Raw genomic sequence first — 68,141 nt, 5'->3', positions numbered from 1 at the left:
CGCCTGGAGGAGTCTCCCGTATGCCAGCGTCTGCCCCTCACCTCCTTCCTCATCCTGCCATTTCAGAGGATCACCCGCCTCAAGATGCTCGTGGAGGTACCTAGAGGGCTACAGCGAGGGCCGCGTGAGGCAAATGGTGCTGTGCCCTCCACAGCCCCTCCGGGTACCCACGGGTGGGCAGGGTTATAGGTAGAGGTCATGGCCTGCCTCACTGCACCGACCCCACCCTCCAGAACATCCTGAAGAGGACAGCACAGGGCTCAGAAGATGAAGATGTGGCCACCAAAGCCTTCAATGCGCTCAAGGAGGTGAGCTCGGCTCCCGAGGGCCTCCCCCGAACACCCGCACGTCTCTGAATGAGCCCCCGCCATCAGAGCCTCTGGTCCCCAGGAGGGAGTCTGAGGCTAGGCTCTGGGAGCCGGGGTTGGGTGGGGGCTGGGGGGGCTGCAGGTGACCCACCCATGGCCTCCCCAGCTGGTGCAAGAGTGCAATGCCAGTGTGCAGTCCATGAAGAGGACAGAGGAGCTCATCCACCTGAGCAAGAAGATCCACTTTGAGGGCAAGGTGCGTGTCCGCAGCTGGGGGCATGGGGTCCACAAAGGGGCAACTCTTGTTCCCTCCCCCCCCCCCCCCCCCCCCCCCCCCCCCCCCCCCCGGGCACTGGGAGCCAGTTCATCACTGCCCACCCCCTCCCATTCCCTGTTCTGTGCTCTTTGCCCTGCTGTCCTGGGCCTGACCTGCCCTCCCCCTTGCCTCTTCCTTCCTTCCAGATCTTCCCACTGATCTCTCAGGCCCGCTGGCTGGTTCGGCACGGGGAGCTGGTGGAACTGGCACCGCTGCCCGCGGCACCCCCCGCCAAGCTGAAGCTGTCCAGCAAGGCGGTCTACCTGCACCTCTTCAATGACTGCTTGCTGCTCTCCCGGCGGAAGGAGTGAGTCTGGGCAGGGTGGGGGGAAGGAGACTGGAGCCAGGCTCCCTTCTTGCCCACCATTGGGCTCACAAGCACAGCCACCATTGGGCTCAAGAACCACAGGTCAGACTGTGCTGCCCAGGCACCCCGAGCCTTGCAGACTCCCCCAGGAAAGGCAGAGACGTGAGGCAAGTCCATTCCATTTTCCAGACCTAAGAACCAAGGGCTGGACTGTATGTGGAGGACTGGACGCTACTCTGAACCTAAGCCAAGTAGAGCAGAGGTGAAGAGCTCGGTCCTGGAGCCCCCGCTCCGCCCTGAGTCATGATGGTGATGGCCAACATTTGCTGAGTCTGTGCCAGGCATGCTGTGTGGATTATTCTCTGTACTTCTTTAAACATCTCCCTGGAAAGTAGGCTCCCTTATTATTCTCAAGGTCGTGGAGCTAGTAAAGGCAGGAGCCAGGAGGCCGGGTCCGTCTGATGTCGGATCCCAGGCCCTTAACCGTTGTATTATCCTGTCTTCCATCTGTAAGATAGAGACTAGCAGGTAGGGAGACTCAGTGTCGTAATAATACGTGGAAAGGCCATAGCACAGTACCTGGCACATGGTGAACGCTCAGCATTAGCTGTGAGTGGTAAGTTTGGGATGAGTGAGAAGACTTTCCGAGGGACGTAAGCCTTAAGGCTGCATGCGATGAAGAATGGACTCCTTGCACTATGGGCAGCGTTCATTCCTGATTCATTCATTCACTCATTCACTCAAATGTCCCCGAACCCCTATTCTCTCCCGGGCCCTTTTGGGTGCCAGGGACATAAAGCTGAATGAGACTTGTTTTCTGCTTACAGGAGCTCTCAGAACAATTCAAATACATCCTGATAACCACCTGGTTAGGGTTTTGATGGAAAGCATCCCCTGGCATGGGGTGAGAATCAGTAAAGCTTCAAAGAGGAAGGGACACCTGAGCTGGGTTTTGAAGCATAAATAGGACTTTGCCAGGTAGAGGAGGAGTTTGGGAGGATATATAGCAAAGTCACAGTGAGGCGTAACGGCAGATTGTGTTCAGGGATGATGAAGCCTGCTCTGGCTGGGTTTGTAGAGGGGAAGGGCAGGAGAAGGAAGCTGGGGTGTTGAAAGTCATGGTACAGAGGTTGGGCGTCCTGAGGGCCATGGGGAGTGTGGAGAGTGAAACAGATGTGTGACGTCTTACTCCCGGCCAATTTGGGGGATGGACTGGAAGGGGAGAGACCAGAAGCCGTGGCAGTTGTCCCCAAGTGACAATAGATGCTTCAGAGCTGGGGGTGGGGTGGGGGGGCTTGTGGTAAGTGGATTCCAGGAACAATAGGGAGTTAGGATGGAGCTGCTGGCTGGGTGTGCAGGGAGAGGGAGGGAAGAGGCAGGGAGAGGGAGGCAAGGGGCGCGAATGACGGTTGGGTTTCCCCCTGGGCACCCTGATGGAGTATTTCCCCGGAATGGGGAACAGTGAAACGATCCGGTTTGGAGCGAGGCATACTGACTTCGGTTTAGATGGGTTGAGAAGAAGGAATCCGTGGGACATCCTTGACCCACCCACCTGCCCCTTCTTCCCACAAGTGTTTGTTGAACCCACACTGTGGGCCAGGCGGGGCGAAGCACTGGGATAGAGTGGGGCAAACAAGAGACAAAGTTCAGGTTCTACACCAGTTAGAGAGGCAGACCCTAAACGGGGCAGGGTCTCCTCCCAGTGGCTGTCCGTGGGCTCTTTAGAACAGAGACCCACGGGAGAGGTGCAGAGAGAACTTGGAAGCTCGCCTGGGGCAGCGACCGGCTTTTGTCACCTCCACTTCCGTCAGGGAGCCGGCAGGAACGGGGTCCCCGTTCCTGGTGGGGACGGTGCTGGCTGTTAGGGAGGTGATGTCTCGCACAGCCAAGTTTCCTTGGGGAGGGAGCCGGAGTTCTCCTTCGGATCAGAACTCACCTGTCCTGAGGGTGGGGCTGGGAGCCTGGGGATGAGCCAGGCTGACCTCACCTCCCCGGGCCCTGCAGGCTAGGGAAATTCGCCGTGTTCGTCCATGCCAAGATGGCCGAGCTCCAGGTGAAGGATCTGAGCCTCAAGCTCCAGGGCATCCCCGGCCACGTGTTCCTCCTGCAGCTCCTCCACGGGCAACACGCGAAGCACCAGTTCCTGCTGAGGGCCCGGACGGAGTGAGTGGGCCTGGGTGTGGGGAGAGAGGACCCCTAGGAGGGCACGAGGCCTTTGACCTCTGGCTGCAGGACGGTGGCCTGAGGCAGGACACGGGCGGAGCTGGCGTGGGGGGGGGGGGGGGCTTCTGGGCCCGCTCTGTCCTTAGGCTCAGAGCTGGGTGGGGCACAGGCTTGGGGACAGGGCTGTGGGGTGGGCCCTGGGGTGGGTCCTGAGTCTGGACATCATACCCGATTCTCCCAGCCCTGTTTCACCACTCTGGCCCTGGGAGATTGCACTTTGCGCCTTGTGACAGCTCAGCCTCCCCCTCCCTAGAAGTGAGAAGCGGCGGTGGATCTCGGCCATGAGCCCCTCCAGCTCCCAGGAGGACAAGGAGGTCTTCCGCGAAGGCCAAGGTAGCAGCCTGCTGCACCCCCCGCCCCCCGCCATCACCCACTTCTAGGCCCACATCCCCTGGGGCTGGGGCCTTCCCTTTCCTCCAGCCCTGGAGCCACGTGGCCCGCAGGCCCAGCAGGGAGAGCGATCAGCTGACCCCGGGGCAGTCGGGGCGGCTGCGCAGAACCTGGAAGGAGGGGCGGGTTTTACACAGGACAGGCCGACTTCCTCTCCCCCCCCCCCCCCAGCCATGTGCACAGGCAGCACCCTGGAGATGACAAAGCCTTTTATATCCTCCCATCTCGTCCCTACAGAAACCCACTTTACAAGCTAGAAAACAGGTTCAGAGGGGTAGAGTGACCTGTCCAAGTAGGTGGCGGAGCTGAGACTGGAACCCGGGTCTGTCTCCGTCTCTGCCCTAGCTGTAAAGAGGACAGGAACCGGCATGGCCAGGGGGTGGGGGGTGACGTAGAGGCTTCTCTCTGGGGTGTGCATGAGGCTGGTCAGCCAGAGTGCTGCCCAATCACAGAGGACCTTGAGGGAGCAGATACCAGGCAGCTATCGAAGGCTTTTGAGCAGGGGAGTTAGGGCTGAGCTAACGAAGGGAGTGGAAGGGAACTCATTTCTACCCATCCCTGCCATGTGTCAGGCCTGGTATTAGGGGCTTTTACATGCATTTACTTTACTTAATCCTCATGACAAACCTGTTAAGTAGACTCTTCCCCCCCCCCCCCCGCCCCCTCCCATATCTGAGAAAACAGGCTCAGAAATGTTAAGTAACTTGCCCAAGGCCAAGTAGCCCATGGGTAGCGGAGCTGGGATTCAAGTCAGGTCTGGCCCCGAAGTCTGTGGTTTTCCCAATACTGCCAGCCTGCCTGCTATGATAGAAGGAGCCTAGGGCCTAGACTGAAGCCGGTTCTCTGGCTTGGGCTAGGAGTGCTGTTTGGGCTGTGGGGTGTGCTTCCCACAGCTTCCAGACAGTCGGTCAAGGAAAGCCCCTGAAGGATGAAGAGGGGCGGCCATGACAAGATCTGGGGAAAAGCCCTCCTGGGAGGAGAAGCAGCCAGTGCAAAGGCCCTGAGGCAGAAGGGAGTTCAGAATATTTGGGGAACAGCGGGGCAGCCAGTGTCGCTGAGCTTCGTGAGCAAGGGGGAGAGGGGAGGAGGAGAGGAGGGGAGGCTAGCAAGAAGGCAATGCCATCCCATGCACGGCTTTGGAGGCTTGGGGAGGACTCTGGATTTTATTTTATTCGAAGAGGACTGGGAAGCCCTGGAGGGTTGTAACTGGGGGAGTGATGTGACTTGAAACCCAGTTGAGAAGGATGGATTAGAGAGAGCCCCAGAGAAGTAACAGGGGCCTATGAAGGGGCCATTACCGTTTTGTGGGGGGGTATCTGGGGGCAGTTGGACGTCGGCCTGGGGGTCAGCATCAAGGTGTCAGATTGAGCTGGGGAGGCGAGAGCCCGGGGCACAGAAGCAATAAGCGAAGCCGGGAGGGGCTGGGTTCACCTAGGGCTTGTGTTTCGGGTAAGAGAGGAGAGTGGCCAGGGCGGGCAGAGGGAGGTGCAGAGGAAATGAAGCCGCAGTGGCCACCCTCCTACCCCTTTACTTCCTCCTCCTACTTCCTCCCTGCCCCCTCTTACATTCCCCTGGGGACTCCCTCACTCTCCCCTGGGCTGTCAGACCGCCCCCAGGTTCAGTGTGTCAGGACATACAAGGCACTGCAGCCAGATGAGCTGACCCTGGAAAAGACTGACATCCTGGCAGTGAGGACCCAAACCAGCGACGGTGAGAAGGGCCTCCTGGGAAGGCCTCCCTGATGGGGCTCGGGTGGGTAGGAGGTAGCTAGATGGCTAAGATATCACAGGAGAAGCTTGTGCAAGTGTTGATCAACCACAGCATGCAGGAATCAAGTTAGACAAGAGGAGGAACTTCCTGCTCATAAAGGTGTAGGATTTGGAGTGACTGATGGGGGGAGAGTGGGAAATACCCTTCGTGGAGGGTGTCGGGAAAAACAGGTCAGAAGTTCATCTGCAAGGCTGCCAGAGGCAGGGTCCTTCCTGGAGCTGGGAGATGCTGGGATGATGTCACCTCGGCCCCGGGGGTGCAGACAAGGCTTGCATCAGGGCCTAGGCGTTCCCTTGCAGACCTGGCCCTGGTGTCCCTTCGATGCCACTCACGGATGCTGCTCCTGGCCTGTGTGCCTGTAGGCTGGCTGGAGGGGGTCCGCCTGGCAGATGGTGAGAAGGGGTGGGTGCCCCAGGCCTACGTGGAAGAGATCAGCAGCCTCAGTGCCCGCCTTCGAAACCTCCGGGAGAATAAACGGATCACAAGCGCCACCAGCAAAGTGGGGGAGCCCCCCGTGTGATGGGCAGCCGCGGCCTGGGACATCATGCCCGGCTCCTGGACAGGTCTGGAGGGACCTGTTGTGTCCCGTGCCCCAGGCCATCGCGGCTGCGCCTTGGCCTGGCATCGAGAGCATAGCCTGTCTTCACGTTCCTTAAAGTCCACGCTTTGGGGCCAATGCCGGTTTCTTCCTCTGGCATAGGGACTGCACAGGTGACATATGGCAAGGACTTGGGGCCCCCTCCCTTCACCCTGCCAGACTCTTAGTCCCTCTGGCAGGGGCCTGGCTCTGGTGCTGTTGGGTGCTGGGACTTGTATGTATATATGTATATATTTTCTGGGATCTTCTGGCCACAGCCTGCATGGGCCCTGGTTGCTGTGGGTTTTCTGTAAATAAACGCCCATGATGCCTTTGCTTGGAGTCTGTGAGCTGTCTGATGCTGCCCCCCACCCCCACCCCTTGCCCCACTCCCCCAACTAAAGGTCGGGGGGGGGTGTCTCTGGCTGCCTCTCAGTGGGGATTTGTCTTTCCATAGAGTTCACATCTTTTTTAAAAAAATTTTTTAACATTTATTCATTTTTGAGAGACAGAGAGAAACAGAGCGTGAATGGGGGAGAGGCAGAGAGAGGGGGGGACACAGAATCCAAAGCAGGCTGCAGGCTCCGAGCTGTCAGCACAGAGCCCCACACGGGACTCGAACCCACGGACTGTGAGATCATGACCTGAGCCGAAGTCAGGTGCTTAACCAACTGAGCCACCCAGGAGCCCCCATAGAGTTCACCTCTTAACCAGAGGAGGGTGACAGCAGGGCTGTGGTGAATTAGACTACTTTTGACTGCAACTGACAAAATTTCAGATTCAAATAGGCTTAGAGATTAAAGAGAATTTTTTAGTTCTTGTGTTTGTTTCTTATAGCTTTCTGTAACAAATGATCACAAGTTAGGTGACTTAAAACAACAGAAATTTATGCTCTGACTGTCCTGGAGGCTAGAGATCTGAAGTTGGTGTCATTGGGCCAAAATCCAGGTGTTGGCAGGGCTGTCCCCTGTCCTGCAGTGGGTGTGTGCTCCAGGGGAGAATTGTCCCTTGTCTGTTCCAGCTCTGGTGGGTACCAGCTTTCCTCGGCTTGTGTCCACATCACTCCAGTCTCTGCCTCTGTGGTCACATTGCCTTCTCCTCTGTGTGTTTCTGTCACATCTCCCTCTGCCTCCCAAGTATAAGGATACACGTGATTGCGTTTGGGGTCCGCCCAGATAATCTACCTCATAATCCTTAACTCAAATCCCACCTGAAAAATCTATCCCCCACCTTGGTGACTCGGTTGATTAAGCATCTGACTTGAGCTCAGGTCATGATCTCACGGTTCCTGAGTTTGAGCCTGCATTGGGCTCTCTGCTGTAAGCACAGAGCCCACTTTGGATCCTCTACCTCTCCCCTGCTCTCTCTCTCTCTCTCTCTCTCTCTCTCTCTCTCAGAAATAAATAAACATTAGAAAAAAATCTATTCCACCCCCCTTGTTTATCATATAAGATAACATTCATAAGATCCAGGGATTAGGATGTAGATAATCTCTTAGGGGACCATTTCTCAGCCTACCACAGTTCTCATAACTAAGAAGTCTATAGGCAGGTTGGGCTTCAGGCAAGGTTTGATGTCACTGAGGACTCAGCTCTTTCTGCGGTCCTTGGTATTGTCTTCATCCTAAGGCTTCCAGGAGCTTCTTCATTCACATCCAACACGGGAGGAGGAAATTGTCTTTGTCCCAGCGTTCCAAGTCAAAGTCCTGGGATGCTTTTTGATGAGACCAGCTTGGATCATGTGGCTGCCTCTAGGCTGATCACAGTGGCCAGGGGGGTGGTGTGTGTTGACAGACCTAGCTTAGGTCATGTGTTTTGTCCCTGGAGCCAGGTTGGGGAGTTATCTTTCCTGGAACCCCATGGATTCCCAAGTGGAGTTTGATGGCTCCTGCACAGGAGTGGTAGCTGCTGGGGAGGCCAATGTTCATGGAAACCCAAATCACCCAAGAGAGTAGAAGCACCTGGGAATGAGCTTGGAGATGTGAGCACACGTGGGGGGACCAGAGCCTCCTCATCCCTCAAAAGGAGGCCGTGGGGCAAAGAAACTATGAGCCAGGATGGTCCTAGAAGGCAAACGTGGGCAGATGGGGAGAAGCTCAGACCCATGAAGAAGCTTTTGGGGATGACTTTCTAACATGAGGTGGTGTAGGGGCGCCTGGGTGTGGCTCAGTCGGTTAAGCGTCCGACTTCGGCTCAGGTCATGATCTCACAGTTCGTGGGCTCGAGCCCCGCATCGGGCTCTATGCTGACAGCTCAGAGCCTGGAGCCTGCTTCGATTCTGTGTCTCCCTCTCTCTCTGTCCCTCACCTGCTCACACTCTGTCTCTCTCTCTCTCTCTCTCTCTCTCTCTCAAAAATGAATGAACATTAAAAAAAAAAGTTAACATGAGGTGGTGTGGAGAGGGTGGAGTGTATGGGCTAAGGAGGCAAACACATTTGCATTTGAATCCTGGTTCAGACATTTATACCCACGCGATTATTTTTATTTTATTTTATTTATTTTATTTTATTTTATTTTATTTTATTTTATATTTTATATTATATTATTTTATTTTATATTTTATTTTATATTTTATATTTTATATTTTATATTATATTATTTTATATTTTACATTATTTTATTTTATTTTATCTTATATTTTATATTTTATATTTTATATTTTATTTTATATTTTATATTATATTATATTATTTTATTTTATATTTTATTTTATTTTTTATTTTATGTTTTATATTATTTTATTTTATTTTATTTTATTTTATTTTATATTATATTATTTTATTTTTTATATTATTTTATCTTATTTTATTTTATTTTATTTTATTTTAGAGAAAGCATGTGTGAGTGGGGGAGAGGAGCAAAGAGAGAGAGAGAGAGACAATCTTAAGGAGGCTCCACGTTCAGCACAAAGTCCCATGTGGGGCTTAATCTCATGACCTTGGGATCATGGCCCGAGCCGAAATCAAGAGTCAGATGCTCAACCGACAGAGCCACCTAGGTGCCCCAATCCGTATGATTTTTTTTTTTTAATAAAATAAAGCCTTTACTTTGGAATAATTGTAGATTCACAGAAAAGTTTCAGAGATGGTCCAGAGAGTTCCATGTGCCCCTTTCCCCGTTTCCCCTGCTGTTAACATCTGACATTACCATGGTAGAGTTGTCAAAACTAAGAAACCAACTTCGGTACATGACTATTAACTGAACTCCAGATTTTATTCGGATTTCACCAGCTTTCCCACTAATGTCCTTCTTCTGGTCCAGGATCCAGTCCAGGATCTCACGTGGCACGTTGTCCTCATGTCTCCTTGGTGTTGGCTGGTCTACACCACTTTCTCCATCTTTCCATGGTTTCCATGACCTTAACAATTTTAAGGAGTCCTGGTCAGAATTTTGTTAAACTGTCCCTCTATTTGGGTTTATCTGATGTTTTTCTTATGACTGGGCAGAAGTTATGGGTTTGAGGGAAGAATACCTCAGAGGCAGAGCGCCCTTCTCGTCACATGATCTCAGGAGGCACATCATGTGCACGTGACTTAGTCCTGGTGATTTAACTTTGACTATATGGTTAAGCTGGTGCCTGCTGGGCTTTCCCATCGTGAAGTTACTATTTTCCCCCTTTCCTTTTTTGTGTGTTTTTTTTTAAGATTTTAAAAATTTAAATTAAAAAATTTTTTTTTAATTTTTTTTTAACGTTTATTTATTTTTGAGACAGAGAGAGACAGAGCATGAACGGGGGAGGGGCAGAGAGAGAGGGAGACACAGAATCGGAAGCAGGCTCCAGGCTCTGAGCCAACAGCCCAGAGCCCGACGCGGGGCTCGAACTCACGGACCGCGAGATCGTGACCTGAGCTGAAGTCGGACGCTCAACCGACTGAGCCACCCAGGCGCCCCTAAATTAAAAATTTTTAAGTTTATTTATTTAGAGAGAGAGAGAGAGAGTATACAAGCAGGGGGAAGGGGCAGAGGGAGAGAGAGAGAGAATCTCAAGCAGGCTCCACACTGTCGGCGCAGAGCCCAACGCAGGGCTCGAACTCCCGAACCGTGAGATCGTGACCTGAGCCCAAATCAGGAGTCAGACGCTTAACTGACTGAGCCACCCAGGCGCCCTGATTTTTATTTTATCTATTTTAATGTTTATTTATTTATTTTGAGAGAGAGAGAGTGTGAAAGGGGCAAGGGCAGAGAGAGAGGGAGACGGAGGATCAGAAGCAGGCTCCGTGCTGATAGCAGAGAGCCTGATGTGGGGCCCGAACCCACAAACCGTGAGATCGTGACCTGAGCCTGAAGTTAAATGCTTAACCAACTGAGCCACCCAGGCACCCTGATTTTATTTTTTTCGGTAATCTCTATACCCAACATGGGGCTGGAACCCCAACCCCGAAATTAAGAGCCACACACTCTACGGACTAAGCCAGGCAGGCACCCCTGTTTTCCCTTTCCATACTCTGTTCTTTGGAAGCAAGTGGAACCCACACTCAAGGCATGCTCCCGATTCCTGGTGGATATATCTACATGTATTATTTGGGGTTCTTCTGTAAGGAAGATTTGTTCCTTTTGCCTACTTATGTAATCAGTGATTTGTTATAAAGGCATGTACCTATGCTTTTATTCATCTTTCCTTTGAGTTATAATTAAATACTAAGCTATGTATTTTATTCAAATTGTTCCAACTTTGGCCATTGGGAGGTTTTTGGGCTAGGCTCCTGTGTCTGTTTGACACCCCCTTTTCCTTTTGTTTCTTGAGCACTGCCTTACTTCCTGGCACTATGAGATGCTCCGGGATCACCTTGTATTTACCTGCCTGAGTGCTAGAATCAGCCATTTCTCTAAGGAGTATAGTGTCTTCTACTGGAGAGTGGTATTTAGAAACCAAGATCTGGGCACTGCGTGTGCTCATTGCTATTGAGGTGTCACTGCTTCTAGGCCCTCCCATTGGACAGAGGTAGGAAATCTACCTATCATCTCTCTCTCTCTCTCTCTCTCTCATCTATCTATATCATGTGATTTTAAGTAAGACACTTAATAACTCTAAGGCTCTGTTACCACATCTTCAAAATGGGGGTGGTGATAGTAATGCCTACTTCATGGAGTCTCTGTGAATCGACACGGTGCCTGGTCCACAAGAAGTTGCCAAAAATGATGGCTTTTATTGGGTCAGAGCTACATAACCAGAGCGTGGGGGCCTTTGTGAGACGATCAGGCCTCCGTCCTTAAAGACTTAAGGAACTCCAGGAATGGGATTCCTGCATTGAGTAAGGACCAAAGGGCCTCTCTGCTTCTTCCAGTGCTGAATCTGCACTGGGAGAGCCAAGTTGGCACCAGACTGGCAAAGCGGAGGAAACACGTTCTCCTCATTCAACCTGCCCTGGCATATCTGGATTCTGGCTGACACCCAAGTCTGTGCTAGGCTGCTGGGGGCTGGGGTTGGGGGGTGGCAGCTGGCTTTGGGGCCATTCTGCGAGGGAGGCGAGGGCTGCACAAGACCCCACCAGGCCCACTTCTCTCGTTTGCCACCTACCCAGGAGGTAGATCCAGGCGAGGCATCTTGACGTAGCCCCTCTCTCCGCGGTATGTGCCTCTGCCTGGTAGGCCTGGCCTCCGTATCTGGCCTTGGCCAGAGACCTCGGGCCCTGCCCCTGCTTGCCGTGGGAGAGGGAGGAAGTTGGGATGGGTCTGGCAGGACAGATGGGGGCGGGCATGTCTGGGGTAGGGGTTTTGGCCCCTGAGGCTGTCTGCTCGGCCAATGTCCAAGCCGCATACCTTTGGGAGCCAATCTCAAGGCTTCCCGGAACCCCCTTCCCACCCAGGGGTCCATAAGAAGCCACCCAGGGCTGACCCCTTCTCTACAGTGACCGAGGGGATCCTGCTTTCCTCCCGATAGATCCCAGGCTCCAAACTACTGTTTCGAAGATTTTATCCTCAAAGGAAACTGTTGAGAATAGAATTTATTCAATTGCTCATTTACAGGGCACGCTGAGGTTTCAGGGTTAACCAGGAGCCAAAGCTTCAGTCCCACCAGGCACTAACCTTTGGGGCAGCAGCATGAAGCCCCACATCATGGAGATGGCCTCTTGTGTCTTTGTTGATTCTCTTCCCCCTTCTCTCCCTTCCTTCCTTTCCTTTCCTTCCTTCCCTTTCCTTTCTCTTCCTCCCTTCCTTCCTTCCTTCCTTCCTTCCTTCCTTCCTCTCTGTCTCTCTCCTTTCCAGCTTTCCAGTCCCCTTCACTCTCCTCTCTCATCTGTGCCTTCCATGGACGGGGGACAGGGGGCACAGAGGCATCCACTCTCTGTAAGAGATGAGACAGACAAGAGACCGGACACAATGCAGGGGGAGGCTTCCAGACAGACTCAAGAGTTGGTAAAAATGGGCAGCAGGACCTCCCCTAAACTGTCGGCAGGGTACGAACTGACCCGATACTTTGGGCAGTAGTTTGGCTGCATCTGCGAAGTCTGAGTACATGCCTACCCAGTGACCCAGCAAACCCACTCCTTTCTTTGGGTATGTACCCAACAGAAACGTGTACGTGTATGCCCCGAAAGACACGAGCTAGAATGTTCATAGCAGTCCTGTTCATTAATGACCAAAATGTTAGAAATGACCCAAAGGCTCACCAGTGGCAAAAGGGATAACGTGTGGCCTATTCCCAAGGGAGACCCTGCAGAGTAATGAGAAGAAACCATCTGCAAGTCTGTGTAAGGACATAATCTGGACACAACGCGACAAAAGCCGGACGCAAAGAGGACTCCTCAGATGGTTGTATTCGCGTAAAGTGCAAAAGCAACCGGAACTCACTGCGGGTGTAGAGGTCAGGGCGGGGCTGTCCCCCTGGTGGGGGAGGAGTCTGAGGATGCCCCTTACACAGGCTGCTCGTTTGGGGGACAGTTCGTTGAGCTGCACACGTAAGATCTGTGTCCCTGATGCCTCGGGGTGAAACCTCAACAGAAGCTTTACCCTGGTAGAGAAACCCTGGGGCCCTGGGTGGGTGAAAACAGCAGCAGCCAGCTCTCACAGGAGATCGGGATGGGCTTCCTGGAGGCAGGGCCCTCCAAGCTACATCTTGAGGGCTGACATGCAGATGGCGGAACAGGATACGGCAGAGCAGAGACCCAGGATTTGCCCTCCTCTGGGAACTAGCAGTTTACAAAAGGTCTTTTCCAGTCAGGAAGAAAGAAGGAGTCTGTGGCTCAAGTCCTGGATCTGACCTTGACCTTGGCCTCCTCCTGCTCTGCTTCCAGCTGGGAGGGCCCAAGGACCCTCGCTCCAATATTTGATCTGGGCTTTGATGGAGAGTTGCCTTCTGATTCCAACAGTTTAGCTGTGAGCCAGAACCATCTGGGGGGGGGAGGGGGCGGGAAAATGACCCTTTTTGCCGATGAAGGAGGTTTGGTAAGAAAAGGCTGTGGAACGTGAAAGCTCGTCATGGGGACAGCAGCAGCGACAGGGCCTGTACCTGACACTTTCTGAGCACCGGCTGTGAGCCTGGGACCAGACTCTTTGCTATCAATGACTCCAAGGATTTCCTCAACCACCTGTTCTGCAGGGCAGTGGGAGGGCGGGAGGAGGCGCTCTATAAGCTGTGAAATGCAGTGCCCTTGGACAAGGCCTAGAACCCTTCCATAACCCATTAGCGGGCCGGGCAGCCCCGTGTGCACGGTGGGGGGAGTTTGGGACTGGGGGATGGTGTTGAAACTGAACCCTGAATGATGCCACCCATGGGCCTGTTATTAGAGCAATGAGAGAGGGCCACTTAGGCCCTGATATAAGGACTGTATGTCCATCTCCATATTCAGCGGGTATTGTTGAGCCCATTTCACAGATAAGAACACGGACATTCAGAGAGAAAGGCAGTGTATGCGTCCACACACTGGAGCCCCGTACAGGCTTGCCGCCCTGGCCATTTTCCAAGCTCGTTCCAACCTCAGGGCTTTTGCCCAGACCGTTCCCTCTTCCTGGGGCGTTCTCGGTCCCTTCCTCGGGTCTGGCTCCTTCTTGTTGTTCCGGCCGTGACCCAAACGCTACCTCCTCTGGAGAACCTCCCTGATCACTCTCAAATATGTGGCCTCCCCACCTTCCCTCCTGCCACTCTGGGATTTCCCGTTTATTCACTCATTGACTTGCTCATTGTCACCTCCCTGTTGGACCAGGAGCTCCGTGGGGCAGGGACCTTGGCTTTGGCCTCAGTGCGGAAGGCAGTGCCTGGCTCAGAGGGGAGGCTCAGCAAATGTTTCTAGAGGGGTCTGAGGGGATTTGAACCCAGCCCCTGAGTTTGAGCCTTCACGCTCTGCTTCTCGGGTCCCATGCCAGGCCGATGAGCCACACGATGCCAGCGGGGCAGGGGGTGGGCCTGGGCGGCCTCGGGCTGTGGGTGAGGCTGCCCCACCTGGGCTGAGGCTGTCCGGGGCACCAGGAGACCAGCTTGGCCACTCTTGCCGCCCTGACCTGGGGTTGAACCTGGGCTCAGCTCTCACTTCCTGTCCTCGAGGGACCCTTCCCCATTCCAGGGTTCCTCTCTCCAGGTCTCAAGTGTCCTCCCCAAAGTGTGTATCCGACACTCCTGGGGGGGGGGGGGAAGAGCAGAAGGAAAGGGGCTGAGCCACCAGCAGGAGGGACTCTCTGAGAAGGTAGAAGGAGGCGGAGTTATGGAATCTCCTGAGCAGCATGGAGAACAGGATGAACAGTCATCTGCTTGGGCGGGGTGCAGGGGGGTGGACGGGGTGACCTTTGGAAGCCACTCTCAAGCCCCCGGCTCATGAGCTGTCCTGAGGGCTGGGGACCTGGTTGGGAAGGAGGGGCGGGGGCAGCTGCTGGGCCTTGTGGGAGAAGGTGGAGAAAGAGGCTGACGGGAGCAGAGGCTGGGCCGACTTATTCACATGAAGCCACGAGGATACGGGGGATGCTGAGGTGCTTTCTGGTTTCCAAAGAAGGGTGTGGGGCGCAAGTGCTGGGAACGGAGTCGGGCCAACCTGGGCCCGAGTCCTGCTTTACCACTTACAAGCCACGAGGCTCTAGGCAAGTGACTTCCCCTTCCTGAGAGCCTCAATCCCCTCATCTGCGAAACAGGAATAATAGTGCAGAGCAAAGGAGGGGACGCTTCAAAAAAGGACTTTGCAAAAAAACATTATTCAAAAGGGAGGCGATGTTCGGCCGACCGGGCCAGTGTCATGATCACAATGGCGCTATTACCGTTCTCGGGGCAACCTGTGCACCTGGCGTCGGGTCACCGAATCCTTATACAACAGCCCTATGTTGCCACCCATTCTATAGAGGAGAACTCTGAGGCTCAGGGAGGTGACCGGACTTGTCCAAGGTCACATAGCCAGTTGGAACCTGACTCAGGACTGAAATCCCCATCTGATTTCGGTCCAGTATCCTGCGGCCTGGGATTGATGGAGAAGGCACTTTACAAACTGTAACGCGGTGAATATCCTCATCACCGTTTTCTTTTTTATGGTAATTGCTGTTTGTTGCCTGGTTTCCCCTAGTGGGCGCAGCGTCCTCCTCAGTCCTGCCACCGGGGGGCAGCAGAGCCCCGGGCTGGGACGCGGGGGTCCCGAGGGCGGTGCCCTGCCTACTCCTCCCAGCAGTTGGGGATGGGCCCACCTGAGGCTCCACTGTGCGGGGTGGGAGGGGAGGTTAGGGACGCGGGGCGGGCAGGGGTCAAGAGAGGGCACAGTCTCCGGAAAGTAGGAGCACGTGCCCAGCCCCGGTCTCAACTCTGAGAGGAAGAGGTCTGACGCGTAAGATGGCGGTTGGTTGTGCCTCCCCCTCCAAGAAGCCCCCAGTGCTGACTCCAGGGCTGGGTCCGGGCCGCCTCCTTCCCTGACAGCGACGCCTCCCGGGCATCAGCTGATCGCAGGGCCCGTCGCGGGCTCCCTGCTCCCGCTGGACAGTCGGCACCTTGAGAGCAGGGCTCTGATGCCTTCAGGGATCCCGGCACAGACGGGGTCACTCTGGGCTGCTTCAGGTTTATTGACGACACGCGTGGAGGTGTGTCCGCGCTGGGTCCAGAGTCCCTTCCCTCTGAGACTGCCCCGAAGGCACTGGAGGGCAGGGGAGGATTCCTCAGACTGAAAGATGCTTGCTTATCCCCAAAGGCTCTGGAGACTACCCCCAGGGGCCTGTGATGGTCCCAGGCTTTATGCCGAGTTCTTGGCTACATAATGGGACAATAAAAATCCCTACCACCGGGTAGTAAATGTTGTTTGCCACTTCGTCAGCGTCAATTTCCTCCTTTAACCCCTGTAACAGCCCTCTGAGCGGGTTCTATTTGTAGCATCCAGACTTTACAAAGGAGGAAAGGAAGGCTCAGAGAGGGCAAGTGCCTTGCCTGAGGTCACACAGCAAATGAGAGGCAGAGCTTCTTTGAGCCCGGGCCCACGGGAAGCAGAGCCTCCTCCCTGAAGCCCTTTCCTATAACCCCCGCCTCCTTCCCAGCTCTGCAGCAATTCCTGGCTCGCGAAGCCTGTGCTTGTCCACCAGCCGCAGTTCTCGCGGCATCTCTGGGGGAGCGATGATGTTGAGATGCCCACAGCCTCTCTCTGCTCCGGGCCGGGCTTCAAGCCCCTCTGCCTGGCCCCCCTGATGCCTCTGCCCTCCCTCTGTTTGCTCGTGCCCTGCTTGGGTGTGGGGAAAATGCGGTTTGCAGTGGCCCGTCCCCTGATCCTGTTATCCCCTATCAGGCGTGACAAATGCTTGCGATTGGCCCTGCCGGCCCCTGCCCCAGTCCCTCGTCTAGACTCCAGGTGATGCTCGGCGGTGGGATGCCTCAGACCTCATCCCACGGAGGCCTTTGTTTGGTGCCCCTCAAGCTGTGCCCCGTGGCAGAATGGCCCTGACATTCTCCAAAGAAAGAGGACACCAAATGATGTGACATCAACCTTGCTTTAACACCCGTCTACGCCTGCCCCTTTCAGGGTGGGGCGAAACAAGGCGCCGTAGAGGGCAGGTGTGGACGTGCCCTGGGACGCTGTACTGCTTGGCGGAGGTAGCGGCCAGCAGCACTGGTCACTCAAGGCCCTGGAGCACCCTGGACTCGGCCCCCACCACAGCCAGCTCTGACAGTTGGATCCAGTGGCTTTGCAGGCCCGAGGAGGCCAGCCAGAGTGCCTGGGGGGGGGGGGGGGCGGCAAATACACGCTGCATGCTGGTGAGGGAGCTGCAGCAGGACAGGGTGCCCACACCCCCTCTTTCCCAAACAGGTGCCTCCCTTCCACGCTCCCCCACTGCGTCTGCAGTCTTCCAGGAAGAGGCCGATATAATCGCTGAGTTGGCTCATCGAGGCTGGTATCACCCTGGCGGTTCTACAGGATGAGCCTGCTGCTTCCAGGGCCCAGAAGGGCCTGCCCAAGAGCCCGGACCTGGCCGGGCTCCCGTTACCCGCCCTGTACTATTGTTCCTGCCGGGCACCTGGCCCTGCCCCTCGCACTCTCCTCCTCTCCCGCCCCACCCTCTGGCCCAAACATCACCTCATGCCCAGACCCAGCCCCTCTCCAGTTCCCCAGACGCCAGCCTTGCTCATCCCTGGGGCAGGATGGGGTGCCAGGACCCCCGGCAGTTGCCCACTCCCCACCCTCCACACACACACCTCAAGCTTCATCAATGCCGGGTGCCCCGGTCTTGGTACAGGTTTGATTTCCAAAACCACGTGTCTTGGCTGTGTGGCCTCGGGCAAGTCCCTTTACGTCTCTGAGCCTCGATTCCCACGCAAGGTGTCGTGCCCCCCCGTGCCGTGCTGTTAAACCATAGAAAGTGCCGGGCGGGGTACCCGGCACGCTGGAGGTGTTCAGGAAATGTGTTTCCGACTCTTCCCCAGCATGACCTGTTCTCCCGGGGCCTGTGGGAAAGAAGGAAGCTGTGGAATCTTCAGCTCGCCCATCTAACAGTAATCAGCATGCAATCATCATGCTCAACATGCAGCCCGAATCGTTCACTTGTGAAATGGGTTCCGGCCTCGAAGCTCTCCCGTCAGCCGGCTCCGGGCTCCTGGCTTCGGGGGGCGGCTGGCTCGAGTACCGGGGTCCGGGGCTCCGGGCGGGAACGGGGTCTGAGATGTAGGAGGGGAGTAGACAACGCCGGGGGGGGGGGGGCACGGGCTGGGGGGGGGTGGGATTTGGAAGAATCCGGCCTGCCAAAGGGGGGAGTGGACCAGGCTGCCCTGTGGAGGCCCGGGAAGCCTGGCCCCCCTCTGGGGCAGCTCCAGGGGCGAGCCCCTGGCCCAGAAGCCCGTGCTGGAGGCTTTAGCGCCCACATCCTGGTTCTGGTGGTGGCAGCACATCACCCCTGCTCCAGACAGGGGTCTGTTTTTCTTCTTGCTCGTTTTGGGTTGGGGGCGGGGGGAATGCAGGCAAGCGGTGCGGCAGATACCCTCCAGGACTGGCAAAAGGGGCGCTGGGAAGGCAGCGAGGAGAGGGCCTGGGCTTGGGGAGGGCTCGGGGAATGACCGGTAAAGAGGGAGGGGCGTGTGAGTGCGGGGTGGATCCACGAGGGAGTGAATCGGTGAGTGTGTAAGCGAGTGAATGAGCGAGTGAGTAAGCTAGGGCCCAAGTCGTATTAGCAAACACTTATGCAGCACTCGCGGGCCTGACGTTGTACAAAGCGCTTTACTTGTCTGAACTCAGTCTTCACCGGAACTTTATGATGCAGACAGTATTATTACTTCCGTTTCGTGGAGCGGGGACCCCCACCCCCACCCCAGGCACCTCAGGAGAAGTTAAGTCAATCGCTCAAAGTCACACAGCTGGTATGTGACTGGGTCGGGACTTGAACCCACGCAGGCTGGCTTGAGTCTCTGGGTACTAAGTGGGCGCCTAGCCCCAGGGCTATACAGGAAGTTGGTAGCTGAGGGGTGGAAAGACGGATTTTGCGTCTGGACCTTGAGGCTTCAGGCTTCACGGCATTCATTCATTCATTCATTCATTCCAGGTGTCTGCTCACTCATCCACTCCTGAATGCTGGCCTTGGGAGAAGGAGGGGTGAGATTAGTAAGATTCTGTTCTGCCCTGGCGGAATTTGTGCGTCAGGGCTTGGCTTCAGTGCCACCGCTTCCAGGAAGCCTTCTCTGACTTCCTCTGCGGAGGGCTCACAGGCTCCTGGGCTTCCCTCAGTACCCTCTTCCCCTGATGTCTGCTTCCTTCCCTCGCTGGGCGGTGCTTTTGTCTCTGAATTCTTGGCATGCCCCGGGTGCTCAATAAAGGCTCCATGAGCAAAATGTCGCCACTGAGCCTCCTCCTGGGGACTCCCTGCTCTCTGCCGCCTCTCGTCACTCCAGCCAGGAGGCTCCGGTGTCTGGGTAGAGCCCATGGGGTCTCGGTAACTCCCCAAGCCCTCCCCATCCTGCCAGAGTGGAAACTCTCCGGGCACTGGTTTCAACTGGCGGCCACTGTCAGCAGGGCTGGGACTCGCCTCTGCCCTGGGAGGGAGGGAACTGGGCCCGCCCTGGCTCAGCGACCCACAGCAGCCTCTTCCTCCGTTGGCTAAATGTTTGTTTTCAAATTCCTGAGGCCTGCGTCACCCCCACCCCTGTCCCTACCGGTCCCTGGCCGGCTGGGCTGCTGTTGCTTCCTTCCTTGCTTGACCAGGGTGGGGTGCCAGGCCAAGTCTCTCCTGCTGCCCACCAGCTAGGGCCAGAGCCCTGAGCGGGCTGACATCGGTGAGACGAGAGATAGCGCCCTCCCCAACCCCCCCCCCCCCTGTAGACTCTTTTCTCTGCAGGGAACAGTGGTAAGGGATCTCAGCCATAGCCAGGACTGGTTATCTTCTGGGCGGGGTTGGCTGGGTTGGGGAAGCCCTGAGCTGGGCACTGCCCCCTCCCCCGCCCCCAGCAGGCCTGGTCCCGGCCCGGGAGCCCAGCAGAGGGCAGACCTAAGTCCAACTCACCCCAGCGGGGCCACCCGGGACGCCGGCAAACACGCAGCCTCCTGGGCCCCATCCTCTGAGCCTCCCCGGTGAGTCTGGTGCAGGAGGCCCACACGGCTGGATTTCAGCTGGCTTAGGCAAGCAAACTTGGCCTCTTCCGGCAGCTCTAGCACTCAGCTGCCCTGCAACTGGCCTCCTAGAGCTCCACTGTCCAGTTCCGGAGGCACCGGCCACAGGTGCCTATTTAAATTTAAATTAATTGAAATGAAATGAAAGCCGGTTCCTCAGGGGCATCAGCCGCATTTCAGGTGCCCAGCAGCCACTTGTGGCCGGTGGCCACCACGCGGCACAGGGCAGATGTGGAACGTTGCCATCCAGCCATCGGTCCGTCCGCAGAACGTTCCCTTGGACAGCACCGTTCTAGAATGTCAGCTCCGTGAAGGCAGAGATAACTGCTTTATTCACCGCTGTCCACAGGCTCCAGTTCGGTGCCTAGGACGTAGCTGGGGATGGATAGATACTTTTTCAATTAATTTTCAAGCCCCGCATCTGGCTCTCTGTTATCAGCACAGAGCCCACTTTGGATCCTCTGTCTGTCTGTCTGTCTCTCTCCCCCTCCTATGCTGTCTCTTTCAAAAATACGTAAACACTGGGGCGCCTGGGTGGTTAAGCAGCCAGCTTCAGCTCAGGTCATGATCTCACAGCTCATGAGTTTGAACCCCGCAGCGGGCTCTGTGCTGACAGCTCGGAGCCTGGAGCCTGCTCTGTGTCTCCCTCTGTCGCTGCCCCTCCCCGCCTCACATTCTCTCTTTCTTCTTTGAAAATAAATAAACATTAAAATTTTTTTAAATAAATAAACATTAAAAAATATATATATTTAAAAAGAAAAAGAGGGGCGCCTGGGTGGCGCAGTCGGTTAAGCGTCCGACTTCAGCCAGGTCACCATCTCGCAGTCGTGAGTTCGAGCCCCGCATCGGGCTCTGGGCTGATGGCTCGGAGCCTGGAGCCTGTTTCCGATTCTGTGTCTCCCTCTCTCTCTGCCCCTCCCCCGTTCATGCTCTGTCTCTCTCTGTCCCAAAATAAATAAAAAACGTTGAAAAAAAAAAAAAAGAAAAAGAGCTTTCTCAACCTCCCAAACTCAGACTCTGGCCCCATGAAACCGTAACTCCTCATCAACAGTTTTGAACAAATGAGCGGCCTTGGCCAAGTCACTTCCCCTGCTCTGGGCTTTAGCTGTGTCATCTACAAAATGGGTATCATACCAGTTTGTCAAAAGGATCAAACGAGATAAAGTGTGTGCTTAGCACCGGCCCTGGCACACAGTAAGTGCTCATCAAATATTAGCTGTTACTGTGTTATTACCCCATCGGGAAGGGGAAGTCGAGCGTCCCACACCTCCCTGCTTTCTGAACTCTGCATTCAAGTAAACAGAAACGGGACCACTGTGGGTGTGAATCACATGGGTGTGTTTTGTCTCCAGGGTGTGAGCCACCATTGATCCTTTGTGTCCCCAGCCAGGCTAGTTACCCTGATGACCACGTTTGCCTTTCCCAGAGTTCTTTCACCAAAGGCCTCCCTTGCGATCCTGCAACAGCCCCGAGGTGGGGAGAGGTTAGAAGGGAACCTTATAGACGATGTCAGTGTGCAGATGGGAAGGCTGAGGCCCAAGGTTAACACCGGAAGCCGGTGGCAGAGTCAGGATTCCGAGCAGAAATCTTTCCAAACTACCCCCTGACTGGCACACGGGAGTCATTGGCTGAGTGGATGGATGGATGCTGTTAGGCTGATGAACCTTTCTTTTTAAAATTTTTTGTTAATGTTTACTGATTTTTGAGAGAGAGAGAGAGAGAGAGAGAGCGCACGAACAGGGGAGGGGCAGAGAGAGAGGGAGACACAGAATCAGAAGCGGGAGCCAGGCTCTGAGCTGTCAGCACAGAGCCTGTTGCGGGGCTCGAACTCACGGACCGTAAGATCATGACCTAAGCAGAAGTCGGCCGCTCAACCAACTGAGCCACCAAGCTCCCCACAGGCTGATGAGTTTTTCATGTTTTTTGTTTTTTGTTTTTTGTTTTTTTTTACAGCTGAAGGGACAGGCTCAGGGAGGTTAAGTGAGGAGCTTGGTAAATATTTATGGAATTGATCACACGGTGCCAGAGGTTAGGGCGAGCTGGCCAGGCGCTCTGAACCCTGTAGTACCTTCAATCTCTGCCCCAAGGGACAGCCGGGACAGTCTTCTTGCACAGAATGGGATGTTATTATGGTGGAGTAGAGAGAGAAACTAGCTGTTGGCATCACGAGAGAAGGAAGAAATTTCTTTGGCTTTGGTGTCAGCCTCAGATCCGTGACAGATCTGGAGACGAGGGTGCGGTCTTGCAAATCTCTGCAACTTTCTAAGCTAGGGACCCTTCTAGAGACACTGTCTCTAAAAGCTGTGGCTGGCCTCCAGTCAGTGGTGAGCTGGTAAATGTTTCACCACCGGCTGCCTGAAAGGAAGAAACAAAGCAAACCAGCAAACAAAAAACCCCCACAAAATCTTGGTTTGCGTCAGTTGCCAATTGCCGTGGTGTAAATACTTACCCTTGCAGCTGAGCTCAAAGCGCCAATGAAATCGGGCTTGCAAAATCCATGAGCCTTTAACAGCCCCCTCTCTCTGAGCCAGTAGGAGCCAGGTCTGCGTAACTCAGGCAAGACTCTTCCCCACTCTGTGCCTCAGTTCCCTCATCTGTAAAGTGAGTCATTTCCATGTTCCAGCCCAGAAGTGAGGAGATCAGCAAGGCAAAGGGGACACCTTTGAGCCCCTGGCTGGCGCATGTTGGCGGGGACCCGGAGGGCAGAAAGGAGCATCAGCTGGGGGGACTGGCACCGCACCCCCTTCCCACCCGGGGCTCCTGGGCAGCCCGATCTTCCTCCCTGGCCCCAGGCCCAAGGATTCCAGAGTGGCCCAGTGGAGGTGACCATGTAGCCCCCCCCTGTCCCGCCCGGCCCCTCGGGCCACTTTCAGAAGTGGGCAGAGGGAGGGCAGAGCAGCCCAGTGGTGATGACAGAGTTTGCTCAAATCTGGAAAGACAGGCTTACCCGCCCCTGTCTGGCTAATCCCCCTCATGTACCCTGGCTTACCTCCTGGCACCATGGAGAGGGGAGAAATCCCCCTCTGCCACCCAGGCAGCTCCTCCTGTTCCTACCTGAGCTCTGGCAGGACCCTGGGCACCCAAAGGGGCACAACTTCGACGAGGGGGTGCCAGGTCACGGGGACGGTCCCCACTCCGCATCTCTCCTCTTGCTTATGGCATCGAAGGCATTTGCAGCCAGGGACTAGTGAGCCTGAAAGTTAAGGGGAGGTGGTCATGTTGAGAAGGGTCCGTTGAGAGGGAAGACTGCATTGCTGAACAGGTGTTCCAGAACTTTCTTTCCGTGGAAAGAGACGAGAACACAATAAAGTATTAGGGCAAGACGATGCCTGGTGAAAACAAGCCTTCTGCTACAAAGACGGGGAAACTGAGGCCAGTGAGGGAAAAGGTCATGTCCACAGTCACACAAGGACTGAGAGGCTGAGCTGGAGCCCAGACCCGGTCCCTGGATGTTCAGTCTCTCTTCTTTGCTACCCGGTGAGTGGCAGAGGGGCCAGAAGGTGGGGACCCAGTCACAGGCTGTCCTGGAGCGAAGGGGCGACCAGCCAAGGCCTGCCGTTTCCCAGGGGGTGCTGGTGACCGCTCCGGGGAGATCTGTCACCCCCTAGGAAGCAGACCCCCCCCTTCTGGAACACCTGGGGCCTGAGAAGTGCGGTGACTGTGAGTCCGGGGTGGGACGCTCCCCTTCCCGACTTGGGGGCGATGCTGCCCGCGAGCGGGGAGCTAGGCCTGCCCGGCTCTGCTCCCATTTTCTCCCTGATGCCTTGGGCCAGTCACAGTCCCTCCTGGCACCAGCCTCTCTGGCTGCAAAATGGGAGGTTTGGACCAGATCACCGGTTGACAACTCAGCTGCAGAATTATTTTTAAATGCCTTGTACAGAAAATGGACACATGAAGGGGCAGGTCTGGGAGAAGCTGGCGCTCAGGAAGGAAAACAGGAGGGTCGAGGATTTGGACTCCCTGGAAGGGACCCTCGGCCCTCCCTGGGCAGAGTTCCTGCATGGGACCACAGAACCCACGGGGGGCTTCATCCACAGGGTGGGGTGGGATCCCAGGAGCCTGGGTCATACCCTGAGGGAGGAAGTCAGGTGCTAGTCCAGTCTCCCGGGAAGCTGGAGAGAAAGAGATAGAGAGAGATAGAGACGTCAGAGATAGAAAGACAAAGACAGAGAGATAGAGACAGAGACAGAGAGAGACAGAGAAGTCAAGAGATAGAAAGACAAAGGGGGAGACAGGGCAAACCAAAAAAAAAAAAAAACAAAACAAAACAGAAAAGGAGGCACACAAAAAAAGAGAAATATTTGAGAATGAAATGGAGGGAGAAGGAGAGGGAGAGAGGGAGAGGGGGAGAAGGAGAGACACATGTTTCCACTCAAAGTTCTTGTTTAAAATAAAACCGAACCAACAATCTCAGCGGCTGACGGTTGGCCGGAGCCCAGGCCCCAGGCAGAGTGTGACCACGGGCCTCCTGGCCCCCTGCCTGGAACTCAAATAATGACTGCCTGGGGCCTGATCTCAGCCACCTCCGACAGAGCCTTGTCCCCAGACAGTGGTTCAGGCCTGAGGGTCCCAGGAGAGGCCCCAGAGCCGGAAGAGCCCCCAAGGCCTCTCTCAGATACCACCGAGGGGGATGCCTCTGCCAGAGCGGTTTGGCCATTCCAGGTGGGGAGCAACCAGCCACCAGGAGGCCTGGGGCTGAGGGCCAGAGGGAAGCCTGAGAGGGAACAAGCTCAGACTTTAACCTGGGGCCCGGTCAGCAGGGGTCCAGCACCACCCGGATGCTCAGGGTCTCTCCACCCCTCCTCTCAGTGCCTGTGGCCCCAGGCCCAGGGCACTAGGCTGGGAGTGAGCCATGCGCCATGGGCATTCTGGAGGGCCTTCTGGAAGGAAGAGTAGGCAGGTGGGTGAGTCTAGGGCCTTGTCTCCCGGTACACCTGGCCAGGCTTGCCCAGAGCCCCCTGTCTCTCTCTCGCTCTTGCTTTCTCTCTCCTGCGCTCTCTCTCTCTCTCTCTCTCACACACACACGTATTATGCACTCAGAGCCAAGACTTGATCTGGCCTAAACCCCATGTACCTGGGCAAGAATAAAAGTACTTTAATAGCAGCTTGTATTTGTAGAGCACCTGCTGGGCCCTGGGCCCTTCCAAGCCCTGAATGCATCGTCTTAGTGAATCCTCAGGCCCCACAAGGCCTGGAGCCATTATAATGCTCTCTTTACAGATCGTGAGACTCAGGCTCAGGGGAGTTAATACACTTACCCAAGCGTCACCAGTAAGACGCCGGATTTGAACCGAGGTTTGCTCACCTATGCAGTCCCATGCCCTGAGGTAGGAGGAACTTCTGGGGTGTGGGGCCAATCCCCCCGCATCCCAGGGCCCGCGGAGGGGGCACAGTCCACACCCTCAGGCCCAGACTCCTGTCCCTTCCGGAGCTGAGAGAGGCAGGTCTGAGAACAGCTGATCCCCTGGGTTTTGTTCTTGGCACAAAGGAGTCCGGATCCAGGCTTAGTGGTGAATGGCGAGGGGCCCGAGGGGCCCGCAGCCCCCTCCCGCGGGCCGGCCTGGCAGGCTCTGCGCCTGCCGCTTCCCCAGAGCCCCTGAGCCCTCAGCTTCCTATTCAGAACCCCGGCTCAGCCCCGACAGGAGTATCAAAGGCCGGCAGATCTGGGGGGATTACAGGAGGCAGTGGGAGGCTGGGGGAGCTGGGCTGGAGGCAGCCCCACGGGGCTCCCTACTATGTGTTGGGCACTTCCTGGTCTCGGGTACTCCTCACGGCCACGGGCAACGTGGGTGACGACGGGAAAAGGAAGGCTAGAGAAGGGAAGGGACTGGTCCAAGGTCACGCAGCAAGGCCGAGGCAGAACCGGGGTGTGAATCCAGGTAACCTGGTTCCCAGTCAGGGCTTTCTTCATGAAACAAGGCTCCTCTGTGCCCAAGACACCCCTGTCCTGTGGCCTCTTCCAATGGCAGACAGAGAGGACAACGTGACCCTGGCTGGCAGGGGCAGACACAGGAGAGAGAGGGTGTCCTGTGGGAAGCCCCTTCCCCTGACCACCCGAGGGGGGCACTTGGGGGCCCTGGGCCAGTGAGAGCAGTGGGGTCTGGGGACTCAGACTTGCCCAGGAGAGAAGCGAATGGGGGTCTCGCTAGTGAGGGCTCTGGGTGGGAGTAGAGGGTTAGGGGGAGCAGTACACTGGGCCGTTGGTCCCCGGAGTGTGGCCCTACTGTGTGGCCTCAGGGAGGAACAAATCCCTTTCTGGGCCTCAATCTCTCTCTAGGCCCCCAGGCTCAGAAGACCTCCCTCGTTCTGTCATGGGGACGCAGGCTTGGTAACTGAGGGTCCTTTCCCTGAATCCTTGCAGTGGGGCTGGCTGGTGCTAAGCTCTGTACCGGCATTCTTTCCACCAGTCCCCCTGGCAATGCCATCAGGAGGCTGCCGGTATGTCTCCCCCACCTGACAGACGAGGAAACTGAGGCTCAGAGAGACCTTGTCCAAGGTCATCCGGCTTGTAAAGATTTCAGAGCCTCCCGACCTTACTCCCACCCTCTCTCCGCAGGATGCCGGGCCCTGGCTGTGGGCTGGGCCCCCAGCGTGCCGTCCCCTCCCTCCTGGTGCCAAGGTGGCAGGGGAAGGTGCCCACCTGCCTCCCCACCCCAGCTGCAGGCGTGGTGCCACGGCACCCCCGGGGAATGCCGCTGCATTCCTGTGGTGGGGGTGTGGCCGCCCCGGGCGCTGTTTGCCCCGGGCTGGTGCCCGTTGCTAAGCAAGCCTCAGCTCCAGGCGCTGAGTCAGCAGGCCGGGCAGCCCTGTCCCTCCCAGCGAATCACCAGCACGGTGGTGGCTGGAGGGGAGGAGGAAGTTCTACTTCCCTTTGGAGGAGGAGGGGCAGCCTTAGGGTTCACATCTGGGGACACTGGCTAGACATAGTGGGGGGAGTCGGGGTGGAGGTCTGAGGTGTGCCTGGGGGAGGTAAGACACGCCCTTCGAGAAAGTTGGGGAAGTGGGGCTCGGGGCCCCAGTGGGGGTGGGGGGAACTTTAGACTAGAAGGCAGGCAGCGGTGCCGGCCGGCTGTTTCATCCAGGTCCTTATCTCGTATAATAAAAGTGATTCACTATTGATATCCTCCACTGTTCAGATGGGGAAACTGAGGTGCGGCCAGGTCTTTAGTGAATAAAGGGCTCCGACAGGCCTGTGAACCAGACCTGTGCTCAGCACGCCAGGGGCGGGGAGAGGCCCTCCAGGCCTGGCTGTATGAGCCTGGGCTAGGCTTTCCCCCTGGGCCTCAGTTTCCCTTCTCTGCTGGCATCAGCCCAGGGTCTCTCCGAGCCCTGAGAAGGAAGAGAAAGTGGAAGGTCCTACAACCTCCTCCTAGATTAGGGATAAGTCACTTCCCCTAGCGGGTCTCACCCTCCGGGCCAGACTTTGATCTGGCGCCTGCCTTCAGATTTCTTTATCTTTATGAGCAGTGCCCCTGGGCACCACCCCACTGGGCATCTGGTGCAGAAAGGGACAGGTGGAGGGACCGGCCCCAGGAGGGGCCGAGGACTCAGAGGGGTCCGGATGCTAACCTCTGCTCCCCTGGGACTTCCTGGTGGGTGGTGGGCACTGGGTGCCAGAAAGCTGGGAGTTTCAATGTCTGGTTTTGGTGGTTTTTGATAAGAGGTGACAGGGCTGGGGAAAAATGTCCCAGCCCCAGCCTGCCTGGCAGCTTTGTCCCACTGTCCTGGAGCCTCTGTCAGTCTTGGGGGGAGGCGACTGGAACAGAAGACAATGGTTTTGGGGGGTTAGGGCTGAAAGGGGCAGTGTCTGTGATACTTCCTGGCAGAGGAGCACCCCCCATCCAGGCCAATGGGGGAAGGCTCTGCCTCTGTCCTGGGACTCTCTCTACTCGGATCAGAGGCATCCACTCTATACCTGGAAAAGCCCCCCAGTCTGCTGGAGGAGTGCCTGCCCTTTCCCCTGGGGGGTTCACAGTCTGAGGACAGAGGCAGGCAGGGCTGCTAACTTACAGGACTGTTGACAGTCCAGCTCTGTACCTGCTGGGCCTCATCAGGCCAATTTGAAGGTGAGGAACTGGGGCGCCTGGGTGGCGCAGTCGGTTAAGAGTCCAACTTCAGCCAGGTCACGATCTCGCGGTCCGTGGGTTCGAGCCCCGCGTCGGGCTCTGGGCTGAAGGCTCAGCGCCCGTAGCCTGTTTCCGATTCTGTGTCTCCCTCTCTCTCTGCACCTCCCCCATTCATGCTCTGTCTCTCTCTGTCTCAAAAATAAAACGTTGGAAAAAAAAAAAATTGAAGGTGAGGAAGGCAAGGCAGGGCCCAGAGACACATACCTTCACCCCCACAGGGATCAGCCTAGGGTCAGGGCCTGGCTGGGGGGGGGGGGGGTCTCTGTCAGACTGGCCCCAAGGCACATTTTCAGGCTGTGACATGAGGTGAATCCCGTACACAAAACAATTATTACTGCTTGCTCCTCTGGGCCCGGCGAGACAGGGAGGCTCTATTACAGGGTTGGAACAGCAGGCAGCCCTCCCACCCCACCCCACCCTGCCTGCCCCCCACATACGCCCAGGCACAGACACACACACACCTGCGCACACATGCAGACACACACTTTAGTTGTAGGAGCAAGTCCCCCTCCCCCTCCCCAAGCCTTGGTTTCCAGGGCTGTTCTGGGGATCCTAATAGTGAGCATTCCTGGGTATGCAGTATGTGCAGAGGCCAGCACCTCCCTCCCCCACCCCATGCCCTTGCACTGGGACAGGATAGACAGACACGGGCACGCACGCATTCCTACACACTCACCTGGGCGCTTACCTACGCCCATGCAGCCCTGCTCAGAACCCCCACTCCCTCTCATGCAGTGTGCCCACACATCCCAGCTGGAAGATCACACGGTGGCTTGTACACGTGGATATGAACTTGGGGGCCACGGCAGGGTTCCCAGGACCCCAGACAGACCTCTCACTATCCACCATCAACAGCATTCCATTTCTAGGGCGGACCCCAAGTCAGCCCAGCCCCAGGCGAGGTCCGCAGGCTCTTTCCCTGGCACCCAGGGAAATGCCAATTTGGCAGCGGGGACCTAAGTGCCGGAGGCATCCGCTGGGACAAACTGTGCATGTCCGTCTACAGACCTTCAAAGCCGCGGTGTTACGCTCAGCCCAACCCCAAGCAAGTCTGTGGTCTCCCTCCTGCCCTTGTCAGTTGGCAAGTCCCAGGTGCAACCTTCCCCTTCCACAGACCGGGAAACTGAGACCAGAAGGAGGATGGAGTTTTCTAGTTGTGAGACCTTAGGGAGACGTCTGCCAGCCTCAGTTTTCTCGTCTGCCTCCCCTCCAGGGTCGGTGTGAGGACAAACGATGAGGAATGAGAAGCGGTAGCCCGGTGCCTGGCACCGAGATAAAGCTCGCTAACGCCCACTGTGATTATTGTTAATTATTACTGTTATGAGGCCGCCAGGTCAGGTGTAGTGGCTGAAGGCTTTCTGGAGGAGGCGGCTTTTAAGGGCGGGGTGGTGGGGAGGAGGGGCGGCTCGCCCTCCAGGGGAAGAACCAGCAAACTGTCGGCGAGACGCGCACGGGAGCGCCGGTCGCCCACCGCGCGCCCCCAGAAGCCCCGGTCCCCCGCCGCCGTCCCCGGGGCCGCCTCTGTCTCCATGGCGACGGGGGCTGCCCCTCCCCGGGTTCGACCCCGTTTAGGAGGCGCAGGGGCGGTTTCTCGCAGCGGGGAAGGGGCTGGGCCCCCCGGCCGTAAAGTGCTCGCGGCGACCCTCCAAGGAGGACACCTGCGGGGCGGAAGCGGGGGCGGGCGGGGCGCGAGACGGCGCGGGGTGGCGGCGGCCGCCCCCTTCCCCCCACCCCCAGGCGCCCCCCGCCGCGGGCCTGCGGGTCGGCGGGCCCCGTTCCGGGCAGGTGGGAAGCCCGCGCTCCAGAGACCCGAGCCCCCGCCCCCTCCCGCCCGCCTGTCCCGTGCGCGGGCGCCTCTGCCCGCCCCCCCATTCCCCACCCTCCACCCCTGCACCCCTGCACCCCCCACACCTCCACCCCCCCACCCTTCCACCCCTCCACCCCTCCACCCCCCCACCCCTCCACCCCTCCACCCCGCGCCTCTCCCTGGCCACGTGGCCAGCTCCCGCGGGCCTTCTCCGCGCTCTGCCGCCGGCTGGGCCCCGCTCTGCGCGTCTCCGAGTTCGTCCCTCAGTAGCGGCGACAGCGGTGGGGGGCGGGGGGGGGGATGTAGGGCGGTGGACGGCCCAGGGACTTGCCGGGCGCGGGGGTGGGGGTGGGGGGCTGGGCCCTGGGGCCCAGGTCAGGCCCCTGCTCAGCGATCTGGAGGAGGATAGAGGCCGGGTACTTCTTTCAAATTAGGTACTTATTTCTGAATAGCTCACTGATGCCTAAGGGGCCGACTTCACACAATACACAGGAAGGACCCACAGTCACACAGCCGCCCCTTCGCGCCCCCGCCCCCGGCCAGGTTCCTAGTTTGTCTGCTCACTCTCTCCTCAAGTGAGCTCCTCAAGGCTCCTCAAGGCAGGGCTGTGTCCAGGTCTCTGGGCCCCTCAGGATTCAGCACAAATGCGTGTCCCAGGTCACGGAGGTGGCGACACAAGTGAGCGCGTGTGTCCAGATGCACGCACACCCCCTTCACAGGGCTGGCTGAGGGGCACCTCAGCGGCCCCAGCCAGGGAATATGTGACCGGTGGCAAGCGTGGACAAGTGGCTGTGGCGTGATGGATAGGATGGCAGACAGATGGATGGATGGGCTGGTGGACAGACGGACAGGCAGGCAGCAGCTGCCAAGAGGTGACTACCTGGCTGGACAAGACTGTCTGGGAAGTGATGGATGGGGCCGGGCCCATGGGGAAAGGAAGGATGGATAGATGGACAGACTGACAGATGAGGGAGACAGATGAGGGGGTGGAGGAAGGCTGGGTGAGGCAGGGGGTGAGTGATGAGAGACCCTGCTGAGAGAGGGGACAGGGTCTTGCTGGGGAGGTTGTTGCAGAGATGAGGCATAGGACGGGGTTACTGCCGGGCTGGCTACAGACGGCAGGACAGACAGATGGACTCGTGGATGGGTGGGTGGATAGATGGGGAGGGGAGTCAGGAAGGAGTGACCAGGGCCTCCCTGGGACTGGTTGATGGAAATGGATAGACAGATGGAGGGAGACAGGATAGGGAGGAGGGGCAGGGGTGCCGTGGGGTAGGAGCCTCTGTCTGTCCTGCAGTGATCCCTACAGAATCCTGTGTGCCTGGACAGGCGTGTGCGTGCGTGCGTGTGTGCGTGTGTGTGTTTGCACACATAGACACACAAATGAGTCTGGTGCTGAGGCTGTGGTTGTGTTCACAGCACTTCCTAGTGTGTGTGTAGACTGTGAGGGCTCAGACCTGATGCTGGGCGTGGGAATAAGGGCCTGGAGTGTGGGGTTCCTCCCTTCCCTTTGGGGCTGGATGGCATCGTGGGGGGGGGGGTTATCCCCCGGGAGCATGGCCAGAAGGGGACCAGAGGCAGGGTTCTCAGTGAATTGGGCCTTGTGCTCTCATCCGTGCCTTCAGGAGGGGAAAGGGGCTGGGGTCAGACTTGGAGGTTCTCAGAAAACAAGCAGAACAGCTCCCCTGCCCTCCCTCCCTTCCTCCTCAGAGCCTACACCAGGCCAGCTGCCAAACTGTCAGGATGCGGGAAGGGGGGTGGCGGCACCTGGCAGGTACTGTGCCAGCCCCGGCCCCCAAATATGGTGTCAGTGATAAAAATAATCACAGCTGACATTTACGGAGGACTTGCCATATGCCAGGCACCGTGCCAAGAGTTTTTCACACTTTCATGGCTCCCCCGACAAGGTGGGTATTACAATATTTTTATCCCCACTTGACCAAGGAGAAAACAGAAGCTCCGAGAGGTGAGGCTTCTCATCCAGGGCTCACGATAAGTGTGGCCGTGGGAAGCCAGACGTGTGCCCTCGGCTCCTCACCGCCCACGGCACAGAGGACCCTGGTTGTCAGGCTGGATCATCACAACTCACACCAGGGAGGAGACCAGGGTGGAGGAAAGACCCGAGTGACCTCCAAAGGCCATGCTTAGCTGAGTAGCGCTGGGGCCATGGCGCGTGTGGGAATCTGGGAGGGAATCCGGGACTCAGAGAAGGCCCCCACCTGCTGCAGCGGTGGGAATCCGCCCCCCTCCCACCAGTCCTGTTGGCCCCTTGACTCCCGGATTCATCCTGGGCCTCTGGCTGTGGCTGAGCCCTGTGGCGTGTGGTAGCTTGTGCCCCCCTTGACACACCTCTGAGAGGAGGGGCCACTGCTCTCCCCATGGTGCACCTGTACCAGTGAGGAATAGTCAGGGAAAGAGAGAAGTAAATGGCCCAGATCACACTGAGGAAGTTCTCTTACCACTGTGGTAGGAAGTATAAATATTAATAGAGGGGGGGCCTCGTTTAAAATGGAGTTGGCAGGGTGCCTGGGTGACTCAGGCGTCTGACTCTTGATTTCGGCTCAGGTCATGATCTCGGGGTCGCCAGATCAAGCCCCGTGTCAGGCTCTGCCCTGAGCACGCAGCCTGCTTGAGGTTCTCTCTCCCTCTGCCCCTCCCCTGCTCACACACACACTGTCTCTCCTTCTCTCTCTCTCTAATTATTAAAAATAAAATAAAATAAATTAAAAAAATAAAAATAAAATGGAGCCGGGAAGCCCAAAGGGGGAGCCTTCGTGCACTATGACTCCACCTCCCCATGGCAGCCACAGACCCGGACAGGAAGAGCTACGCCTTGCAAATGGGTACCACTTGCCGCTCCAGCAAGAGGGAAGATTTCCTTTCCTGCTCAGCAACTCAGCCAATGAGAAGCCGTCACCACCCTGAACCCTTGATTTCCTCCAGTGGATTTTGTTCAGGACAACCCCTCCCCACTTCCTCCTTTTTCTCGACAAAGTAACATTCCTCTCCTTTGCTTGTTAAGCTTGCCTCTGGCTTGCTTTTCCTGACTCGCGATTCTTTACTCTTCCTGAATAAACCCATTTTGCTGGTGAGATAACTGGCTGTTTTATTTTTTAAGATTGACAGAAGCCACCACGTGTTTTGCCCATTTGCTCAACAAAGTTCAAAGTCGGGGGGTGGTGAGCCATGGACAAAACAGGCCGCAACCTGGGGGTCCTTACACGGATCTTGCATGCTAATGGGGCAGACGACAGACAATATGTAGAGTGTGGGGCGGGAAAGTGCCATAGAGAAAAATGCAGCAAAGAAAGGAGATAGGGAGTCTAGGTATGGCTTAGGGTGTTGCCATTTTACTAGAATGGTCAGGCAATTGACCACAATGAGCTGAACTTCAAGCAGGGAGGGAGGGTGCCAGGCAGAGGGAAGGTAAGTGCAAAGGCCCTGAGGCAGGCCTACCATTCTCCATCTTTCAAATTCTCTTGTTGCAAAGGTTGATGAGGCACCTTCCACCCCATCTGACAGCCTTTGGAGGCAGAAGGCCTGGGTTCTAGTCTTCATGCTGTCTCTGAGACCTCCAGCAAGATCCTTCCCCTATGTGGGCCTCAATTTTGTAAAATACAGAGGTTGGACTTTATCTGCCAAGATTCCCTTTCATAAGACATGCTGTGACTAGTTACGCATGGTCCAGGGCTTCTGTGTGTGTGTGTGCGTGTGCGTGTGCGTGTGCGTGTGCGTGTGCGTGTGTGTGTGTGTGTGTGGTGGGGTGGGGGGACCGCAAAGCAAGGGCTTTGGAAGATACTTCTGCCCCTTTAGGCTCCTGACCCTGAGCAAGTGACTCAGACTTTTCTGAACCCCAAAGTTCTCATCTGTAAAATGGGAGTAGCATCCCTGCTTCTCTCGGGAATGTTTGTGTGCATGAGGTGAGGCTGTGCTGCAAAGCTTTAAGCCAGACCCTGGCTCATCCCTGGGACTCCACGAGTGAGCCCTGCTTTTACTTTGATGTTTAAGACACCTGGTTACAAACCGGCACTCAGAGAAGGGAGAAATACCAGTGGTCGGGGGTGGTCAGGGAAGGCTTCCTCGAGTGGAGCATCTAAGCTGAGTTTGTTTGGAAGGGGAGAAGGAGGATGTGGCCACAGAGGGAAGGGAAAGGCAAGAAAATGAGGGGTGACAACCGGAAGCCAGAGTTGGGAGGAGGGGGCTCTGAATCCAGGCAGGAGGTGGCCCCAAGACACACGGGGAGCCCCCTGCCCTCCCGCTGCTGGCCGCCTCCAGGCTGAGGCCCCGCCCCACCCCGAAGCTCCGCCCCGTATCCAGGCCCTGGGGAGGATTTGCCAGGAACCCACTTCAAAGGGTCCCAGGAAGCTTGAGCAAGCCCCAGAGGAAGCGGCACAGCCTCTAACCCAGCTCCGGGAGTGGGGGAAGCCCCGCAATTATGTGGAGGGTGGGGGTGGGGGGGAGCTTCCTCCCACGCTGTCGGCCTCCACTCCAAATTTAAGTACCCCTCTCCCAACCTCAACCCGCCTCATCGGGGCAGGGGAGCTCAGCACAACTTCTGCTCAGGCAAGTTCACCCCAAAAACCTCACCTGAAAAGCTGAACGTGGAGTCCACTTGTGGCTGCAATCGGGGAGTGTGTTATTTCGGGGGGGTGGGCGATGTGTGTGCAACCCACAAGCATTTACTGACCGCCTACTGCATCCCGGGCTCCACTGGGCATGACAAGGTGGAATAAACCGGCCTCTGTCCCTCAAGGAGCTCCCTGCCTGAAGGGGAGGGCAGGTGAGGAAGTAATTATAACAGTGTGAGAGCTGAGGTTTGTTCTAGGGTGAAACAATTTGGCCTGGGGGAGCCCAGCGGCTTTTCAGAAGTAACTTTTGATTGGAAAGGTAACAGCTAAGATTCGGTGCACGCCCACTGTGTGCCAGATACTGTGCTAAGAGCTTTACAGATGTATTCTCAACTAATCCCGCAACAGTACCAGAGGGAGGAAGCCATTATTAGTGTGCCCATTTCACAGATAAGGCAGCTGAGGGTATAAGGCTTGGCTAAGCCAGGCGGTCGGTTAAGCGGCAGAATCCAGGGCTGCTGGACCCTCCAGCCATTCGGTTATTTGCCCAAATCTGTCTCAGTGCCTGTAGACCAGGCACTCCCCTACACTTGGGGCTCCAGTGTTCCTTCTCCTGAGTTGCTCCAAAGTAAGTCTTAACGAAGGAGTAGGGTCGGGGCGCCTGGACGGCGCAGTCGGTTAAGCGTCCGACTTCAGCCAGGTCACGATCTCACGATCTCGCGGTCCGTGAGTTCGAGCCCCGCGTCGGGCTCTGGGCTGATGGCTCGGAGCCTGGAGCCTGTTTCCGATTCTGTGTCTCCCTCTCTCTCTGCCCCTCCCCCGTTCATGCTCTGTCTCTCTCTGTCCCAAAAATAAATAAAAAACGTTGAAAAAAAATAAATAAAAAAATAAAGAAGGAGTAGGGATCCTGGAGGTAGAAAGAGCACCAGGAACACAGCGGGTGGGGTGGGGGTAGGGGTACAGCTTGGACAAAGGCACGCAGGCTTGAAAACACATGGTGTATTCAGGAAAGAGCAGGGAGACCGGGCTCTGCGGTGAGATGGACACATTTAATTTTTTCGTTCTACGTCTGTCGTGTCCTAGCTGTGTCACTTTAGACAAGTCAGTTCTCTCTGAGCCTCAGTCTTCACCTGCAAAACTGGCCACGATATTACCTTTTCCTTCCAGGGCTGCTGGGAGGATTAATGAGTTCTCCTAGGTGCAGGTGGCTTGGCACATAGTAGGCTCTCAAGAAATATGAATCAAACAAATGGAGGGAACTGATTTAGAATGTCACCATCGGGGCACCCGGCTGGCTCAGTCGGTGGAGCATGCGACTCTTGATCTCAGGGTTGTGAGTTCAAGCCCCACCTTGGGTGTAGAGATCAGTTAAAAATAAGATATTAAAAAAAAAAAAAGTGAATGTCATCATCACATGTGAGCATCTATTGAGTGATTCCTGGTGCAGAGCACTGTTCTAGCTGGTTCCAGGAGGGCAAAGGGCAGCAGGCTCCTTCCTTGCCTTGGAGAGCTTACAGTCTGGTTGGGGAGATGCTTACAGTCTGGTTGGGGAGACGGTTCTGAGTCTGAGAAAGACAACAGAGGGTTCAACTGGCTGAGGCCAGGGTCTCGGGCAGGGGGGGGTGACTGGGTATGGGGGCGCCAGGGGCTGAAGGGAAGGCCGTCAGTCATCAGACGGGCCTTGGAGATGCCTGCAGCAGAGAGCAGGTACATCACTCCAGGCCAGGGAACAGCTCTGGGGGTTCTGTGGAGTTTAGTGCTTCCAGAAGCAGGGGCTGAGGGAGGTACCTGTGAGGGTGTGTGGATCCAGACTGTCTGGGCTAGAATGCCAGCTCCAACTTTTAAAGTTTGTTCCTCTGCAAAATGGGGACAAACTAAGGGGGTCAGTGTAGGTCAAGTACCTAGAACTGGGCCTGGCACTTAAGCATTTTATTTAAAAATTTTTAAAATAGTTTTTATGTTTTAAAAATGTTTACTTTTGGGGCACCTGGGTGGCGCAGTCGGTGAAGCGTCCGACTTCAGCCAGGTCACGATCTCGCGGTCCGTGAGTTCGAGCCCCACGTCGGGCTCTGGGCTGATGGCTCGGAGCCTGGAGCCTGTTTCCGATTCTGTGTCTCCCTCTCTCTCTGCCCCTCCCCCGTTCGTGCTCTGTCTCTCTCTGTCCCAAAAATAAATAAACGTTGGAAAAAAAAAATTAAAAAAAAAATGTTTACTTTTGTGGGGCGCCTGGGTGGCGCAGTCGGTTAAGCGTCCGACTTCAACCAGGTCACGATCTCGCGGTCCGTGAGTTCGAGCCCCGTGTCAGGCTCTGGGCTGATGGCTCAGAGCCTGGAACCTGTTTCCGATTCTGTGTCTCCCTCTCTCTCTGCCCCTCCCCCGTTCATGCTCTGTCTCTCTCTGTCCCCCAAAAAATAAATAAATGTTGAAAAAAAATTAAAAAAAAAAGTTTACTTTTGAGAGACAGAGAGGGAGAGAGAGAGAGAGAGAGAGAGAGAGAGAGCGAGCATGCACACGCAAGCAGGGGAGAGGGGCAGAAGGAGAGAGAGAGAGAATCCCAAGCAGCCTCCGTGCTGTCAGTGGAGAGACCGATGCAGGACTCGATCCCACGACCCTGGGATCATGATCTGAGTTGAGACCAAGAGTCAGGAGCTCAAGCCACCCAGGAGTCCCTAAGCACTTGAGAAGACGCGTGGGCTACAATGGTTTTTTTCTCCTGCTGCTCTCAGGCACAGATCAAAGGTGGGGTGGGTGAAGCTATTGTCTCGTGTTTCTCTTTCTCGTCAGCTTGTCCCCAGCCTACAGCCAAGTCCTAGCAAAGGTGGACACCTGAGCAGGCTGCTGGGCTTGAGGTGGGGATGGCAGGTGAGGCCCGCGCAGCCACCCACAGACACACTCAGGCTCAACCTGCCTGTACCCGAAGCCTTGCCTGCTGCAGTGGCACTCAGGCCCCGCGGGCTTTTTGGGGCCTTTATGGGGTAATTCTATCTCCATTAGGGCTCATTATGTCACAATAAATACCACTTTTCAGCGCAGCTTTGTAAGACCTTTGTAAGACTCACCAAAGGACTTTTCCTTCTCAGCATCCAGTCACGCTGAGCGGGAAGGACTCCGGGAAGGGCGTGTCACCAGGTGAGTGACTAAAAACCAAGAAGCTTCTTCCACCCCCACCCTCCTCCCAGCGCCCTCACCACCCCTTCCCACAGGCCTCTGTGGGAGCGACACCTGTCTCTGCACTCTCAGTCACCAGCTGGGCCCATACCTCCAGGCACGCGGCCCACAGCCAGCAGGGGCTGCCCTCACCCCTGACACGTGGGGCCACCCTCGTGGGGCCACGCGGGGAAACCTACACATGCCACATAAAGGACCCGCCAACACGACGTAAAGAGACTTCCAGGCACCACACAACCTGCCAATGCCTTCATTCGCTCATCAGTCCATTCATGGGCAGAGGTTTGCTGAACCCCCGCTATGGGTCAGGTATAAAGACAAATGTCCCCGCACTCTCGGAGCGTACTTTCTAGTGTCGCATCCAGCATACGGAGCCTGCACGGCACGTGACATACCTGTACAGGGAGGGTCTTACATTCACCACAGCCCAGAGCTGCCAACGCAACACGCGAAAGGCTTCTCCCTACGTTTACCGCACACACACACGCGCACACACACACACTTTCTCTCCATGTGCCATGGAGGCCCCACAGGCCCCGCCCAGCACACACACTGCTTCCTCTGGCCGCACTGCATAGACCCGTAGCAACAGCTGGGATTTCACAAGCGTGTCCTGTACCCACGATCTATGTGGTTCACACCCACGTCCTTACTCGATCTCAATAACCCTCTGAAGGAGGTTCGTACATCTTCCCGAGGAGCAGACTGAGGCTCGGAGAAAGGAAATCTCCCGAAACCCCTGGGCTGACTCCACGGCCGGTGTTCTCAACCCTTGCCAAGGACAGCACACTCACACTCACACACTCGCACGCCTCCTCTTACATCCGCCCGTGCTTGCTCACACCCATGCTCACACCCCCCCCCCAGCACGTCCACACGCACTCGTGCACACCCTGACACAGCCACGTGCACGCACTCATGCACAGCCACACATCCGCACGCACGCACATACTCTCATGCACGCTTGCATGCTCACAGACTCTCAGAACACCAAGACTCTCCTCCTATCATCTTGGTCAAGGGCTTTAATTACGCTACTCCAACACCTGTAATTAACCCTCCTCCTTCTCCAGAGGAGGTGTCTGGACCCGCTTCCCGAGGGCAGGCACCAAGGCCGAGAGGCCAAGATGTCCACATCTGGCAGGGAGGATCCGGGTACCTGAGTAGCCCAGCATGGCCTTTGGGCAGACAGGTCCAGGGGAGTCAAAGAGAGTCTAGAGTGGGGTCAAAGAGAAGGAGGTGGGCAGAGGGGTCTGGAGCCCCTCAGGGAATCATGCCCGCTACCGGTGCTCCTCCCCAACTGGCCAAATGGCGATTGGGCAAGAGGCAGCCGTGGGTGGCCCGGCAGGCGGGTCAGAGGACATTTCCCGTTTGTTTCACTAAGGCCAGCCGCTTTAGTCAGAAGCGGAGATGAGCTCACATCTGAGGAGCCTCTGGGTTCCCTGAAGGGGCAGGTGGGAGGCAGGTGCCCTCCAGAGTGTTGAAACAGACCAACTGATTCAGCCACGCCAGGGTTGGGGGATGGGGCGCTCCACAGAGCAGCCTCTTGCCTGCCTGTCCCCTGCATGGGGAGGGACTACGGAGATTCAAATCCTGGCTCTACTGCCTTGGAGCTGTGAGACCTTTGGGCATGTGTGTAAAGCTCTTGGAGCCTCAGTGTCCTCTTCTGTAAAATGGGGTTAATGATACCTACCTCCCAGATGAGAGTTACACGAGATAATGCATGTCTGACTCGTGCCTAGAGGTGGTGGCTCTTACATTAGGGTATTCTTAAAGGCCCCTGAGCAGAGATGCTCTCCTCGACCTCCTTCGAGAGGTCCCAGGAAGAGGGGCATCCAGGTCGACTTCCGAGCTCCCCTCAGAGGCATGCTGCTGAGGAGGCAACTGCTTCTTGGCCCCGCTAGCCCATTTGTGCCCCATCGGAAGGGCAAAGAGTGAGAATGCGCGTGCTTTAGGGCCAGCCGTCCCCACGTCTGGGGTCTGGGCCGAGGATCCCGGCCCGGATCTGCAACTTGGGAGGGCCTGGACGGGAGGAGGGGTCGGGGGAGGAGGGCTTCAGGGAGGCCAGAGGGCCCCAAGGTCCTCCCCAAACCCCTTGGGACTCCCCTCCCTTCTTCCCCGGTGCCAGCCCGGCCCCTTTAAAGACATTCCTGAGGGCGTGGCTTCGGTGACGTCACGCGGGGCATGAATGAACAGGAGCCGGTTCTCACCCAACTTCCATTAAGGACTGGGGCTGGAGGCGAGAAGTTGCGCGCGGGCCGCGGGAGCGAGCAGACGGCGAGGCGGGCGTGCGGGCGTGCGGGAGCCGGGCGCGGAGGACCGGGCCGGGGGCGAGGAGGCGGCATGGAGCGTCTGGCGCCCCGTGCCTGCCTGGCCCTGCTGTGGGCTTGTGTGCTGGCCGCGGCCGCCGCGGCGCAGGGCAAAGAAGGTGAGTGTGCGCGCGGGGCCGCCCGGGTCCGCAGCAGCCCGGGCGGCCCGACCCCGGGAGCCCGAGCCTCCCGGAGCCCCGCGGGGTGACGCGCGCAACTTTGGAAACCGACCTGGCGCCTCCCAGCCCCGGCGTGCCGGGGTCGGGAGGGCGCGCGCTGCCTTCGCGACGAATCTGGGACCCCAGCCCGGGTTACGGGGCTTCCGGGGACTGTGGGGTTGCGGCCGGGCGCGCGGGGCTCCGAGGCCGCCGAGAAGGGGCCGCGGTGCCGGCCACGCGGTCGCAGCCCGGGCGGCGCCTTCAGGAACGCGTCCCGACGGGGGCGCGAGGGTCCCCTTGGAGAATGGGGTGTCTGAGAGGGTTTCCGCGGGCTCAGTCTCTTGGTGACCTGTCCTCACTCACCCGCTGGGTCCGATTTTGCCGAGAAGCATTCCTGTGGAGGCCCCTCGTTTTGGGGAGGGGGCTCTTTGGCCGGCTAGGAGCCCCCTGCGGAAGCCCCTGCTCCCTGAGGGCTTCTCCACGCCCCCTTTTGCCTCCAGGCGGGCAGGAGAGTGCAGGGGGAGTTTCGGGCCAACCTGCCCACGCAGAACCACCCTGTCTTCCCAACCGGCGTTCCCAGGCTCGGGGGTCAGGTTCGGGGCCACGAGTGCGGACAGGAAGTCCCAAAGTCAAGCGTTCTGAGCTAGGGGTGACTCAGAACGAGGAAATGCGGCAGGTGGGGGCGCGGTCTCTCGAGGTGTGGAGCCGTCACCCCAGGGCCACCGGGGAGTCCGGGCATCCGGGGGTGGGGGACTGAATCAGCCACCCCCGCCCCAGCGCTCCCTGAGCGGCGCCGGGTGAGGGGCCCGCAGACTTTGCCCTGGGCGGGGCAGGTGTGTGGATGGGGGCGTTGCCCCTCAGCTAGGGTCGCAGAGAGGATGGGGACTCCCGTCCTTGGCCCAGGACCTTCCTGTCCACCCAGCCGAGGCCGGCTTCGGTTTTCAACAGTGAGAACACGTTTTCCCCCCCGTCGGCCTGGGCAGAGCGAGGCTTCCGCAGGCTCCAGCAGGGGGAAGTGTAGAGGAAACCCCAGGCCTCTGAGAAGGTTCCTTGAGCCTTGCTTTCTTTTTCTGTCTCCCAGACTGGGGTTGGAGGCTTTGCTTTTCCAAGTTTGGAGGAAAAGAGGCCAGAGCTGGAGCTGGTGGAGGTGGAGTGGGGCAGGGGGTGCATCCTGTCCCAGTTCTTGGATGGGTCTGGGCTCCTGGTCCCAACTTGCAGGAGTGGGTGGCAGGGATTTCTGTGATCCCCAATACTCACCACCCCACCATCACCCTCCAGCTTTTGGTCCTCCCCCTTCTTGGGGAACTGTGCTTGGAGAGAACGGGAGAGACAGCTGGAATCCCTATAGGCTTTTCTGGAAGGCTGTCCTGGGGGCGAGGGGATTAGGCAGAACCGACACTACCCCGAGCTGCCAAGCTGTGCCTGGAGTCGTCTGGTGCTTGGGCCCCATATTGCCCCCTCCCCAGCCTAGATGACTAGCCACCCACCCCCTCCATGGGATTGAGGAGGAAAAGGGTGTGGGCTGGAGGGTCCTGGGATGGGGGAGCATTTTTGCTTAGGCTCCAACAGCGCCTGTGGATGACTCCCTAGATGTGCCCACGGTGGTGGTGGTGGAGGCAGGCAGTGGTGATGGCCCAGCTGGCAGTTGCTAGTGGGTTTTGTTCTTTGGTTTTCAGGCTGAATGTGGTGGATCTGCCTGGGGCAGATGGGCGTGGGGTGGGCAGAGAGAAAGACCACATGCCCCTTCCACCCTTAATCTAGAAGACCGCTGCTCACATCCCTTCTCCTTTCTCGCCCCCTCCTTGTGGGCAGAGGAGCCGGGATGTATCTGGAGTCCCAGATGGAACCTGTTAGATTCTCAGCAGCCACTGAATCTGTCCTCCTTTTGCAAATGGGGAAACTGAGGGAGGCCCAGGCTGAGCCCTTGCCAGCCAGGGCCCTCTGCACAGAGAGGGTCACATCTGAGCATCTGGCTTTTTGAGCTGCTAGAGCCCAGGGCCCCTTGTGTTGTGGTTTCATGGCCGATTTTCCGAGGAAGCAGAGTCTCTGTGGGCACAGATGCAGTGGTGCCGATGCGGTGGCTGATGGGAAGGGGGCTGGAGAGTGCCCAGGGGCCCTGGAAAGTCCTTGGCTTGCTTCTGTAATAGCCCAGCTTGCCCTCTGTCCTCTGCCCTTTTTTCTTTTTTTCCCCACAGAGGCCCTGCCCTCCCCCTTTTCTTTAGGAAGTAGCTAGTTTTGGGGAAAGAGGGATGCAGGGAGCAGGGGGGTACCTCCAGGTAGTGCTGTGTTTGAGTAAAGAAAGCAATATGGACCCCTAAGGATGACGTCTGTCGTGGAACTGGAGGCAGAGAAGGGGTGGGGTGAGGGACTGAGGGCTCATGGATGGGCCCTGCCTAACCAGGGCCTCTCAGTGAAGGCTCCAGGGGCGGCCAAAAGGCTCCCAGGCCCCCACCCCTTCCAGGGAACCAGAGCCCTCAGTCCCTGGAAGAGCTTAGGGAGAGAGAGAGCCGCACCCTGGCTCCTGTTCCTGTTCCTGGTGATCGGTTCTAGGGAATTTCCTGGGAGGGGGCTATGGCTGGAAGCCCCCAGGGGAGGCCTCCTTCCTGTGTGAAGGCTTCTTTTCTTCTCAGATTGAGCCCCGTGGTACTTCTAGAGCCAGGCCTGGGGCTGGAAGGGGAGTGCACTCTGGGAGGGGTGGTGGGGTTCCCTCTGTGCCAGGTTAACCCTTCAGAGCCTGAGAGCTATGAGCCCCCTCCCTCGGGGGCATGGACTGCAGCTTCCTACCTGTCTGAGGAGGAGGGGATGTGCAGAACTAGGCGGAGGGGCACTCACTGGGGTCCTCCTACCCACCCAGCTGGAGCCAGGAACCCCCAGATCCCTTCCTTTGTAGCCAGAACATTCCATCTGCCAGTGGGGTTAGTGAGTTTTCCAAGCCTGGGCCCTGGGCATGTCCGAACAAATCCGTGCCCCTACCCCACCCCCTCCAGCCACCCTCCTCTATCCCCATAGCCTTGGGACAGGTGCCACATCGGATTTCCTCTTGCCGGTCTGGGCTGCCGGGCCCTTCCTAGAGAGATTTGGCTCGGGTCAGCGGCGGGTGGTGGTGCCTCCCACCAGGGGAGCAAGGCATTCAGACCCCAGGAGAGGATTTCCAAGACCCTCTCTGTCCCCCTCACTCTGTACCCATCCGTGAATCAGGCCATGTCTGTCCCCCGCCTGCCCGGGCTCCACCCTTAGAGTGATTCTTCCAAGTCCTAGTCTTGAGGAATGCTGCCTCTTGAGGCCATATTCTTCATGCTTCAGGGTCCAGAGGAAGTGTGCTCAGTCCCTTCCCCCTTCCACCTGAGGATTCTTACCCTCTGAATCCGGGGACTTTGCATAGGGCTCCATGCCTGAGTTTCCCCAGCCTCCCTGCCCTCTAGGGAGGGTGGCACCGCCTGGAAGCTACCTGGACTTTACTTGGAAATGAAGGTGGGACCGTGCTGGGGTCTTGGGTCATGGCTGCAGCCACTGAGCCTGGCAGAGAGCCAGAGGTGGACTGACAGGTGCTGCCCAAGGGCAGGGCCAGATCTAGGGAAGCCCCTGGCAGTGTGTCCCTCCCCCGAGCTCCAGATGGCTCTCTGGGGACAGCATGGTCCTGGCACCTGATCCCTCTTGGGCCTGGAAGTCCCCTCTAAAGGTTTCCATCTCTGTTCCACCAAACACCCCTGGTAGGGCAGTAGCCAGGGGTCAGAAAGACGTGGCAGGCGGACCACTTTCCCAGGGAGGGACCTTGCCAGCTGTGTGTATCTTGGGCCTCTCCTAGAGGCCCCTATGGGTTCAGAGCTTTATCCTGCCTGCTCTGTGGCTTTTGTGGTGGGGAGATCAGTTTCCAGACACCCCCGCCATCAGTCCCCCCCTCTCCTCCCTGGAGCTGTTCCCACCTGTTAACAGCCCTCCCTTCTTGGAGTGCCAGGAGACGTGTGTGTACATATGTGTGCTGCGTATGTGTGCGACGTGGCCTGGGTGGGGTTGGGGATGTTTTGTGCTGGGGGTGGGGGGGGGATGTGGCAGGAGCAGACATGGGAGCCCCCCAGGCCCACATGCCTGCTGAGGGGCCTTGTTTCAGGAAGCAGACGGGGCGGCGTGGTGTCACTTAACCCGCCCCAGCTCTCTGCCCAGCTGCTGTCCCCCTGCTGGGCTGAGCTCTGTCCTGCTCTGCCCAGCTGGGGGCAGACCGGAGGGGGGTGGTGTGGTTGGAGCTGTGGCCTGGGAGACAGGGGGCCTAGTCCTCACCCAGCCTGTTGCATAACTTTGACCGGGTCCCGTCCCTTTCCCAGGTCCCTACTTCCCTGTCTGTCGAGGGACGGGTCTTTGGGATATAGTGACCTTGTATAGCGGGGTCTCTTTCTGAGAGCTGAGGAAGCTGTCAAGGCTCCTGGGGGGCTCTCAGCTTTCCCACCATGGCCTGAGCCCTGGAGATGCCCCCGAGCTAACTGGCCCTCCTTCCCATCTCTTCCAGTTGTACTATTGGACTTTGCCGCTGCTAAAGGGGAACTTGGCTGGCTCACGCACCCATATGGCAAAGGGGTAAGCCTTCAAAGTCAAGTAGGAGCACGGGGATGGGGAAACTGAGACCCAGTGAGGATGGGGTCAGCCTAGATCAAATAGCTCAGCCAGAGATCGAACTCAGGGTCCCGCTTCCCACACCAGGCTCTGCCATCCAGGCTGGGTAGGCTGGGGGTTGGAAGGTAGGGGAGGGACCTGAGAGGCAGAAAGGACTGGGGAGACAGCTGAAGGCCCTCCCAGAGCAGTGGCCCTCGGATGACCCAGTGGGCCGAAGCTCAGAGGACCCCCCACCTAGTTTCCTCTGCCTACCTCTTGGGAGGGTAAAGGTTGAACGTTCCCTATCTTCAAGGTCCCAGCCCAGAAGGTGAGAGGTAAGGGAGAGACAGGGAACGGTGGCTCCCAGGTCCCATAGCCCAGGAAACTGGATCTAGTTCCTTCCTGCTGGGCCTCTCTCCCTTCTCCACCGGCTGTTACTTCCCCTTCCTGCTAGGGGCTGATTTGTTTTGCCTCATCCCCACCCAAGTTTCCTCCCCTCTGTCCTGCCCTACTGTGACCAGGATTGGTGGACAAGACACTGGGATCCTTTTCCCAGCCTTGAGTGATTTTGGGGAAGATACTGCTGCTCTCTGGGCCTCAGCTTCCCCTCTGTGTAATGGGCACTTGCTGAGTTTGTCCGGGGGCCCTGAGCCAGGGAGAAGTATGTTTCTTGGTGGGGGGGGAGGGGTGCCGTTCCCACTGCTGGCCAGCTCTGCGTGAGTCAGGTGCCTATCCCTGGCCACCTTAGCCCTGTGCAGGCCTGAGATGTAGCTCTGTAGATTTCCAGGATCCTAGAATGATACAGATCACCTAATCCAACCCAGTCATTATAACAGAGTGGGAACCTGAGGCCCGAGGGCATTCGAGAGGGGCCTTGGGCAGCATCATATAGTGTAGTCCAGGCCTCTTTCCCCAGCCCCTCTGCTTTTATTCATTCATTCACTTGTTCGTTCAACAAATATTTTCCTGAGCACCTACTCTGTTCCAGGTAGGCCCTGGGGTTACATAAAAGAATTAGGTGCAGTCCCCCCCCGCAACGAACTCAAGAGTCTAGTCTGGGAGCCAGATGTAGGTATCAGCACGTAGGTTCCAAACGCTGTGATTAAGGGGGTATGGAGACTGAGAGGCAGAGGGGGCACATGGCTCAACCTGAACAGTGGGGCATCATCCTTTGTTTTTGACTTAACCCTTTCCCCTGCCACTCACACACACACAGTAGATGATGACGATGATGATGGTGACACTGGCTGCCAGTGTGACAGTGCACTTCTTCCCCACACCAGACAACGTGCTTGGCATTTCGTAGACACTCTGTCATCTATCCTCACAGCAATTCTGCGAGGCAGACCTTGTCTCCCTCCTACAGATGCAGACTTTGAGGCTCAGAGAGCTTAAGTGATCCACCTGCAGTCACATGGGACCCCCCCAGACCCCCCCACCCCGGCTCCCAGTCCATATAGAGGGACAGGCCGCAGCTCAGCCACTTGCAGCCTGTGAGGACGAACTTGAAGCACCTCTCTGGGCTTCAGTTTCCCAGCCCTATGGCGAGAACTCTAAAACAGCATCCCGATGCCCCGCTCTGCCTCCTGGGCATTGCCTCTGGGCCTCAGTCTCTCCTCGGGCGCCTGCCCACACTAACCTGTCGCCCCCACCCCCCGCCCCCCTGCGCAGTGGGACCTGATGCAGAACATCATGGACGACATGCCCATCTACATGTACTCTGTGTGCAACGTGGTGGCCGGCGACCAGGACAACTGGCTCCGCACCAACTGGGTGTACCGCGGCGAGGCCGAGCGCATCTTCATCGAGCTCAAGTTCACCGTGCGTGACTGCAACAGCTTCCCGGGGGGCGCCAGCTCCTGCAAGGAGACTTTCAACCTCTACTACGCCGAGTCGGACGTGGACTATGGCACCAACTTCCAGAAGCGCCAGTTCACCAAGATTGACACCATTGCGCCCGACGAGATCACGGTCAGCAGCGACTTCGAGGCCCGCCACGTGAAGCTGAATGTGGAGGAACGCTCCGTGGGCCCGCTGAGCCGCAAGGGCTTCTACCTGGCCTTCCAGGACATTGGCGCCTGCGTGGCGCTGCTCTCCGTCCGCGTCTACTACAAGAAGTGCCCCGAGCTGCTGCAGGGCCTGGCCCGCTTCCCCGAGACCATTGCGGGCTCCGACGCACCCTCCCTGGCCACCGTGGCTGGCACCTGCGTGGACCATGCCGTGGTGCCACCTGGGGGCGAAGAGCCCCGCATGCACTGCGCGGTGGATGGCGAGTGGCTGGTGCCCATCGGTCAGTGCCTGTGCCAGGAGGGCTACGAGAAGGTGGAGGACGCCTGCCAGGGTGAGTGACGGTACAGGGGTGGCAGGAAAAGGGGCTGCTGGGGTGGGGGCTGTGGTCCTGTGAGATCCTGGTAAGGTCATCCCTGCTCGGACTCTGACGTGCGGAGGGGTCTGTTAGAGGAAATCACGAGAACCTTCCTGGTCTTCGGTTTCCTTATTTATGGTTGGGCTCACTCATTCACTGAGAAGGGACACACTGAAAAACAGGAGACTATGGAAGGTTATGAGCAAGGATTGGAGGACAAGAACGCCTGGGTTCAAATCCCAGCTCTACGTTTAGCTGTGTGACTTTAAGTCAGCTTCTTAACCTCTCTGTGCCTGGTTTCCTCATCTGTAAAGCGGAGACAAACATAGTGCCCACCTCGTAGGGTGCTTATGATAATCAAATGACTTAATGCTCGTAAAGTGCTTAGGTCAGTGCCTGACACGTAAGTGCTTTTAAGCGTGGTTGTTATTTTTGATTCATCCCACAAGTACAATTTAAATATCTACTATATACCAGCGCTGTGGACCCATGATGCAGTCTCTGGAGCTCGTTCCATCCCTGTTAACTCACTGCATGACCTTAGGCAAGTCACTTAACCTGTCTGGGTCTCAGGCCGCTCTCTTGTACACGGGGTGAGGGAATTGGACCCAGGATTCCGTCCCCTGGCTGCACATGAACCACCTGGGGAGTTTTTGGAAAACGTGTGCCTTGAGGTAAGAGTGGAAGGGAAGTGTGAGATCTGACGTTCCCCAGGGCCACGGTCCCAGGTTCTCCTGATGAATCTTCTGCTGCTGACAAATGGAACCCAGAAAGGGGCCAATTGTACTGGACTCTGTCTGGGAACGGGGCCTGGGCATTTGTGAGCTCGCATCAGGAGGCTGTGGCTTGGCATGGCCAGGGCCTGTGACAGCGGAAATCTCTACAGCAACGTGGAATTTTTTTCAATGGGTGACTTTTTCTAGAAATCGCTGTGGGGCAGGGCATTTGTGGAATGCAGGCCAACCTTTGGAAGGCCAGCTCATCCTCTCTCTCTGGGAATTTCTTTGCTGAGATAAGCGGGGTGTTGAGAAATTGGGGTTTAGTTGCCTGTAGTTGTACGTACCCACTGGGTGATCTTGGGTAAATCTCTCTTCATCTCTGGCCTAGAATAGGAAGGCTTTTTACTTGTTTTTTTAGCTACAGATCCTGCAACACACGAAGTAGGTTGAAATGTCGGAGGAGACTGAAGCCTTTTCTGATCGGCTCCCTTTGCCTCTTAAAGCCTCAGAACCTTGCTTAACACGCTCTGTAAGCCCCTGGATAAGAAGTTCCTTTTCTGGCCATAAGCCTGTGCCTTAGTCTCTGCTCTGGCCCTTCCTGCCACCCCAGTGTCCTCCCAGCTCCCCTCTGCTGTCTGAGTCTCTCTTCCTTAGGCGGCCCCTGCTTTAGGTGACCTCGAGTGCACACTCCCAGTTTCAGACAATGACTGCGGGGTGGGGGGGCCCCGAGGCAGCCCAGTGGGTCGAGCAGGCTCCTCCCACATGACATCCTCACACAAGAATGCGGGGGTGGGGGGGGGTGAGGGGCAGCTGAAAACTTTCCACAGGCTGGTGATTCAGGCCCTGCAGAGATAAGTGGACATTGGGGTTGGGGGTGTTCTTTCCAGCAAGGCGGGGGGCAGCCTTCCTTCCCCTAGAGGCGGGGGGTCAGGGTTCTGGCAGGCTTTGTTTGTGAAGAGCTGGATGGGCCCCGGGTAGGGAGGACTGGTTTCCACGAGCAAATCTTTGACTTTCCTGGTGGATCCTTCTCAACCGTGAGCCGCCTGGAGTCCTGGATTTTCTTCCTTGAGATCCCTCTACCACAATTAAAATTCCCTTCGGTGTGGTCCAGGGGCCACCGTGTGGCTGGGAACCCCCAGCCTGGCTGCTCTTTATCCCTGCGGATGTTCTCAGCAGCCCCTGACCATGATGCCAGTGGAGAGAAAAACAGTGACTCCTGTAGACAAGTGATCTTCACCGGCAGGTGTGAGCTAGGCGAGCACTTTATCCGAACACTTGCTCAGTCCGGCCCACCTTGAGGAGGCTGAGGCTCAGAGAGGCAAAGAGACTTGTCTGCAGTCACACAGCTAAGGCGTGTGGTCGTATCAGGATTTGAATCCAGGTGATGCTGCAGCTCCCGGGCCGGAGGATGGGCCGGGAAATGGGGCGGGAAATGACCAGTTCCTTTGGAATCCCTGACTCAGCTCCTGGCCAGGAGACAAGCTCTCTGGGTAGTCCCTGGATGGCGGGTCCTGGCACAGGAGGGAGGGTGATCGGGGGCTGTTACTAAGCACACTGAAGGAGAAACAGAGGCAGGTGCAGGGCCCGCCCTCCCTGCCTGGCCCTCCACAGCGCCGTGGACCCAGATTCTCCCACTGGGGCTTTTACTGATGACAGATGGAGTGCAGAGAGGGGTGTGGATTCCCTGAGGTCACTGAGCACCTGGCCCAGGTCATCTTCAGAGTTCGCTCCTTTTCAGGGTTCTTTCCCCAGGAAGCTTGGCACTCAGGAAAGAGTTAAATGGACAACGGCAGGGAGGCACCTCCCAGGTGCTGTGATCGGACAGGTGGGCACACTGCCCGGAGAGCTTTCTGAGCTATGTCAGGAATGAGCCAGCTTCACTCCGGTCCCCCGCCTGCCCCCAGCCCTGCCCGGAGTGGGGGGTGGGGGGGGACAGCGGAGTCGCTCAGGCTGACCGTCATCTCCCCCGGGGCGGCTTTGTCTCTCCTTCCTGTGCTGGCATCGGCAGCCGAGCTGCTGGGGCCCTGCCTGGCGCCTTGGCCGTGGGCACTGCCGGCCAGGTGAGCAGGTGGCCAGCGGCCTTGGCCAAAGGCTCGGCCTAGCAGCTGGGAGGCCAGAACTGGAGGTGGGCACCGTGAGGAATTCCTTCTTTGGAGGCTCCTGCTCCTTCAAGGGGCCCGGTTCGTAGGGACACCCCAGTCCGGGCACCAGGCTGAGCGTTTCACAGGGTTTCCTTCAGTCTTCACGAGCCCAGAAAGGCTGAGGACTTTAGCTCCATTTTATAGATGAGGAAACTGAGGCCCAGAGAGAGGAGACAGTGACTAGTGACCAAAAGAGCTGGCAGTGTACTGTGCCCAGCTCGCTGCCCCTGGCATGTGTCCTACCCATGAACGACATGAACTTGGCAAGTCCCCTCTGGGCCTCGTTCTCCCCATCTGTCAAATGGGTGGGTTGGACCCCTGCCGATCTAGTGATCAGAGTCCACCTCCTGTGACTTTCTACTGAAAGCCTAAGAACCTGGATTGCTCGGGCAAGCTGTTGACTGGGTGACCTCACCTCGTGCAGCAAGGATCAGGGTCCTAGTGCTGGCGTCCTGAGTGGCCCAGGCCTAGTGGGGGTGGGGGTGGGGGGCCCAAAGAGGAAGGGAAGGCATCCTCTGGGCAGGGGATGGCTCTAGTTACGGTGGTCTTTGGGTAGGGTGGCCCCAGGCTGCGTCAGGGGCTGTTGGCAGAAGCCCCGCTTAGTCAGGACATGACTGATCCTCAGGCTGGCGGCTCTGTGAGCTGTTGACTCTTGGGCACGTCCCCTTCCTGGGGAGTGCCACCGGGCCTGATTTCTGTGGTTTCCTCTGGCCTGCTGGGTGGGGGCCACGGATGGGATGGGATGGCCGCTCCCCACCTCTGTGCCCTGCCTGCCCCGCCCTCAGCTCACACAGGGGGCAAATTCACACCCCGGCAGGCAGCTCAGGGGGGCGGCCCCTCCCTCCCTCTCCGGAGGTAAGTGGGTCCCCTGAACGGAAGGAAGGAGGCAGGCAGGGAAAGCAAACAGAAGATAAAAGGCTGGTGGTGGGGAGACAGCAGGAGGCGGAGGCTGGCGGTGGGGGGAAGCCAGGCTTATCTCTGGCACGGTGGAGGAATGTGCCTGAAGATAATTCTCCAGGGTGTGTGTGAAAGGGGCAAGGTGCTCGCCACGGGGACATCCCCACATGGGGCTGCCAGAGCCTGCTGGGGAGTGAGAATCCACCGGTCTGGGGCCTGGGGCCGACATTTCCCCTGGACGACATTTCCCCTGGACGTTTCCCCTCATCGGCAGGGTCGATGACTCCTGGGTCACCGTTTGCTGCCCGTCAGGGCAGGAGACAAAGTCCACGCGCTTTCCCCCTGAGCCTCCGGGAGGTGACTGGCCCCAGGTGAATTGCCACTATGACCTCTTGACCCCGTGACCTCCCCACTACCAGTTTGGGAGGTGGTTGGGCCTGGGGGGAGGGGCTCTGCCAGGGGCTAGATTTGCGTCACTCCAGAGGGTGTGTGTCCCTAAGTCACTCCACGCTGCCATCTGAGAGGCGGGCACTGGGAACTGGAAAAGCCGGGGTGCCGCTCTGGGCGCAGCCACCGTGCCCCAGTTCCCCTGCTCGGTGGGGCCCGGGCCTGCCAGGCAACCTGCACCAGAGAAGCTCTCCATAGGTGTGCGTGCCAAGGCCGGGCTCTGGCGCCGGGCGGGTGGGCATCCTGGCGCGCCATCCCTGCAGGGCCTCCGAGGGCACTGCAACCCTACTCACTTCCGTGGCGAGTGTTGAACGTACACGTCCTAGGCTTTGCCATCTTCGCGCGTTCATTCGCTCATTCGCCTATATCCATCCGGTCAACAGACGTTAGCTGAACACCTACTGCGTGCCAGACCCGGGGCCGGGCCGCGGGACGCATAGAAATGGGGCTCTGTACCTGGTCTCCAGGAGCTGCCGGTCTCAGAGAAGATCCTCATGTGAGCAGAAATCATTTCAAATGGAGCACGAAAGCCAGGCTGTGAATTCCCCTGAAGCAGAAACAGTGTTTATCTCTCTCACTATCGTATCCCAGATTGTGCCAGACACGTAGGAAGTGCCCAACTTCTATTTGGTAAACAGAAGATTGAGTAATAGATGCCCTAATGGGGCAGAAGAGGGCCAGAAGTTGGGCAGTCTGGGACGGCTGTGGAGAGGCGCTCAAGCTGGGTATTGAGGGATGCATAGGAGTTCCCCGGTTGGCTAAGCGACCCGTGGGTGTTTGTGTATGTGCGAACACCCAGTGCGTGACCCCGTCCCCACTTGCGTGTCCAGAATGCCAGGAAATCTAACCAAGTCAGAAAGACGCGGGGGCTTGTTGGTTGGTGTCCTCCATGCAGATTCTGGGGCGCCCCCAAGCACGGGCACACCCTCCAGGTTCCCCGAGGACAGCCCCTCGTAGTTGTGCGGCTGGAGGAGGGGGCAGCACATTCCCGTCAGGCAAGTACTTGCCCTGTCGATGCTGCCTCTCCACTGTATTATCTAGCATATCCACAGCGGAAATCTCTCCAAATTCCCTCTTTCCTGCCGGCAGCAGTCAGGCCACCCCCGGGCTCTGGGGCCAAAGAATGGAAGCTGACTCTTCCCCCCTCCCTCCACCTTCCTCCTCTTGGCACAGGGCTGGGGGTGCTGGGGAGCAACCGCCCGGTGGGGAGTGGGGGCACGGGGTGGGGAGGGGGGGTTGCAGGTGGCTAACACCTTCTGGGTACAACCAAGCCTGAGCTGTGGGGGTTTGTGGGCCCCTCCCCAGCCTGAGTGCCTGGGCCGGAAGGTGTGATGGTGGTTCTAGGGGCCCCTGAACATCCCCACTCCATTGGGCCCAGACACCTGGAGCCAGTACTTACCCAGCGCACAGGCCCCTCCAGGGACAAGTCAGGGCACTTGGGGGAGTGAAATCCCAGCATAAAATGGCCCAGCTCTCTGGAATTTCAGTTTTACTTGAACATTTGGGGGAGGAGAGAGCTATTTTTGTGATGTAACAGATACATAAGGAGGGATGCAAAACGCACGTGGATTTCTGAAGTACAGTAGGAGGCTTGGTTCCCCAGCCAACACTCCGGGCTCGATTCTGCCTTTCCCTTTGCATTGGCCATTATGGTGCCCAGGCTGAGAAAAGCGCTTTGTCAGGGAGGTGCCCCCCCCCCCCCCGCTGCCCCCGTCGCCCCCCAATCCGCTACCCTCAGCTGCTCTGAAATTAGTCTTGGGATTTTCTGGCTGTTGAAGCGGGTCAGGACTCATCTCCTGTCTCTTCGGGCTCCTTTTAGAAATGTTGATTTCTCTTTGTGCTAAATCAAGATGTTTGTGGGAAGAGAGGGGCCCCAAGTCGAGCGTCCTGGGTTTAGGTTTTGGTTTCGTGTCTTAGGAGCTTGTTGACCTTGGACGCGTGGTCTTGCCTCTCTGGGCATCAGACTCCTCTCCCCGAAAGTGGCACGAATGATACGGGGCGCCAGTTTAACAGGCTGGTGGTGGGGACTAGGAGTGTCAGATGCTTGCTGGGCCCAGGAGCGGCACACAGTAGGTGCTCAGTCAGCGGTCCCTGCTAGTGACTGGGGCTCCGGGCTCTGCAAGAGCGGGAGTTGGGCCCCAGGCCCCCTCTGTCCTTGACGAGCCCCCTGCCCTGCGGCCTGCGCCCTTTCAGGGCCCGGGCTGGGGTTCTGACGTGACAGCACGTGGAGGAATGGGCTGCCAGCGTGCCCTTGGAGTCCTGTCCCCTGACTCCCAGTCCTGCTCCCCTCCTCCTCTCACACAGGGAACGGGACAAGGAGGGAGACTCTGCCCAAGAATTTTCTTGACGGTGCGGATCTGACCGTGCCATTTTGCTCTACACCAAACCTTCAGTCCTTCAGTGGCACTCACTGTCCCCAGGATAAAGTCCTGGCTCCTTGGCCTGGCATTAAAGGCCTTCCTCAATCTGGCCCTGGAAACCTGTCAGCCTTATTGCCTCCTGCCCCCACTCGTACTTTCTGTGTTTTCTGTGTTAGTCCTGCTCTTTCTCGGCCTGACCCTCCTCCAACACCCCTGCCCCACTGAACTCCTACTCAGCCTCTAAGCCCCAGCTGAACTGTCCCCACTCTGACTCCTCAGACCTTAGCTCTTGCCCACCCCAGTGGCAGACATTATCGTGTGTTCCTGTCGCCTGAGTTCAGGGGCTTTGTCTCATCTCGGGGTTCGTGCCACAGAACAAAGAACGTGGCACTAAGGTGGGAGGTGTCTCAGGACATTGTCCTCAGAATAAGCTGCAGGGAGGTACAGTCATGGCAGGGCTGTAGAAGAGGTTGTAGGAGAGGGTGATCCCACCCCACCCTGGCCACTTGAGCAGCTGCCTAAGCCCTGGGCTGCCCTGGAGAGCGGGCCTCGTGTCTGGGCAGCTTCCTGCCTAGGAAGCCAGGAGGGGGCTTGGGGCAGGAGCGGGACAGGCTGGTGGGAGGAAGAAGCCTCTGGAGTCAGGTGCCTGAGCCCCTAGCCGGCCTGGCCAGGACAGGACCTTCCCCCCAGGGGGAGGAAAAGCTGCTTCCTGGCGGCCCTCGTGAGTGGCGGAAATGACTCGATCCTGGAGGCAGCTCCACGGAAGATGCCGGGGGAGGGGGGGAAGGAGGGGACCGGCCTTTCCTGCTTCCTGGTGGGCCAGCCCCGGAACAGGAAGGCAGTCGGGTCCTGGGGTGGGGGAACACCTGCAGGGGTGGCATCCTGAACGGGTGTGCCTGGCTGATCAGCTGAGATGGTGGTGAGAGTCCGTCCGCAAGCACCAACGGTGTGGATGTAGTTACTGCCCTGGGCAGCTTGAACCTTAGGTGGGGACCCATCAGGCTGGTCTGCGCGGATCAAAGGAGAGGAGGCAGGCGGGCAGCGCGCTCTGTCCGGGGCCGAGCCAGGTGTGAGGTCGGATTCTCGGGAAGCCGAAAGGGGAGACGGAAGCCTTGAACGCCAGGCTCAGGTGTGGCCCTTGTTTCGAGAACAGGTGGGGAGGGCGCGGAGGTTCGGAGCACAGGGGCGAGGCACTCGTTGTAATTTTAATTTAATTGTTTTAAAATTTAAATCCAAGTTGGTTAACACGCAGTGTAACAATCACAAGATGTTTCTCCAGAGAGAAAACAGGCCCACAGGGGTGTGTTTAGCAACCTGCACGGGGTCCCCTGGCAAGGTCCCACTAGAGAAGCCGCTGAGGGGGTGAACTGTCTCTCCCTGTGTCTGCCAGCCTGCTCCCCTGGATTCTTCAAGTCCGAGGTGTCCGAGAGCCCCTGTCTGAAGTGCCCCGTGCACACCCTGCTGTCCCCCGAGGGGGCCACCTTCTGTGAGTGCGAGGAAGGCTACTTCCGGGCACCGCAGGACCTGCCGTCGATGCCCTGCACTCGTGAGTCTTGCAGCGGGTCGGGGAGGTTGGCCGGGGGGCGCGTGGCGCGCCGGTTGACACGTCCAGGCTCCCGGGGCCTCAACTCTGCCCTCTGTGCAGGCCCGCCCTCCGCCCCGCACTACCTCACGGCTGTGGGCATGGGCGCCAAAGTGGAGCTGCGCTGGACGCCCCCCCAGGACAGCGGGGGCCGTGAGGACATCATCTACAGCGTCACCTGTGAACAGTGCTGGCCCGAGTCCGGCGAGTGCGGGCCCTGCGAGGCCAGCGTGCGCTACTCCGAGCCGCCGCACGCGCTGACCCGCACCAGCGTGATCGTCAGTGACCTGGAGCCGCACATGAACTACACCTTCGCGGTAGAGGCCCGCAACGGTGTCTCGGGCCTGGTGGCCAGCCGCAGCTTCCGCACTGCCAGTGTCAGCATCAACCAGACAGGTGAGGGCTGGCCCGGCTGTGCCTCTGAGGCCATCCGGGATGCAGGCGGGGCTTCCGGAGGGTGGCCACCCAGGGTGCAGCTGTGTCCGGAGACGGGCAGCAGCAGGTGGTTAAAGTCATAGTCTGTGGGGTTGCTTCCGAGCTCTGTGACCTCTCTGGGCCTCAGTTTCCTCACCTGTAAAATGGGAGTAGTAAGAATAGAGTTATTGAGAGGATTCAATAAACTGTTATATATGAGGCTCTTAGAACAGTGCCCAGTCCACAGACAGGTTATACCAAGAGTCCCGTCGCTTTACTTTATTATTTATGCACTCGTAAATATTCGTAGGGCACCCCGAATGTGCCAGCCCGCGGGATCCAGCGCCTGCGGCTCTGTGCTCTGGGGCTGGAAGTTAAGAATCCCAGCTGGGGGGGGAGGGGGGGCGCCTGGGTGGCTCAGTCCGTTAAGCGTCCAACTTCAGCTCAAGGTCACGATCTCGCAGCCCGTGAGTTCGAGCCCCACGTGCTGACGGCTCAGAGCCTGGAGCCGGCTTCGGATTCTGTGTCTCCCTCTCTCTGACCCCTCCCCCGTTCACGCTCTGTCTCTCTCTGTCTCAAAAATAAATACACATTACAAAAATTAAAAAAGAAAAAAATAGAAAAAGAAAAGAAAAGCCCTGAAAGAACCAGGGCTGTGGGTGAGACTGGGTCTGGGTGCACTCACCCCCCTGACCCCCACCAGCTCCTCACACCCTTCCCCCTTGCCACCGTCCTGCCCAGAGCCCCCCAAGGTGAAGCTGGAGGGCCGCAGCACCACCTCGCTGAGTGTCTCCTGGAGCATCCCCCCACCACAGCAGAGCCGTGTGTGGAAATATGAGGTCACCTACCGCAAGAAGGTAACTCGAAGGGTCGGGCTGGGCTGCAGGCAGGGGGACTGGCTGGTCAGAGGTGCCTATCACATCCTGCACATGGGGACACTGCGGCCGGGGGTTTTCCCAGCAGCCACCTCTCCCAGGCCAGCACAGCAGAGTGTTGTGGGAGAGAAGACACAGTGCGCTGGAATTTTCAGGAGAGAGAGTCGGGATGCAGGCAAAAACCTGGTCTTGGGGGCGCCTGGGCGGCTCAGTCGGTTGAGTGTCCGACTTCGGCTCAGGTCATGATCTCACGGCCTGTGGGTTCGAGCCCCGTGTCGGGCTCTGGACTGACAGCTCGGAGCCTGGAGCCCGCTTCGGATGCTGTGTCTCCCTCTCTCTGCTCCTCCCTGCTCATTCTCTCCCTCCCTCCCTCTCTCTCTCTCTCTCTCTCATAAATGAACATTAAAATAATTTTTTTTTAAAGGCTGGTCTTTAAAAAAGCCTGACCCAACCTGGTCAGACAGACCTAGGTGTGAGTTTTGGGTCGTGCGCCTGCTGGCGATAACCTTGTGTGACTCACTTCGTTTCTCTGAGCCTCGGTTTCCTCGTCTGTAGGAAGAGTGTCGAGTGTGCTAGAGAAAGTGAGCCTCCTTGCTAGGCTGGGCTGGGAGTGGTCTCTGGCGGGCTGATACCCCTGCCCCGCCCTCATCATCGGCCCCTCTCTCCGTGGCCACCCCCAGGGGGACTCCAACAGCTACAACGTGCGCCGCACCGAGGGCTTCTCCGTGACCCTGGACGACCTGGCTCCAGATACCACCTACCTGGTCCAGGTGCAGGCACTGACGCAGGAAGGCCAGGGGGCCGGCAGCAAGATTCATGAGTTCCAGACGTTGTGTGAGTTGGGTACCGGGAACGTGGGCCCTGAAACAGAACAGGTGGGACATCTGGGAGGAGGAAACGGATCAGAGAACTTAGCAATGCCCCCCTCCTGGTCAGCCTGGGCCTGGGATAGCCCTGTGTGGGGGTCAGCCCCAAGTCTGGGGAAGGGGCGGAATTGAGGGCTGGGGGCGGGGGACCAAGGACGTGCATTCAGGGCAGTATTGTGAGAAGGAGGGACGTGGGGTCCGGCATTGGCAGACTCGGTTCAAATCCCGTGTCACCGAGAGAGTCCCACACACCTGGAAAACTTACTGTTTTCCCTGGGGAGGACCTATCATTTGCCATCTATGAAATGGGAATATTCTCATGCACCATCACAAGTAAAAGCATCCAGCACGTGTCTCGGGTCCCTCAAGTGGCCTTTGGGTGCAAATCCAAATCCACGGCATTGCCGTGATTTGGAGCGTGGGGGACTCCCTTGACATCAGCTGGTTTTCCCTGACAGCCACGGAAGGATCTGGCAACATGGCGGTGATTGGCGGTGTGGTTGTTGGCGTTATCTTGCTTCTGGTGCTAGCAGGAATCGGCGTCTTCATCCATCGCAGGTTAGTTGGAGCCCCGCCCGGGCTCCCCAAGGGCTGAGGTGGGACGCAGAGGGGGCGGGAACCTCAGTTTCCTGTCTGGAAAATGGGGCTGATGGTAATCTAATCCCTGCCTCCTGGGGGCTGTGAAGAGGCAGCCAGCCGTAAAGGGCCCAGCACAGCGCCTGGCACGCCGCAGGAGCTCAGGACGTGGCGGTCGTTATCTTTGCTCTTGGTAGTAACGGTGTGTCCACACTTCCTCTGGACACGCAGGCAGGAAGCTCTGGGAGCTCTAATGAGGAAAGCCCTCATTATGGCCACTTAAGGGGCCATTATGGGGCGTAGATCCCAAGGAGCGAGCCCTGCTTGCTTGCTCATTTCCTCCCCGCCTCTCCCGCTGCCTTCCCTGCACCCTCTGCCTGCTGAGCGGAGTGCTGAGCTCACCAAGCGCCCAGAGGGGAGCAGGAGGCTCCTGGCCAGAGCAGGTCGCTGACCCCTCTGTGTGTTTGGTTCTCCGGGGGGGTTCTCTCAGGAGGAAGAGCCTGCGGACCCGCCAGTCCTCCGAGGACGTTTACTTCTCCAAGTCAGGTGAGAGGCAGCACCCCTCCATGCCCCGCCCCGCCATCCCCGAGCTCTGTGGTGGAGATAGGGGACAGCCTTGCAACCAGGGCTCTGCAGTGGGCGGCTCAAAGGGGTGGGACCAGGAGCTCGGTGGTCACGTGGCCTCCTCCCCTTCCACTTGGGTGACCCCTCCCCAAACTGTGACCCCGCCCCTCCTGCTCCCTTCCAGAACAACTAAAGCCCCTAAAGACATACGTGGACCCCCACACATACGAGGACCCCAACCAGGCTGTGCTCAAGTTCACCACTGAGATCCATCCATCCTGTGTCACGCGGCAGAAGGTGATTGGAGCAGGTGAGCGCGGCGCCCCAGCAGAGGCCCTGGGACCCGGCTGGGAGCGCTCGATTCCCCGGGCTGACGGGGTGCTCCTCCCACCTTGTCTTCCTTCAGGGGAGTTTGGGGAGGTGTACAAGGGGACACTGAAGGCGTCGGGGAAGAAGGAGGTGCCCGTGGCCATCAAGACGCTGAAAGCCGGCTACACAGAGAAGCAGCGGGTGGACTTCCTGAGCGAGGCCAGCATCATGGGCCAGTTCAGCCACCACAACATCATCCGCCTGGAGGGTGTCGTCTCCAAATGTGAGGGCTGGCACCAGGCTGGAGACGGGAAACCACCACCCCCCCCCCCCCGCCCCGCCCCACCCCGGGCCGGACCACCCATGGCAGGGGTGGAAAGGGGCTGCTACCAAACAGGGGCTTGGTCCGTAGCTGTGCCCACCCCCACCCCCAGCGGTGCCCCCTGTCCACGACTCTGGCCACCCCCTCAAACCTGTGTCCACCCTCTGCAGATAAGCCCATGATGATCATCACTGAATACATGGAGAACGGGGCCCTGGACAAGTTCCTTCGGGTGAGGATGTGGGTTGGGGTAGGTGGGGGGTCCAGGGCTGGTGTGCCTGGGGTGCCCCGGGGGGCTCGGGAGCTGGTGGCTGAGGGCCTGTCCTCTGGCAGGAGAAGGATGGCGAGTTCAGCGTGCTGCAGCTGGTGGGTATGCTGCGGGGCATCGCGGCCGGCATGAAGTACCTCGCCAACATGAACTACGTCCACCGCGACCTGGCCGCCCGCAACATCCTCGTCAACAGCAACCTGGTGTGCAAGGTGTCCGACTTCGGCCTGTCCCGTGTGCTGGAAGATGACCCCGAGGCCACCTACACCACCAGCGTAAGTGCTGGGGCCGCTGTCGTCCCCGGGGATGAAGGGCTCAAGGGCAGAGCAGCCTTCACTCTGGGCACCTGGGCACAGCCCTCAGGAGGCGAGAACACTCTAGGGAGCGTGGAGGAGGGGCCCTGACTAAATCTGGCCTGGCTGCCAGAGTCCTGGGGCTGGCCAGAGGGGCAGTAGTGACCGGGCCTGGGTCTCCCACAGGGTGGCAAGATTCCCATCCGCTGGACGGCCCCGGAGGCCATTTCGTACCGCAAGTTCACCTCGGCCAGCGACGTGTGGAGCTATGGCATCGTCATGTGGGAGGTGATGACCTATGGCGAGCGGCCCTACTGGGAGCTGTCAAACCATGAGGTAGGCCCCCTCGCCCTGCCCGCCCTCTCCTGAGCCGAACTGAAACCCTTTGCCTGTTTCTGAACTCCAGCGGCTGGGCAGAGAAGAATTTGGGGGGCTAATCTTCGTCTGGTGCATTCAGTAAATGTTTATTGAGGGCCTAGTATGTGCCAGGCCTTGTGCTGGGCTCCAGGCCCAGTCCCTGATTATAGTCAGTGGAAGGACAAGGAAACAAGCCGATGGAGGGGTGGGGGGGGAGGGTGTCTGCGTTCCTGCGTGTGTGCACCCGCGTGTGCATGTGATATATGCGTTTGTGTGTGTGTGCGTGCACATGCCTGGTGCCTCACGCAGCCTGGAGGCTGAGACACGGAAGGGGAAGGAGGCGTGTCTAGCTCCTAGCTGAAGGAGTGTCTCCTATAGATGTCCCGAGACTGGAGGGAGGCTGGCTTCAGCCTGGGGCGCCCTGGAGGGTGCAGGGTCAGGAGCCCCTTCCTCCGTGGGGCTCTGGAGACAGACCCTTAGCACTAGCCCTCTGTACCTCTGAAAGTTGTGGTCTGAGTCAAGAAAGGAGGCCCATCGCCTCTGTTTCTGGGGCTCCCCTTCCCTACTCTGCCCACGTGCATGTACGGGGCCTTCTCGGGGACCCTGCCCAGATCTGGCACCTGTGAAGGCACGCCTGACCATCCTGCCTTCCCAGGTGATGAAGGCCATCAACGAAGGCTTCCGGCTCCCCACCCCCATGGACTGCCCCTCCGCCATCTACCAGCTCATGATGCAGTGCTGGCAGCAGGAACGCGCCCGCCGCCCCAAGTTCGCCGACATCGTCAGCATCCTCGACAAGCTCATCCGAGCTCCCGACTCCCTCAAGACCCTGGCTGACTTTGACCCCCGGTTAGTTCCATATCCTCTGTGCATGGCGGCCCCTACTTTTTGACTCCTGAGCCGCTTCAGTGCAGCGGCCGGCCAGGGCTAGCGGACAGGGGGCTCGGCACTTACACGGGGGCTTTCCTTACACCGGACAGGGGCTCAGGTAATGCTAATGGACGCCATCGACATATATGGGAAATGTGCTGGGCAGTGTGCGCCGTGCCGAACATGTTTTAACTCATTCAAACAACCGATGAGATGGGTCCTGTAATTATCCGCCTTTTGTTGATGAGGAAGCTGAGACAGGGCGATTAAGTGTTTTATGTGCTGGCAGGTGGCCAGGCTGGGGCTGTGCCCCCAGGAACCTGAATCTTAACATTTCATTATTTTGTGGTTATTGGTGGTGGCATTGCCAGCGGGGGTAGAGGGGGGCAGCAGGAGCTGTGAACGCTGAGGGCTCGCGCCGCGCCAGCCTGTCTCCCTGAACCCTGCCTGATCTGGCTTCCCCGTTGCCCAGGTAAGGAAACTGAGGCACGGGGCAGCTGGGCGAATTGCCCAGGTTTAGGGAGCAGCAGGCTTGGAGCCTGGATGCGGCAGTCCCTCACTGGCAGGTGGGTGCTTCCTGTTGCAGCGTGTCTATCCGGCTGCCCAGCACCAGTGGCTCAGAGGGCGTGCCCTTTCGCACGGTGTCCGAGTGGCTCGAGTCCATCAAGATGCAGCAGTACACAGAGCACTTCCTGGCGGCCGGCTACACCGCCATCGAGAAGGTGGTGCAGATGACCAATGAGTGAGTCTGGCCCCCCCCCCCACCCTTCTCCCCACCTCCCCGCCGCTCCCCCTTACTCTCTCTTTCTCTCTTGGGGGAGAGAGTCTTCACAGGAAGGGCAGAACCAGGCCGGCAGCCAGCAGTTCTGGGCACTTGTTCCTGGCTACCCCCCCCCCCCGCCCCGTCTTCCTGCATCTTTTTTTTCCAGAATGGGAAAATAATAGCAATTGTAATAAGAGCAGTGTTTCTCGAGGGCTGACTATGCGCCAGCTGTGAGCCTGAGCACTTTGAATCCGTGTGCATGCCAGCTCGGCAGGTGGGTCTTGTCAATGTGCCCGCCAGACACGTGAGAAAAGGGGGTGCAGAGAACGGCAGTGACTTGCCCAGGGTCCCATGGCCACTAGGGGAGCGGCAGGATTCCAGCCCTGGCCAGTGAGGGCCCAGAGCTCAGGGACCACGGAGGTCATTCGTGGAGAAACTGAGGTTCAGAGAGGTGCCACTTCAGGGCACACGGTCTGTAGCTGGGAATCTGGGGGAAAGAAAGGCTTGTCTTCACAGCTGGTGTCTCCTTGAATTTCCTGGTTGCCTTGTGAGTAGATGTTACTACTTCCCCCATTTAGCAGGTGCGGAAACCGAGGCTGCCAGGTTATGTAGCGTGCCTAAGGTCACACAGCCAGGTAGGGGCAGCATTCCTGCCCAGGATGCCGAAAAGAAACGGGCAGAGCCCTTGGACTTCACGTCTCCCCAGGTGGTTGACTCCGGGCCTGCAGTCCAGCCTGACAAGAAGTGCCAGTTGCCCCGGCCCTGGCTCAGGGCACAGCCCTGTGTCAGGCCGCCCTGTGGGAGCTCTGCTTTCCCCTCCAACATCGGGGAACTTTCCCGGCATGGCCTTGGCTCGGACACCTCTTCCTGCCCCGGCGGGGAGAAGATATTATCCTCTTAGCCTTTTGTGCCTCCAAAAATAGCATTAGGTCCCAATAGCCCAGCTCGTAGAGGGTCCAAGGTCAGGGCCGGAATGGGCCCTGGGGCTGGGAGGTTTTGGGAATCACACGGAGGGGTCAATCTGGGCCTCCCACAGTTCGGGGTCACAGAAGTTCTGGGATCTGGGCCTGAGCAGGAATATTCTCCAGGGGCTTTGAAGACCGCTCAGCTGGGCTTCTGATGGCTGGTCACAGCTTCTTCAACCAGGCCACGGCCCCTCCCAGGGGACGGGGAATCAGACAGGGACAGAGCTGGCCGGGGGGGAGGCCTGGAGACGAGGAGAGAGGAGACGGGTCCCAGGAGATTTTTGTGTGTGTGTGTGTTGCCAGCCGGCGGCAGGGTCCCAAGCTCGGGCTGTGCAGTCACACTTTGGCTTCAGGCCCCACATCTGCCGCTTCCTCGCAGGGCACCTTGCGAGCGTCCATCTTTGGGCCTTGGTTTGCATTTCCCTGCTGTACAGATTGCATGGGTGCAGTTCAGGTGACAGCACATGGCACCCCGTAGGGGCTTAATCCACATCACTCTCCTGTCTCCTCCACCCCCTCGCTTTCCGCCTGAAGCCTGTGGGCAAATGCCAGGGTTCCTGGGCCCCCTCCTGGAACAGCCCCTTTGCCCCTCCAGGGGCTCCCACCAGGGACAGCACAGATTCTCTTGTGGGTGAGCAGAGCTGAGGGCAAGGTGAAGTGCTTACAGGAAACACATGTTCTTAGAAGCTTCCCGAAATAGCCCGGGGTGCTCCTTGGCCAATTCCTTTCCCACGAGCAGGGACAGGGCTATCTTGGATGGAGGGAGGCTGTGTGTATGTGTGTGTGTGCATGTGTGCTGTGTTTTGAAAGGCCTGAATAAAGGCAGGAAGTCATTCCATGCTCCCTCCTCCTCCCACCAGCTCGGTGGTGCTCAGAGCTCAGGCCTGTGTGACTCACCACCACTGCCTCCTTCTTGATTTCAAATAAATGAAATGAATGGGGATCTTAGAGCACTTTTTTACCCTGAGGGTTGTGTCTACACATGCCGTGAGTCCCGGTGGGAGGCAGTGAGCTGGTCTCAGAACTCAGCACTTTCCCCGATGGGGTCGGGGGTTAGGCTCCAGGGTCCCTTCCCTACCCCACTCCGGTCCCTCCCAAGGAGCTGGCTGCTTGTTCTCCTGTGGTCCCACGGCGGCCACCTTTTCTCAGATCGAGCATCCACCACACTATCTTGGAGTCGCTCGAGGGTCTAGCTAGACTAGTGGTTCTACACGTCTTTTGAGGAACCAAGGAAGTAGGGGACGTTGTGCCCCAGGAAAACGCCCTGTCCCGTGTCTGGGGTGACACAATACAGCTTTCTGTGACGGAGGCACAGGCTGATGGGGCTTATGGTCTCTTCGTGCCCTCAGCGTGGCCTTGTGCCGACGGACTGTTTGCTGAGGCCACGGATCATTCACATGCGAGGCTCCAGGAGCCCTCTCTCACCCTTTGTGGCCAGGCCAGCACACAGTAGGCAGGGGAGGTGTGGCCTTTGAATCTCCCAGGACCGGGGTTGGCCTTGAGAGACCTCAGAGGAGAGGTAGCCCCCGTCACGTGTCTCCCTACCCCCATGATGAGAGTCGATGGGAATGGCAAGAGGGAGACTGAGGCTGAGGCAGGAACAGGCTTGGGATGGTCTACAAAGGCCACAGGCATCAGCGGGTCTGTGATTCTCATCTTTTGTGTCTCTGATTAGCAAATGAGGCAGGGAAGGTATCGGGGTCTCTTTTGTGTTGAAAGAGGACGGAGCTGGGGTGGGTGGCTCAGGAGCGTCTCACCAAAGCTTCCCATTTTACATATAAAGAAACTGAGACCCAAAGACAGGACAGGACCTGCTCAAGGCTTTGATGAAGTCTGGGACTAGAATTTGGCCTCTTGCCTCCCAGCCCAGGGTTTTTGTTCCCAGGTGGGTCTCGGGAACAACCTCCGCTCCCTCCCTGTCAGATTAACTACACCGATTTGGGAGAGGGGCCCAGGGCGGCCCGGGGAACTGGCTCCGTGTCCCCCAGAGCAGCCATTCATTCATTCAGTAGGTACTCCTTGAGGACCTACTGTGTACCAGGCCTGTCCTGGAGCCCAGAGGACTAGGTCTCTGTCGGAACCCTCCGAGTGCTCACATAACCCCCTGATTCTTTAAATTTTTTTTTTCAACGTTTATTTATTTTTGGGACAGAGAGAGACAGAGCATGAACGGGGGAGGGGCAGAGAGAGAGGGAGACACAGAATCGGAAACGGGCTCCAGGCTCTGAGCCATCAGCCCAGAGCCCGACGCGGGGCTCGAACTCACGGACCGCGAGATCGTGACCTGGCCGAAGTCGGACGCTTAACCGACTGCGCCACCCAGGCGCCCCTGCCCCCTGATTCTTAAACCATACATCAGGGTCTTTGGGACTCGATAAAATGTAGACTCCCTGCCCCACCTGGAGAACTTCAAGGTCGGTGAGTCTGGAGTTAGGCCCGGGATCCTGCCTTTTTAGTAAGTGCCTCCTTCCCGGGTGATCCAAGTGCTTCCCTGGGAGCACACTTTGAGACCTGTAGGCGTGGGGAAAGCAGCGCTGTGTTTTCAGCACCCTTAGCTGTTTCGGTCAGAATGGCCCGTGGTGCTCGGTCAGGACGTTCTCCCAGGTGTCGGACTTCTGGCCTTCCTGCCATGGTGGGAGCAGCCAGCCCCTGTTGGAGGTCCGTGAGCCACCCTCCCCGCGCCCCTGGGTCTGCCCTTCCCCGCTCAGCACTTCTCCGAGGGCTCCCAGAGCCTGTGGGAAAGTCATGTCTCCGGAATTGCAAACAGGAGCTCGCACCATATAATTAGTTTCATTTACAGCCAGGAGACGGCCCATAAAAACCTGGGTGTTTTCATGGGTTTGGGCTGGTGGGTGCGGGTGGTGGAGGAGAAAAGTCCCAGAGTGAGCAATAAACATCCTGCTCCAGGGCTCCTGGGAGCATAAGTGGTTTTATAAGAGGATGGAGAGGCATGGAAAGGGGGGCGGGAGGGGGCTGTGGGCTCCTGGGCACGTCTTTCCATCTGGCACCCCCTCTCTGCCACCAGTTTCTGGGGTCTGCCAGCCTCCGGCGAGGTACTCATCCCATTTTACAGGTGAGGAAATTGAGGTTCCTAAAGGGAAAACACCTGCCTCAGTGCGACCTGGTCACCTGACTGGTGACCCGCAAGCCCCTCCCATTGGGAGCCGGCAGAACTTTAACCTTCGAGGTCCCGCTGGGAGCGGTTCCTGAGTTCTTCCTCAGTTGTTAGCAGTGGGCACCCGGAGGGAGGAGGGGTGAAATAAAGCGGTGGCTGGGAAGAGACCTTGGGGGGAGAGCTTTGAGGAACACCCCTAGAGGGTCCCTGCCCCCTGCCCCCGCTCCCCTGCAACTGATGATGGTGTCGGTGCTGCCTGGGGAAGAGGACAGACCCAGAGTCTGGTTCGCGGCTTGTTCAATTTCCAGCTCTTTCCGCCTCCCAGCTGTGTGACTTCACCTCTCCGAGTCTCAGTTTTCTAATCTGCAAAATGGAGATGTAAAGAGTACCTGGTGTACAGATCATTGTGCAGATTTGATTGTGGGGGTGGGGGGGAAGCTTCTAGAGTTGGTGCTTCTGTTCTTTATGGGTACTTAAGTTTATTTATTTATTTATTTTGGGGGGGGGGCAGGGGCAGGGAGAGAGAGAATCCCAAGCAGGCTCTGGGCTGTCCGCACAGAGCCTGACGTGGGGCTCGAACTCACCAGCCGTGAGATCAAGACCTGAGCCGAAATCAAGAGTCGGACGCTTAACTGGCAGAGCCCCACAGGTGCCCCCAGAATCAGGGCTTCTATCGGTTTCTTAACTTTGTCGATGTTAGTGAGCTTTCGGGATGTAGAACCTCCCGTCAGGCCTCTGCCCCCTCCGTGCCCCCCTCTTCTCCCCTGCCTCTCCCCAGCCAGCCCCTAACTCTCTCCCTTCCTCACCCACAGCGACATCAAGAGGATTGGGGTGCGGCTGCCCGGCCACCAGAAACGCATCGCCTACAGCCTGCTGGGACTCAAGGACCAGGTGAACACAGTGGGGATCCCCATCTGAGCCCCAGCCGGCCTCGAACCCCCTCGGCCAAGAATACTTGAAGAAATGGAGTGGCCTCTCGGCCTGCTCTGCACTGGGCCACCAGGGACCTTATTTATTTTTAGTTATTCCATATGGATGCCACCCTGAGGCCTCTGCTGGGGGGGGTGGTGGTCTTGGACGACACCTTGGCCTAAACTGAGGAGACGCTCAGGGACCCCGAGCTGGGGGCCTGTTCATCTACGAAGGACAGACTGCCAAGCACTTAGCAGGCACCCCCATGGCCCCAGCACCCCCTGGGGCAGGAGCCCCGCCAAGGCATTCAGACAGACACACAGGACATTTCCGAACTGACCTCCCCTTTGCTGTCTTGGGAGGTGGAGGGGAGGGGTAGCCTGTGGCCGTGTGAACAGGGTACCTCAAGTCCCACCCACGAATGAGAATCAGACAGCCAGCAAACTCAGCTGGGCAAGACCCACGGTGGTTCCCCTGTCCCTCTGGTGCCTTCCTCAGCCCCCCAGGCCCTGTCCTCAGCCCCAGCGGGCCAAATCTTGCTTCCCCGGGGCCCTCGCAGGATGCTTGGTTGTGTTGAGGTTTTTTTTAAATATATATTTTATATTTTGTGGAGAGTATGTGTGTGTGGCAGGGGGCCTGGCCAGGGCTGGGGACAGACGATGGCCTGTGTCAGACATTCCCAGGCTGGGGGCCGGTCCATCCGGTCTCCCTCCCCTTTAGACAGCATTCACTACTCTGTCAGTGTTAACGATTTTGTTTTGTTGGGTATTTTTTTTCGAACCTTAATTTATTATTATTTTTTTTATATTTATTGTTAGGAAACGACTTATTTCTGCTCTGGAATAAAGTTGCAGATGGTTCAAACTGATCTCGGTTTTGAGTCTTTGGGGGGAGCCGTGGGGGCGGAGAGGCCTTCCGTGTTGGAAGCTGGGGGTGGAGAGTTCACTCCGAGCGCTTAAACAGAGCTTCTTGTCCAAGGCACACGCCGTGAAAGTGTGGGAGTGGGGTGGGTGGGAGGTGGGCAGGGGGCCAGGGAGCAGGGAGCTGGCCCTGCCGAGCCTGGCCTCCACGCCAGCAGGCCTCTGTCACCTTTGATCTCTAGACTTCTGGAGGGCTGGGAGGCAGGAGAACCATGAGAGCAGCCACTGCCTCCCTCCCACACGTCTCTGGAGAGCTCGTTGCAATAGATTCTTCCACCATCCACGTAGGGCTCTGAGGTTTACAGAGGCTTTCCACGAGTTTGGCTTGTTGGCACCTCAGCACTCAGATTTTGTGGCAGCCCAGTTTTACAGAAGAGGAGAACTGAGCTTGGGCCTGGGGACAGGGCTTGTCCAAGGCCACACGGCAAGTCAGAGGCAGAGGCCAGAATTGGAAGCAGGGCCAGGAATCCCAATTAGATGCTTTTCTCACAGATGAGGAGACTGAGGCTCAGAGATGTGCAGTGACTTGCCCTAAGTCACACCGCAGCAAGGAGCAGAGGGCCTCGGGGGAAGCCAGAGTCCCGATTTCAAACCCTGAGCCTTCTCCATGATGTCACGCTGCCGCCCTGCATGCCCGAGGTCGTTCGCA

The 68,141-nt window shown here is 57.9% G+C and overlaps 2 protein-coding genes across 3 annotated transcripts in view; both read left to right on the top strand.

Moving 5' to 3' along the window:
* Window positions 1-6,233, top strand: part of ARHGEF19 (Rho guanine nucleotide exchange factor 19) — a 13,802-nt gene extending 7,569 nt beyond the window's left edge. Inside the window, exons 9-16 of one of the 2 annotated variants that reach the window (XM_043573855.1) lie at window positions 1-96; window positions 234-308; window positions 475-564; window positions 771-931; window positions 2,936-3,094; window positions 3,408-3,487; window positions 5,150-5,254; window positions 5,677-6,233. The exon at window positions 1-96 is cut by the window's left edge and continues 34 nt beyond it. In XM_043573855.1, coding sequence (XP_043429790.1) covers window positions 1-96; window positions 234-308; window positions 475-564; window positions 771-931; window positions 2,936-3,094; window positions 3,408-3,487; window positions 5,150-5,254; window positions 5,677-5,834 — 924 coding nt within the window. In that variant the 3' untranslated portion in view covers window positions 5,835-6,233. Of the gene's footprint in view, window positions 97-233; window positions 309-474; window positions 565-770; window positions 932-2,935; window positions 3,095-3,335; window positions 3,488-5,149; window positions 5,255-5,676 lie in introns of those variants that run through there. The other variant, XM_043573856.1, reaches the window with a different exon arrangement.
* Window positions 6,234-39,763: 33,530 nt separating this feature from the next.
* On the top strand, window positions 39,764-67,440 carry EPHA2 (EPH receptor A2). The gene is made up of 17 exons (XM_043573854.1): window positions 39,764-39,969; window positions 44,510-44,577; window positions 46,264-46,933; window positions 54,912-55,067; window positions 55,167-55,499; window positions 56,259-56,374; window positions 57,073-57,226; window positions 57,717-57,816; window positions 58,325-58,380; window positions 58,583-58,708; window positions 58,805-58,990; window positions 59,200-59,261; window positions 59,363-59,572; window positions 59,777-59,926; window positions 60,603-60,796; window positions 61,404-61,559; window positions 66,473-67,440. Exons 1-17 carry the CDS (start codon window positions 39,885-39,887, stop codon window positions 66,576-66,578), a joined length of 2,928 nt encoding a protein of 975 aa, XP_043429789.1. The 5' UTR covers window positions 39,764-39,884; the 3' UTR covers window positions 66,579-67,440.
* The last annotated feature ends 701 nt before the right edge of the window (window positions 67,441-68,141 follow it).

This window comes from Prionailurus bengalensis, chromosome C1 (genome assembly GCF_016509475.1).
Source record: "Prionailurus bengalensis isolate Pbe53 chromosome C1, Fcat_Pben_1.1_paternal_pri, whole genome shotgun sequence".
Classification (NCBI taxonomy): Eukaryota; Metazoa; Chordata; class Mammalia; order Carnivora; family Felidae; genus Prionailurus; species Prionailurus bengalensis.
This window is presented reverse-complemented; position numbering and strand designations above follow the sequence as displayed.

Bases quoted from the DNA above. Each gene is read 5' to 3' on its own strand.
- EPHA2 (XM_043573854.1), top strand. From the start codon at position 39,885: ATGGAGCGTCTGGCGCCCCGTGCCTGCCTGGCCCTGCTGTGGGCTTGT. The intron at 55,068-55,166 runs GTGAGTCTTGCA...CCCTCTGTGCAG, and splicing joins GCCGTCGATGCCCTGCACTC to GCCCGCCCTCCGCCCCGCAC. The intron at 58,381-58,582 runs GTGAGAGGCAGC...GCTCCCTTCCAG, and splicing joins CGTTTACTTCTCCAAGTCAG to AACAACTAAAGCCCCTAAAG.